We start from the raw sequence: 70,107 nt of genomic DNA, 5'->3' as shown, positions 1-70,107 counted from the left end.
CTGTGGAAGCTGCACTCTTATATTGCGGAAATCAGTGATATGATTAGTGTTATTCAACTGGAAATTCAGCATTGAAGGAGATCGGCAAATGAAATGGCGGAAGGCCTGGTCAAGCCCCTGGGCTCTTATTTTTTCTTTCTTCATCCATTGTATGCTTTTATAGCGCATCTAGAGCAAATGCATAATGTGGACCACGAAGATGAATGGTGTAGATCTCACACATGCCAAATGTACTGAATTAAAGCACCCACTAGTGGAAGAAAAAAAATGTGATCAGTGCTATTTCTGTTGCAGCTGATCCCACTCTGGCTAGAAGATCTGAGCTCCTGGCCTTGAACAAGATCCAAGCTCTAGTTCGTTGCAAAATGTTTGACGACCATTTTTAGAAACGGGAAATGATATTCCACCCCTTCTATCCTTTCCACCCCGTTTCTTAAAAATGATTTAATTTTCAGCCCTTTTGTTTGGCTTTTCAGTAGCAATTCAATTTATCACGATAAGATAATATTTATAATTCAATTCTAAGTTATAAAAGTTACTAAACTTATTGATGTAAGTGATGCGAAAAATATGCCAAATTTTAAAAAATTTGCAATAAATAATTGTTACTGTTTACATATAAAAGTTTGTTTTTTAAAACGTTTCTTATTTTCTTTGCATTGTCGTTTGATTCAGATCATAAATAATATAATAGCCTGTTATAAGATCTAAAGTGACTTGTTTATCAAAAGCTATATTTCTGGGTTACAAACCGCCCCAGAATAAGTACACAAATAAATCTTAAAACGATCGTCCAGATGAGTGATGAGTAGGGGTGTAAATGGATATTCGGAAATTCGATTACCGTCCGCATCCGAATCCGTTTAAAGTGAATATTATTCGAATCCGTTTCAAGCGGATATTATCCGAATCCGTTTATGAGATATCCGGCTCTTAGCGGATGCGAATCTGGTAAATGGTATATCCGATCCGTTTAACATCCGAATCCGAGAAGCAAATCCTTTTTATTTATTATTAATAATATCATTAATATTTATTTTAGTAATGACACAAATCTTTTGTTTTTATAAGAAAAGTGAATATTCTTTTTAGAAAAATAAAAATAAAAACAAAAATAACCCAAACCCATTCCATCAAAATAACCCAAACCCATTCCATCATATACAAAAAAAAAGGAAAAACCCAAAGACCACTACCAACACTATCATCCATCCCCATCGCCTCCATCTCTCTCTCTGCCTTTGTTTTAAAAGAAAGAAGAGGATCTCATATATTTTAGGGTTTGAGAGTTAATTTTGTGAAGAGAATGTAAAGGTTTAGTTTTAGGGTTTGGAAAATTCATTCGAGTAAGTAGGAGAAAAAAGATAAAGTGCTGCAATAAAATGTTTGAATTTACCGGATAAACGGATACGGATAATATCCGAATTCGAACAATATCCGACGGATACGAATTCGGTAATAGATATTAAATATCGGTCGAATCAGAATCCGAATCCGAATTCGGATAGTATATACTGTAATCGAATTCGGATATAGCCATATCCGCTCCGAATTCGATCCGTTTACACCCCTAGTGATGAGACATGCCAACTTCGGACTTTCCTTCTAACATCTTCTTCACCCATAAGAGAGGAGGCATTCCAACTTCGGATGTTCCTTCTAACATCTGCATCACCCTTTTCATGGATGGTCGGAGAGTAGGGTCAGGGTTAGCACACCATAATCCTACACTGGCCATTCTCTCAAACCTTTTGAAATCATCCAATGCTTCCTTATCATCCCCCACCACCCTCTCTAGCTCTCCGGCCCTCATACAACTCAGAACCCAATCTGTTATAAACAGGTCTTCATCATCGGTCTCTTCTTCCACGCGGTCCAACGCTATGTGCCTCCTGCAGCAAATTATCTCAAGCAACATGATCCCAAAGCTGTAAATGTCCACTTTTGCTGTTACTGGGGCATTCCTTAGCCATTCTGGCGCCATGTACCCCATTGTCCCTCGAACGTTGGTGCTGGTTCGAGTCTGGTCTTTCATCAGGAGCTTTGCCAAGCCAAAATCTGCAATCTTAGCAGTGTAATAATCATCAAGTAGGACATTCTGAGGCTTTATGTCACAGTGGATGATCTGGGTCTCACATTCTTCATGTAAGTACAACAGGCCTCTAGCAACGCCAAACGCTACTTCTGCTCTATGGCCCCAGCTGGGTCTTTCATCTTTTGTGAAGAGGAAGCTCGATAAAGAGCCATTTTTCATCAACTCATAAACCAAAAGCCTATGACTGCCCTCCTTGCAGAAACCCAACAATTGAACCAGATTCTTGTGATGGGTCCGACCAATTACCCTCAGCTCTGTCATGAATTCTTTCTCTCCTTGTTCCATCACCTTCTCTAGTTGCTTAACGGCAATTCCGATTGGTTTTCCGTATGACATTAGAATTCCGCTGTAAACCGTCCCGAAACCTCCTCGTCCTAGTTTCTGGGTAAACCCATCTGTTGCTTCATGCAATTCTTGAAATGTAAATGCCCTCAAGTTAACCTCCACCATGGCATTAGGGGAGGGTTTCATTGATCTTCGTCTCTGAGCAACAACATAATAGTGGATAGTGAGGGCTGCAAACAGAAAAATAAGAATGCTGGTTGTTATTAGCCCTGCTCCTAGAGCCCGAGAACGATGCTCCTTCCTGTTACCGTCACTTGAACCCGTACCGTCACTAACTGGCACCTTTATGAAAGTTAATCGTCCACTTGCAATACTTCCCTGCCTTCCATTCAGCAGAGGCATCCTCTTCTTCCTACACATTCCAAATTCTAAGACTGCAGCCATGCAGAAACAATCCTCCATGACTGCCTTCTCACAACTATCTGCATCTGAATTATTTAATCGCTCGAGATCTGCAAACCCTTTGTTTGGAAAATCAGCATCATTCATTCGAAGTACTACAAAATTCGTTCTTGAGTCACTCTCTTGGCAACTTTCTAGCACAAAGTCAGGGTAGCATCCTTTGAAAGGGTTGGTTGGATCTAACTGAGAGAACCCCTGTGGGCAACGGCAGCTCGCTTTCTGATTCCCATCCAAAACACAGTAGCTGTACTCTCCACAAAGACCATTAGTAGTGCAAGGATCTTCAAATGCACGCCACACCATGGACCAGTGCCCTGCACTCTTTCCGTTGCCTTTCCAGTAAGTGTATTGCTGGAAATTGCCACCATCGTCGATCGTTGCTCTGTGGTAGTAATCTCCCAGAGGTTTAGATAGTTTTGCAGCATCTGTTAGGGGGAGGGAAATACCTGTCGTGTTGAAGACATACATGAGCATGGTGCTCCGGTTGAAAACCAGAGTACTGTTCTCTGTGTGAGTTTCACTACTGTACCAGTAAGCTGGATCCGCGTATTGGTCGTTGAGAAGAAGATTACCATCATACTGCATGAGCAGCTCAAATTGTCCAGTCGAATAGTTAGTAGTTCCATTAACATTGGAGATAAGTTTTTTATCTCTCTTTAGAGTTTGGCCTGGTAACATAGTGTCTGTTGGGGAATCAAAGCTTTGCCATACAACAGTAGAACCGGAGTTCCTCAACACAAAATTGCCATCATCTTGCATGGAGGCTGAATCTGCAGAGGTGCCATTATATATCCAAAAATTATTAGTCCCTTGAGGGTCTGTGATAACAAGCATACCTCCGAGAGTTAGCTTGATCTTCGATCCAATTCGCACTGGTCGGTCTCTATTTGCTGACCAGACTAGTGTTTTCTCTGGGATTTTGTGGAACCAGATGCCGGCGAGGAAGAGATCTTCTGTGAGATTGTAGAACCCGAATGCGAAATCCTCAGAAGGAGAGAGCCAATAGGAAGTGTTTCCAGCAAGGAGGGTGGAACCCAAGATTATGTTTGTTGCTTGAGTCTGTGCATGAGGGGCATAGAAAGAAATAGCTAGTAATAGTTGTAACAGCATAAATTTAGGGAGTACAGCCATAAACTGATGCCAAAATGAGAGGGAGGGTATCAGATAAAATTGATGGCAATGCAAAACTGCCCCTCTCTAAAGATACTGTAATGGCAGGGGCAAATGGGCAGTTTCCAAGTCATTTGGCTAGTGTTTGGCCGAGTCAAGAAAATGAATACTGAAATGACATGTGAAATGAGATAGTGCTTCCTTGTTCTGAAAATGGAGGTTGAATCATGACTTTCATTGCTGGCCGCCATAATAGTTAGAAATGTTGAATACATCGGAAATGGTCAGGAAGAAGAGGAGCTGTTAGGGATAGAAAGGGACAAAGGGAAGATGAAGTCAATAAGCCTGAAGATGCTGAAAACCAAGATGAATTTGACGAAGTCTCCATTTGCTATTCTTTTGTTGATCCATTTTTGTTGATTTCACAAGCCTTGAAAGTCCCGCTTATGTTGAATTCGGAACACATGGCTCCTTATCCAGAATGGATGGAACATGTCCCATATCCCCCTGAATACCAAATCCCTCACTTTTTCCGGTTTCATGCCGGAGATGACGCATTGGCTGGCTTATTTGGTATATTTTCAACAAGAGTGTGGGGTAAGAGCTGCTGTCGCCATTGACTAAAATGGGCAGCCTGTGGAGTTGAGTCTCTTTCTTGGTTTCTTCTGCCTTTGAATTTCAAAGCAATGATGCATCGATGACAGCAGGTAAGAGGTATTTTGGATGTGAATATGTGATCAGAAACTAAACACCAACCACATATAACATGAAACAGAGAATGGGACCATCTTTTAATCTAGGGGTTTTTGCAAAAAGAAGTCCTCTACTTTGCTTTATTTGCAAAAACAGTCTTTTAGTTTCACAAATTGCAAATAGAGGCACCACCTTTGAGTGAATTTTGCAAATCAGGTCGTGTCATCAATTTGTGACCAAAATGCCCATGATTTTTTTAATCGTAAAAGACCAAAATTTCCTTTTATATAAAAAGATGAAAATTACCTAACAAAAGGACCAAAATACCCATGAAGGTCAGTGATATGATTTGATAGGTGGGTCCCACTAACCCAATTCAAATCCATGCATCAAGTGATGCCCACCATTCTGCCTTATGCTTTGATGCGGTAGGTTCCACGGTAGAGCCATTTATATGGTGGACCCCACAACTTTACATGTCATGTTTTGTTTTGATGGGGTGGGCCTACTTTTTGACACCCATGCATAAGACTGCTAGTATATGTAAAAATGATATTCCCACACTCTTGATCCAAAATTGATCTTTGACTGTCAGATGTATTTTGGTCTTTTTAATCTTAGGCTTTTTAACGTACAAGGAGATTTTGGTCTTTTCAACGAGTCAACAAAAATCTAACATGGGTATTTGGGTCAAAAATTGCTGGCATGACCTGATTTGCAAAATTTGCTCAAACATGATGACTCTGTGCAAATTCTCAAAGTAGAAGACTCTTTTTGCAAATAAAGCAAAGTGCAAGACTTCTTTTGCAAAAAACCCTTCAATCTGTCAGAAACTGTTTGGCTAATTCAGTAAAACTGTCTCAAGACTTTGAAATATGCTTTATAATAGAGTAACAGAGACTGTTGGAAATTCTGGGTTCCGTAGATATGATGATCTTTTAAGCAAAATACTGTCTTGAGCAATGATAGATACAAGGGAGCCTTTGCATAAAGAGCGAGGAGCCAATCACGTGCCCTTTTGCAGCTATTTATGCAAGGGCTCCCTTGTACCTATCATTCCTCGACTGTCTTTTATTAAAACCAAAACGTGTTATTTGACCGTATTTTAGTCCATTTTTGTTAAACCAATACCGTATGAAACCCAAATTTTCTTCCCATTTTTTTTTTCCTGTATCACGTTTTGCTATGATGGAGCCCATCACTTACATTGATACAGATCTAGCACAATAGATAACAAATGAAGGGCCCGGGTGAAAAGTTCTTAATCCTCCTATTGTAGGGAATAGTAACTGGGACTGTTCTGCCAGGGGATAAAAATCCTTGGATAAGCTTTTATTAGGATAGGCAGCCCTGGATAATTTTATCTTGAACAAACCCTTGGGATAATTGGCTACTCTACTTGTATAGTCTACCCGATCCATTCAGATTGTCTCAAAGTGAACAAGCTTATCCCGGGATAACATATAAACAGGCTTGCTATCTCGTCGATATAAAAAAGTAATGTTACAAAAGACCACCTAGGGCTGCAACGGAGTCGGGTTTTTCAAAACCCTAGCCCAACCCTGGATCCCATTATCTCGGCTCTAACCCGCCTTGACCCTGAGTCAGGGCCGAGAAACCTCAACCCATGGCCCGCGCTACAGGGCTCAGTGCTGGCCCTGGCTAGCCCTGATTGGGCAGGGCCGGGCCGGCCCTAATTGACCTTAGTGCAAATACCTGTTAAGAGTGCCAAAAATAAAGCAACCACTTATCATATAGAACAAAATGATCAATAAACTGAGAAAGGGAACAAAATAAGACAATATGAATTCAACAACATGACGGGCAACAGAGACAATTAATAATAATAATCTAAAGAAACATCAATCTAAGATAATAGAAAACATTAGCAAAAGAAACATGCATAGATGGTTCAATTCTATAATAGAAAACTTAGGGTAGGGCCGGGTCACGATACCCGAGGCATTAACCCAGAACCCGACCCGACCTGAGTCAGGGTCTAAAAAATGAACCCTGACCCGCCCTCAGGGTTGGAAAATCCAGCCCTGACCCTGACCCAAAACAATATTACTATATTAAACAGTAGTTAGTTAAGTGTTATTAAAGAGAAATTATATGACACCCAACCGTCAAAATATATATGGCGGAAGGAGACAAAAACTGCTGCCTTGGTTTTTGAACCAAGAAAAAGTAAAAAAACGGTGCTTTTCCTTGGATTAAAAATCAAGGGAGAGCTGCCCTTTATTTTGACGGTCGGGCATCATATAATTTTTCGTTAGTAAATGACTTAAGATATTCAAACAGTGAGAATATTTAGATCTTCTACAAAAGACTTGTAAGGTTCGGTGTTCCTTTGTTTATTAGTAAAAATTGAAAAGAAGAAAAACTTGTTTTCATAGATAAGGTGAGATTTAAATAACATCAATGCTGAAAACAAAGCCTTGACCAATTGAGATGAAGGGACAATAATAATAAAATAAAGAAAAAGGGTCAGCAATAGTAAAATAAAGAAAAGAAAAGGGGGGAAATATCATCGCCCTTCTAATAAAATCTCTTTTAAGAATCTCTCTCAATAAAATAGACCCCTAGCTCTTTCCATTGACATGGGACTTGGACCGATCACTGGACGCCTTTAAACGCATGACCACGAGCGTGCTATTCCGGAGAAAATTGGTGAAAAATTTGACCCACCAATACAAAATACAATATAGAAGGAAAGGAAGTCGTGATACAATATAAAGAGCCAAGGGAGATAAGTCATGGCAAGCCTGTTATTTTGGAGAAAAGTCATGTAAAATTTCACCTAATAACAAAATAGAAGGAAGTCTTAAATCTTAATACAATACTCTACACGGACGACGGATAGTGGAGACTTTTTACCATGGAAAAATCAAACGTGGTGGGGTCACTTTTCATTTTATAAGCAACAATTAAGAGAAATAATATATTCGCACAACACCCTTAGGTGCGTGCCTGAAATAATTCCTTTACTCAGTTGGGTTGCATTGATTCCTTGAGCTGAGTGCCGTAGGGGCGCGACTCGGGTCGGGTTTTCCAAAATCCTACCCTACCTGAGAATTATATCGGGTCAGGTCTAATTTTCTACAAGGAAAACCCAAGATTTGTAAACCTTACCCTACCAAGATAGTTTTCGGGTCGGGTCGGGTCGGGTTTTAATTTTTTTAGTGTAAGATAGTGACTAATTTTAAAGATTGTAGGGAAAAAAAACAAATCTTCACACCAAAAATCTCTAAATTCATGTCATCGAGTGTATAAATTTAAGGAGGACACTATTTTCACATAACCAAACATGATCGCCTTAATGAAAACAATTGTGTCAATATATTGGAAAATAATTTGCTATGTTATTCAAGAGATATTTAAAAAGTCACAGTACACTCATATGAGTCGGGTCGGGTTTCGGTTTTGTTTTCTTTAAACCTGGCCCTACCCAAGATTGAGTCAGGTTTTCCAATCTAAAACCCGGCCCTCCCTAAGACCCATGATTTCTAAACCCGACCCATGTTATTTTCGGATCAAGTAGATTTACCTGACCCAAGTTGTAGCCCTACCCAAGAGAATAGTTTTAATTCCATGAGGATCGGTAATGAAGCCGACCTATGATGTCTTGCCCACTGAGACCCATTTTTGTCCATTGTGCCATTGGTCCATAGTGACCCATTTTTAGAAGGATTGATATCCAAAATTGGTCTGTGAAAACTCAACCAGGCTTGTGTATCATCTAGCCCCATTGAGGCAATGATCTATTAAGAACCATTGGCTTTTATAAGCCATCTTTGCTACTCATCAACAAGCGGTGCCTTCTTTGACAATCAGCATCTGCCATCATTGTTTATTAGTTGACATTGGACAACAACATCAATCTTCATCATCAAAAGATCTTCATCGGCTTGCATTATATTAGAAGCCTCATCAGTGTGCATCTTGGTATATTTTTGTTGGGAACATTTTGTTGTAATCAAATGATATATCAATTTTTCAATCCACAGACGTTTCAAGGGGCATGTTAGAGCTTGAGAGATCTCACCATTAGATGATGGGGTAGATTAGGAAAGTAGGTTAGATGAGGCAACCTAAATAAATTAGGGTACTTGATTTGACTCTATTCGATAGGTATGCTTGATTAGGTAACTAGATTAGATTGAGATTATCTCTTTCCTTTCCTATGTTAAATCATTTCCATCTTTATCTCTTTGAGTGTTCTATTTAAACACTCACTAGGTTCATTGTAAATCATCCCAAATTCATAGAAATGCTCATTATTTATCATTTATGGCCACATGGACACGACTCAGACAAATCCGTAGTCCCTCTCTTCGACCAACGAGAGAGAGCTACAACTGCTATCTAGTTTTGGGGTGTCAACAGACACCCTTCGGATCGGATCCACCTCTCTTGGCCTCGGCCCATTTGGATCCCTTATCGGTGGATCCTTTTGGGGTGCTTTTCGAATCCTACTTTCAGTCACGATTCATTTCAAGGAACATCCATCGGAGTGTCCTAAGTCCTACTTACATTGTATACAGTTGGGGCCTAGGATTATGAGGGGAGAATGGTGATCAAAATGAAAAGCCGGAAGTTGGAATGTTACTTGTTGCATTTTGATCGGGGTTTTTCACTGTAATGAAAATACCTCACATAAACAGACATAAATGAACAAAATTTTGAAGGGCATTTTTGTGCTTAGGCATGGTACCGAGACTAAAAAGATATATAAGAAAATTAAAGAATAGCAGTTTACTTCTAGGCAAACTAAACTCCTAATCTCATGCTAGAGGATGAAAAGGATTTCGTTCTTATTCCTTCCAGCTCTGTTACAGGTTTGATAAATTAAGAAATTAACCACACTGACTAGCAAAATAAAGTAAGGACTCTTAGATGATAAGTCTGACTCAACCAATAAAATAAGACTCTTAAAATATAAAAGACCTCTCCTACCACAACTGTAATTCCTCTACTATTCATCTTTAACCATGTCAAAGCAAAAGATAACTATCTTATTATGCATGGAAGACAAAAGATAAGGTAAATACAGCTTCAAAAAAAAAAAAAAGAGACAAGGTGTGTATCATGGCATCAATATTCACATCCTTTGGATCCATTCGACTGTATGGGTCTATTTTTATTTTTTGAAAGATAACAGTCATTTTAGTGAGGAGGGGTGCCAACTTCGGACTTTCCTTCTAAGATCTGCGTCACCCATAAGAGAGGAGGCATGCCAACTTTCGACGTTCCTTCTAACATCTGCATCACCCTTTTCATGGATGGTCGAAGAGTTGGGTCAGGGTTAGCACACCATAAGCCCACACTGGCCATTCTCTCAAACCTTTTGAAATCATCCAATGCTTCCTTATCTTGCCCCACCACCCGCTCTAGCTCTCCAGACATCATATAACTCAGAACCCAATCTGTTATAAACAGTTCTTCATCGTCGGTCTCTTCTTCTTCTTCGACCCCTATTTTTCTCCTACAACAAATTATCTCAAGCAACATGATCCCAAAGCTGTAAACATCCACTTTTGCTGTTACTGGGACATTCTTAAGCCATTCTGGCGCCATGTACCCCATTGTCCCTCGAACTTTAGTGCTAGTTCGAGACTGGTCTTTCCTCAGGAGCTTTGCCAAGCCAAAATCTGTAATCTTAGCAGTATAATAATCATCAAGTAGGACATTCTGGGGCTTTATGTCACAGTGGATGATCTGGGTCTCACATTCTTCGTGTAAGTACAACAGGCCTCTAGCAATGCCAAGCACTATTTCTGCTCTATGGCCCCAACTGGGCTTTTCCACTTTTCTGAAGAGGAAGCTAGATAAAGAGCCATTTTTCATTAACTCATAAACCAAAAGCCTATGACTGCCCTCGTTACAGAAACCCAACAATTTAATCAAATTCTTGTGATGGGTCCGACCAATTACCCTCAGCTCTGTCAGGAATTCTTGCTCTCCTTGTTCAGTCACCTTCTCTAGTTTCTTCACCGCAATTCCAATTGGTTTTCCATATGACATTAGAATTCCGCTAAAAACCGTCCCCAAATCTCCTTGTCCCAGCCTCTGGGTAAACCCATCTGTTGCTTCATGCAATTCCCGAAATGTAAATGCCCTCAGGTTAATCCCCCCCATGGCATTATAGGAAGGTTTCATTGGTCTTTGTTTCTGAGCATAATAATAACAGTGCAAAGTGAGGCCTGCAAACAGAAAAACAAGAATGCTGCTTGTTATAAGCCCTGCTCCTAGAGCCCAAGAACGATGCTCCTCCTTATTGTCATCATCACTTGTAATGTTACTTGCTGGCACCTTTACGAAAGCTAATAGTCCACTGGAAGAAATGCCCTGCCTACCATTCAACAGAGGCATCCTTTTCTTCCTACATATTCCATTTTCTAAGACAGCAGCCATGCAGAAACAATCCTCCTTCACTGCCTTTTCACACCTATCTGCATCTACATCATTTAATCGCAGGAGATCTGTGTAGCCACTGTTTGGAAAATCAAAATCATTCATTCGGACTACTTCAAAATTTGCTCTTGATGAATTCTTTTCGCAACTTTCTGGCAGAAAGTCAGAGTAGCATCCTTTGAAAGGGTTGTTTGGATCTAACTGAGAGAACCCTTGAAGGCAACGACAGCTCGCTTTCTGATTCTCATCCAAAACACAGTAGCCATACTCTCCACAAAGAGCATTAGTAGTGCAAGGATCTTCAATGGCACGCCACACCACAGACCAGTGCCTTGCACTCACCCCACTCCCATTGCCTTTCCAGAAAGTGTATTGCACGAAATTGCCACCATCGTCAATCATTGCTCTATGGTAGTAATCTCCGAGAGGTCTAGGTAGTTTTGCAGCATCTGTTAGAAAGGCAATAGGTGTATAGTCGAAGACATACATGAGCATAGTGCTTTGGTTGAAAACCAGAATACTACTCTCTGTTAAGGTTCCTGTGAACCAGTAAGCTGGATCTGCATATTGGTCATTGAGAAGAAGATTACCATCATACTGCATAAGCAGCTCAAATCTTCCTGTCGAGTAGTTAGTCGTTCCATTAGCATTGGAGATAAGGTGTTTATCTCTGTGTAGAGTTTGGCCTGGTAAGAGAGTGTCCGTTGGGGAATTAAAGCTTTGCCATACGACATTAGAACCGGAGTTCCTCAACACGAAATTGCCATCATCTTGCATGGATGCTGAATCTGCAGAGGCGCCATTATATATCCAAAAATTATCAGTCCCTGGAGGGTCGCTGACAACAAGGGTACCCCAAGGAGTTAGCTGGATCGTCGATCCAATTCGCACTGGTCGGTCTCTGTTTGCTGACCAGACTAGTGTTTTTTCTGGGATTTTGTGGAACCAGATGCCGGCGAGGAAGAGATCTCCGGTGAGATTGTAGAACCCGAATGCGAAATCCCCAGAAGGTGAGAGCCAATAGGAAGAGTTTCCAGCAAGGAGGGTGGAACCCAAGCTTATGTTTGCTGCTTGAGGGGCATGGAAAGAAATAGCTACTAGTAAATGTAACAACATAAATTTAGGGAGTATCAGCATTGTGGGGAGATAAACTGAAGCTAAAATGAGGGGGAAGGGATCGAGATAAAAGAGATGGGAATGCAAGACTGCCCCTTCTCTAGAGATGCAGGACTAATGGTGGTGGTGCCAAATGGGCACCTTCCAAAACTCTCAATATTGGTTTGGATTTAGACTCTTGTGAAAATTGGCAAGTGTTTGGCCAAGTCAATAAAATGACATGTGAAATGAGATAGTGCTTACATGTTTTGAAAATGAAGGTTGTTCCATTCAAGCCTAAAGCTGAATCATGACTTTTCATTTCTAGCCGCCCACGACTGTTGCTGTGGAAATCGCCAGTGACTGGTCCCACAGAGACGCCTAGGTAGTCTGTGGAATTCTGTCTCTTTCTTGGCCAAGGGGATCAGTCAGAGATGCTGTCTTGATGATTTTGGGAATGTGAAAAATTAAGTATAATTCTTATATGGGATTTAGTAGGCAATTTTGTTGAAAACCATTTCGAGGGTCACTTTTGCCGGAGACAATATAGCCAAAGAGGCTCACCGCTCACTCTTTAGCAGATTTTGTCTTATTCATTTAATTCATCTGATGTGGCTGTTGTCACCTGCAAAAGTGAGCCGTGAAATGGCTTTCTACAAAATTGCCTAGCAAATCCATTTTTATTTAGAGAAAACGGTTCCTACCCATGTGTAGAGAGTTCTCTACACACTAGCTTAAAATACAGTGGGGGCCCACATTGTTTGGGTGATCCAAGCCATCTATTTAAAAGGCCCTCACATAGATAGGGTGTCTACAAAAAATCAAATCCATAGGATCATCCCAACCCTACGATTTGTGGAGGTAAAATGGATGTCTTTAAACCTTCACAAATTAGTCCATTTTTTGCTTCCACAGTTCAAATGGTTAGGATGATCCTATGGATCTGATTTTTTGTGGACACTCTATCTATGTGAGAGCCTTAAAAATGAATGGTTTGGATCACCCAAATAATGTGGCCCCTACTGTATTTTAAGCTAGTGTGTAGATAACTTATCTACACATATGTGTACTATCCGTTTTCTCTTTTATTTATATAAACAGTTGTTTAAATAATGACACTACGATTATTTAGATCTTCTAGAAAAGACTTGGGAAGTTTGGTGGTATTTTCTATATCATTAAAGATTAAATAGACCACCTGTTCTTTTGAATGGCACGGGACTTGGACCATACGTATACGGCAAGACTCAAATGCCTTAGATGGAAGTCATCAACAACCGTCTAATTAAATGCCCATAAGAAAAAAGATGAATGATAGAGGCAAGGGCGCCCTTGCATAAAGAGCAGGAAAAGGGCCCTTGATTGGATCCACATCAATAAGTGTAACTGATTTTACTTTCTCAACCAATTTTAAAAAGTAACCGAAAAATGATATGGATCCAATCAAGGGCCCTTTTCTGGCTCTTTATGCAAGGGCGCCCTTGCCTCTATCATTCCTCTAAAAAAATACTCTCCAATATTAAATAGTGGAGACTTGCAGTCCGGGAAGAATCAAAGGTGGTGAGGTCACCTTTTCATATTAAAAACTATAATTAAGGGAATTATATATTCACCACGAAATCCCAAAATTTCAGCTGAATTTCGGTAAAGACGTTCTAAATGTCGTTGTTTTGGGCCGAAATTGCGGTAATTTCGGCTGAAATTCAGTAAAGGATTAACAAATTAATATTTTATCAAAAATTTCGACCAAAATTTGGTAAATTTCGGCAGTTTCGGGTTTGGAACGTTTCGGTTTCGGTCCTCACTGAAATCCGAGCCGAAATTTAAAACCTTGGTCATGACTTTTAATTTCAGTAGAGGGGGTGGTCCGGCAAAGAAAAGGGTGGGCAAATACATACCTTTCCATAGTTGCATAGAAAACGACTTGAGAGGGAGGGAAGGATAAATAGCGGAAAAGCGAAATGCTGTTTGGGCTTAAGCTGGGTCTTTAAATATTATGAAAATACCCTTCGTGAATAGATATAAGTGAACCTAAAAATGAATGGTATTTTTGTACATTGGTGCCCTCCACTTGGATCTAGTACGCTCCATTGGATATTGTGACTGCAACCGGGCCATAATCTGAAATAGTTTCGGACCTTGGGATATAGATCCAGAGAACCCAAATGTTGTTCATTAACGTCCAGATCCTTTAGACATAGTTTGGAGTTATCAATAGTCCATTAAATTAGGATTTTCTATTCTTTCTCTTTTTTTATGCAAGTATACGTGAGATACAATTGTGGCTCTTAATAACCCGACCCGAGTGTAACCCTAACATTTTTTATGATTTTTTTAGGCTTAAAAACTCGGGTCGGCCAGGTTGAAGCTAGGTCGGGTCGGGTTCGGGTTGGAAAAAAGGGTTCCTTGGGATGGGTCAGATTGGGTTGAACCTTGTTGGGTTCAGATTGGAAAAATGGGTTACTTGGGTCGGGTCAGCTTGGCCTCAACCGGACCCGACCTACCCGAGTTCCATCCCTACTCCTCTCTCTGTGATGTGGCATGTAGGGATTTAGTTCCACTCTCAGTCACGAAGCCAGTCTCCATAGCAACACTCACATTTTAAAGGAGCAATAACTCCCTCTAAAACACAAAATCACAGTAAAACAAAAAGGAAAAAAAATCTATAGCTCATTGGACTCACTCTAAAACAAGAAATCATGATCAAATAAAAAAGGAAACAAACTGTTAGGCCCAAAATTGGTAACAGATGGCGCAGTGACGAAAGAGCTGATCTGGCGAGTCCTGGTTGTTCGAGTTGGCTAATTAACTGTGACCTGCGCAAGAGAGCACCTGGTCAGAAGACCAATCCGGAGTCGTGTTCCGGACGGGCCCTTCGACAGTCAAGTCAGGCATAGAAAAGGAGAAAAGCCAATTTTAGGGATTCTCACTCTTGAGGATTTGATCCTTACCTTTGAGCCTTGGGAGGCCTTTTATAGTGAGATCCTGAGGTAGTTGAATTACCTGCCCCAAGACTGGTGGCAGCCCATGAGTGGACTGGATTTCACCTGCTCTTGGCGGATTACCAGGCTACCCCTGGGGCTGGTGTCAATTTCACGGTGGGCCCTTCGGGGGCTACTTATCGACAGCTAATTGGGCGTGGCTTTTCATACCCCATCACAAACCTGCTGCTTATTGAAATGCTGTATGCATGTAACATCCCACTATTCGCCCCAGTTGGATGGATTGATTATGCATTTATGCAGCGTTGTGATCAGGGGTGGAGCTAGGAATTTACACTTTGCGAGGGTGGGGGTGGCCAAAGGAAAATCCATTTTGTAGCTAAACTTTTGCAAGATATGAAAGGGATTTTGAATGTCATTGGGGGCCGTGTATGTGCCTCCACCCTGGTTGTGATCATTAGAGAAAGGTAAAGGAGATTGGGAGATACACAACCAAAGAGCCATTGTAGAGTTCCACCAAAATACAAATGTAACACTAAAATAAAAAGACTTTTATAAATATCAAAACAACCACTGCACTTTTTCTTCCTTGAATCTTTACCCTTGAAGCTTCTCTTTAAGCTTATAATCTCTACACAAATCACTTTATACTTGTAGACCCAAGACACTCCTAAAATAGCTAAATACATTAAATATCTTTTTGGAGTCCCCATGAGTATTGTAGGAATCCTAAGAACCATCATAGGAAATTAGGGCTGCAACAGGGTCGGGTTGGGTCGGGTTTTTCAAAACCCTAGCCCAACCTTGGATCCCATTATCTCGGCCCTGACCCGCCTTGACCCTAAGTCAGGGCTGAAAAACCTCAACCCATTGCCCGCCCTATAGGGCTCAGCACGGCCCTGATTGGATCGGGCTGGCCCTGATTGACCCTAGTGCAAATACTTGTTAAGAGTGCCAAAAATAAAGCAACCACATATCATATAGAACAAAACGATCAATAAACAGAGAAAGGGAACAAAATAAGACAATATGAATTCAACAACATGACGGGCAACAAAGACAATTAATAATAATAATCTAAAGAAACATCAATCCAAGATAATAGAAAACATTAGCAAAATAAACATTGACAGATGGTTCAATTCTATGATAGAAAACCTAGGGTCGGGCGGGGTCGGGCTGACTCGAGGTATTAACCCTGAACCCGACCCGACCCTGAGTCAGGGCCTAAAATATGAACCCTGACCCGCCCTCAGGGTTGGAAAATCCAGCTCAGACCCTGTTTGGGCTCAGGGCGGGTCAGGGCTGACAAGGCCAAACTTGCACCCCTATAGGAAATCCACATTTACTCTTTGATATTCTAGCCTAGACATTAAGTGCTATAGAAAACACAAAAGACTTACATTTTTCAAACATAATAACTATCTTGGAAGTCTACAATGACTTTCCAAAAAACTATGCACATTTATTTTGATTTACAATTTCCATCACCCACTCCTCTTGAAATTGACCTTGCCCTCAAGGTTGTAAGTTAGGACAGCGATACCATAACTTCTGCCAATCTTCCCATGTTGCATCTTCAAGAAATGAATTCGACTAGTGAACTAGCCCTTGAGTTACGGCCGATCCATTCACCATGACATTAGGGGAGATTTTCATTGATCTTAGTTTCTGAGAAACATGATAATAGTAGATAGTAAGGGCTGCAAACAGAAAAGCAAGAATGCTTGTTGTTATAAGCCCTGCTCCTAGAGCCCGATAATGATGCTCCTTCTTTCCGTGGACATCACTTGAAATCGTACGGTTACTCAGTGGCACCTTTATGAAAGCTAATCGTCCACTACTGGAAGGAATGCCTTGCCTACCATTCAACAGAGGCATCCTCTTCTTCCTACACATTCCAAATTCTAGGACAGCAGCCATGCAGAAACAATCCTCCGAGACTGCCTTTTCACAACTATCTGCATCTGAATTATTTATGCGTGCGAGATCTGCAAACCCATTGTTTGGAAAATCAGCATCATTCATTCGAACTATTTCAAAATTCGCTCCCGAGGCATACTCTTGGCAACTTTGAGGCACAAAGTCAGGGTAGCATCCTTTGAAAGGGTTGTTTGGATCTATCTGAGAATACCCTTGTAGGCAATGACAGCTTGCTTTCTTATTCTCATCCAAAACACAATAGCCGTACTCTCCACAGATAGCATTTGTAGTGCAAGGATCTTCAATTGCACCCCACACCATCGACCATTGCCCTGCACCTACACCACTTCCGTTGCCTTTCCAGAAAGTGTATTGTGCAAAATTGCCACCATCGTCGATTGTTGCTCTATGGTAGTAATCTCCGAGAGGTCTCGGTAGGATTGCATCATCTGTTAGAAGGAGGGCAATACCTGTTGAAGTAGAAATGATTAAATAATTAACGCCCACTCTAAAAAGCTTAAGCTTTTGGAGTACTTGGTTGTTTCACATGGTATCAGAGCTATTGCCTCACGGCAAGTCATGGATTCAAAACTCAACAACTCCTTGATATCAAAATTCCACGAGAGGCCACACGTGAGGGGGAGTATTGAAGTATAAATTATTAAATAGCGCCAACTCTAACAGCTTGGGCCCTGTTTGTTTTAGATTATGACAACCGATTGTTGACTCAAATTTAGTGGAACTTTAGGTCCAATAATCGGTTGGGGACTCCACAATCGGTTGTCATAATCTAAAACAAACATGGCCTTAAGCTTTAGGAGTAATTAATTGTTTCGCAATACCTGTATTGTTGAAGACATACAAGAGCATGCTGCTCTTGTTGAAAACCAGACTACTGTTCGGTGTTTGGGTTGCACTGTACCAGTAAGCTGGATCCGCGTATTCGTCATTGAGAAGAAGATTGCCATCATACTGCATGAGCAACTCAAATCTTCCAGTCGAGTAGTTAGTTGTTCCATTAAAATTGGAGATAAGTTTCTGATCTTTCTTCAGAGTTTGGCCTGGTAAGATAGTGTCTGTTGGGGAACTAAAGCTTTGCCATACGACAGTAGAACCGGAGTTCCTCAACACAAAATTGCCATCATCTTGCATGGATGCTGAATCTGCAGAGGTGCCATTATATATCCAAAAATCATCAGTCCCTTGAGGGTCTCTGATAACAAGGATACCTCCAAGAGTTAGCTCGATCGTAGATCCAATTCGCACTGGTTGGTCTCTGTTTGCTGACCAAACAAGTGTTTTCTGTGGGATTTTGTGGAACCAGACGCCGGCGAGGAAGAGATCTCCTGTGAGATTGTAGAACCCGAATGCGAAATCCCCAGAAGGAGAGAGCCAGTAGGAATTCTTTCCAGCAAGAAGGGTGGAACCCAAGCTTATGTTTGGTGCTTGAGTTTGAGCATCAAGGGCATGAAAAGAAAGAGCTAGGAGTAGTAGTTGTAACAGTACACATTTAGGGAGTGCAGCCATTGTGAGGAGTTAAACTGATGCAAAAATGAGAGGGAAGGGATCACTTAATATAGATGGAAATTCAAGACTCCCCTTCTCTAGATAAGCAATAATAGAGGGGTAAATAGGTAACTTCAAAAAGTCAATTGCTAGTCTCGTGGCGGCTACCAATGAAAAGTCATGATTCAGAACGACGAAGAACTATCTCATTTCACACGTCATTCCAATACTCATTTTATTGACTTTGGAAGCGATGGTGCAGAGTCAAGATTTCAGCATTTCACACCAAAATCTGCTAAAAAAAAATAAAATGAAAAAGACAAAATCTGCTAAACAGTGAACCTGTGGAAACCTTTTGATGGTGATGATATGAGATTGTCATATAGATTAAAACATGATCGAATATAGGGAACCCTGGAATTTCAACAGTTTCTGCTACTTTATTTTGAAGAATTTGGTAGGTAAAATTAGCCAAACAATTCATTTAATTCATAGTGAGCCGCGGAATGGCTTTCCACTCTCTCCTCTCTCTCTCTCTCTCTCTCTCTCTCTCTCTCTCTCTCAGGATTTCATTGTGAGCCCTCAAACCATTTGAGGTTATGACAACCCATTGTGAGTCCTCAATCCGTTTGAGGTTTTGAGTCCAATAATCAGATTTTGGGCTCACAATCGGTTCACACAATCTCAAAAACGAACAGGGCATTAGGGTTTTTCATTTGAATCTTGTTTTTTTGTTACTTAATTTTTTTTTAAAAATTTCTAGTAGGCCATTCAAATGTTGCTCGGATATGGGGGCTTTGCATTTTTTTGGGTTTTTATTTTTCCAAAAAACTTCATTTGCTTCCTCCTCCCCCTTTCTCCGTTATATTCAGCAAAGAATTTCTTTCATCTTGTTCCTTTTCAATTCTTTCAATTCTCCTGATATTGGAAATTCACAGAATCACAGAGAAAATATAGGTAATCAATGGCATGTTCTTTAATTTTGTCTATTTGATGACCATTGGTACTCTAATTGAATGATAACAAATAGAATTGTCCATGAGCGTTCTTTCAATTTGGCAAGATCTTATTGGAACTTCAACGACCCGGATTTGGTTTTGCAAGAGCATTTTCCTCCCAAATCTGGTCCTAAAGCAGTTTGTTAGTTAATTGATTTCCAAATCAGCGACTGACAGTGGAAAAAAACAGATTTCCAAATATGCTGTGGAAATAAGTAATTGGAAATCTACAGATCTAGAACCCTTCTCAACCTCTCCCCTCCGGTAGGAAGTACCCCCTTCCCTCTGTTTCCCTCAACATGAGCTGGCGGATCTATTCATTTTGTATTCAAAACTCAATTCCAAATCAAAATACAAAATATGGGGTATCCAAACGGGCCCTAACTTTCGGATCCCCCTAACTTTCGGATCCTTTAGATACATCTTACCGTGTTATGTCCATTGGCACCCTACTTACAATTGCCAAGCACCATGGTTTTTTTTTAATTATTATTGAAAAATCAAGCACCATGGTTTTGAATAGAGTAATGCTAAGGGGACCAGTTTTACAACCAATTAGGAAAACGACCAAATGGGTTATTGCCACGACATCATGAGAGATGGACAAACACTTCTCTTGGTTCAAGGATAAATTCACCCCCTGTTACCTATTACAATGGTACTCCCCCCGGTACAACTCTCTCTCTCTCTCACACACACACCCCCTGGTGGGGCCAATCAATGAATGGTTTAGATATTCGAAAGTGGACACCATAAAAGGTGTATTTTTCAAAAAAAAAGTCCTTGAACCTACCTGGTTCGAAGATCCAAACTGTTCTTTGTTGGAGCACAATCTAGAATATGTGGTCGATGAAGCCACCTCCGCAGTCAATTCTTTTCGTGTCCCATCTTAATCTACCATATCTAACTGAATGAGATTTCTCGTAAATAGATCCAATTTTTTATGAACCCATCACTGTCTCGGCTGTGCTACCGGAGGCTATGGGAAAGTCCGAATAGGAGAGTACCAGTCCAAGTGTTGCCGGGTATGGGCGGATGTAGCGTGTAAAGAAGTGGCCCAGCTAGAGATAGAAATGGCTGTGAAAATTTTATCGGCTATAGAAATTTTGAGCTAAGACAAAAGAAGAACCGAGTCAATTCTCAGGCTATTTTTCAATCAGCAATAGTAAAGTGGGTGGTGAAATAATTCAAGTCTCTCAACAAAGAGCACTAGACAGTGATGAGACACTACGGGTTGAGTCAAGTCTTAGAGCATTCTTGTCTAGTGGAAAGAGTGACTCCAAATGATAATTCACAATATCAAGTGAAATAAATGACATGTTTTATAACGACAGCCCATCAAAAAATATATTTAAACACCGGCACACAAATAGCTGTTTGTGTTTATCAAGTAGCTCCCAAACTTTTATTACATTTTCAGTTGTTCACCAATAGTAAGGAGTTCATCATAGTTATGTAAACTTTTTTTCGAAAATGTAACAATTTCATTCCATAACACAAGTGCGCACAAGAGCGTACAAAGAGGGTTCAAAAAACAAAGCTATGAAGGTTGCATGGAAACCACATGGGGATTGCATGGAAACTATGAGGAGTTGAAACAATTTTTCAAAATTCAAAGGTCTTAATGTAGTCTACACTAGTGTCCATATCAAGCTCTAGAAGAGAGTGTTTCTCAACTCAACTCAACAAAGCCTTTGTCCCAAACTAGTTGGGGTCGGCTAAGTGAATCCTTTAGAAAAATTTCAAGAATACATGGATCCTTTTCTTCCATTCTAATCTATCCTCTAGAAGAGTGAGTGTGTATCAATCCAAATTCATTTTGACATTAACATGCAGATGGCTTGCCTTTTAACACTCATTTCATCAAACATCCTCCATGCAATAGCATTTCCAATGTTGACTGCATCTTATATTGGGAATGCACGGTTCCAATAGCAGTAGAGTGCTATTTAAGTGTTGCCCATTCAAGGTATTCAAGATTCAAAAGAAAATCAGCTTCTCTTCACTAAATTTCTGATTCAACAACCCACATAGCAAACAAGCAGATAATATAAAGCAGAACCACTCATGAATTGTAGAGGATTATCAACGAAGCTTTTCAAAACATGCAGATGGCACATCCCGAGCAATATTCTGCTAGTGCTGGTTTTTTTTAGCACTTCAAGATCAGAATTCTGCTTTATATTATTGTGATTCTCGGGATCCTAAAAGATGTGTTTCACAGATATGGTTCTTCCAGAATTCAATGGGGAGAAGCAGAAATTCACAAAACTCAGCATGCATTTGCACGAAAACCTCATGAAAAATGAAGGTGAACAATACGTTTGTTGTTCTTAAACTCAGAGAAGGTATTTGCTAACATTCTTATGGCCTTGACGATCATTTTCCACAAATTTAACAAACATGGGGACGAATTCGTTCAAACTCCAGAAATTAAAAAGATTCAATGGCAGGTAAAATTTTAAATTTACAAACTTGTTAGGGTAATGCTTTTTCAAACAATCCTCATTAAAGGTAACCAATTCCAACACTCGTGCATGCACAAATCAGCAGAAGAGCAGAACATGTCACTTCTCGGAATTTCTTGCTTGCACAAATCAGCAGAAGAGCAGAACATGTCACTTCTAGGAATTTCTTGCTTGCACAAACTAGATTTGGCGACGAGCCGTCAAAGTGAATACTCCCATGTTAAATTCCTTGAAACGAGATTCAATTGCAGCACAACAAGAGAGGAAGTTTGACACCAAGCTTGCAATTTCCTCTTTCTTTTGTAATCAAAGTGAATACTCCCATGTTAAATTCCTTGAAACAAGATTCAATTGCAGGACAACAAGAGAGGAAGCTTGTACACCAAGCTTGCAATTTCCTCTTTCTCTTGTACTAAAATCAAGAGAAATTCCTCTAAGAACAAAAGAGAAGTTCCCTCCCAAAACGAAAACAAATCTTCTCCAAATTCAATTCAAAATACAATGTAAAGAACCCCAAGAAAAGAGAAATTGCGGTTATATAGATTGCCCTTACAAAAAAAAAAAACATTTTCCTAAACTACCCAGTCAAACTTATATCTTCGGCCTTTCCCGTAGTCAAGTCTGGAGTAATCTGCCCTATCTTAAGATCCGGATCCCCCTTTACACTCTCGTGTCCCATCTAAAATTTTGAAGAAATCAAGGATTCTAAAATCTGTATATCCAAACGGCCCGTAATTGTCTAAACTACTGCTAGTTTAAGAAAAGACCAACAAAGACAAGGAAATTGAGTCAAAGACTAAGCTATCCTACACAAACAAAAGTAAATTTCTACACTAAAGAGCTTATAGGCCAATGTAGGTTTGGTAAGGGGATGCTCCTGCATGAAACTCCCCTTCTTGAAAGACCTCGTCCTCGAATTCCCCACCAGCCTCTCCAATGTTGGAATCGGATCAAGGATGAAGATGATCCATGCTCTATTTAGGAGTGTATCTCCAAAGTAATCGCGTATCTTGGACACTGTTTGTAGCATAGCTAAGACTTGCCACAGTAGTAGGCAACTCCTCAATGAAGGAAAAATTTGGAAAGCAATCCACATATCGGAGTAGCCCGTATACTCCATAAAATTTGACAAGAGGTGTATATTCTACCTTGTGAAGCACCAAAAAGGTCTTCAATTATTACAGCCCCATTCAAATTATTAATGATCTCTCTCTCTCTCTCTCTCTCTCTCTCTCTCTCTCTCTCTCTCTCTCTCTCTCTCTCTCTCTCTCATGGTAGCAAGCTTCATTAAAGGGCAAAAGGAAAGACCAACAAAGTCATCCCAAAAACAGTACAAGGAAATATAGGAATTAAAGAGAGGAGAGAAAAAAGCAAAAAATACATAAGGAGCACCAAATCAAGGCAGAAGAAAATCGAACATCTCCAAACCCTGTTGTTGTACTCCTTCCTTAGCAAGACAATCTGCAATGCTATTAGTTGATCTTCTGATATCCATGAAAATGATTGACGAATCATCCACTCTATCATGAATCTCATCAAAAAACTGAGCGAATCTCCAAGGGGGAACAGAAGATCCTCTCAGCCAACGAATGGCATTGAGGGAATCACCCTCCACTATTACCCGATCGAGGCAACCCTTTTCCAATCGAATGATCCCCTAGTGAACGGCTCGGACCTCATCCTCCCAAGCATCTGCTATCCCTATAGGCCCAGAGAAAGCCCAAATGACTTTGATCCTAGAGTCTCTAAGGACGCCTCCAAGGCCAGTCGGGCAAGGATTTCCTATACTAGAACCATCAAAGTTTAGTTTTAACAACCCTAGAGATGGTGGCTGCCATTCTTGGACAATAGAGTGCCGGCGCTCAACACTGAAGCAGATCTCCTTCTAGCCCTCCCATGAGCCAAAGGCTAATACGAAACAGGATAAAGGGAGGCATTTCACCCAAGTAATAGTCAAGGCTATTACTTTAATGAAAAAAAAAATAAGCCGACTTTGCAAATCCATCCAATACTCAAGCATTCCTTTCTTTCCAAAGAACCCACGGGGTATCTAGAAGAGATACATCCCATAGCCCTTTTTTCTTCCAGGGGACCAATGACCAACCTTCTACCAAATCCTGAAGAATGGATGGGATCATGGGAAAACCCAAGAAATTCCAAACCTGGAAAGAATTCTACTCCACACGTTCTTGGCTATAGAGCAATGGATAAAGATGTGGTCCACCAATTCCCCCACTGCTATGCAAAAAGCACAATGATCAACATCTCACGCTTTCTGAGGGAATCCACTGTTTGAATCCGGCCTCGGATAGGAACCCAACTGAAAGTACAAACTTTAGGAGGAGCTTGGATCTTCCTCACTTTTGCTTCAATAGGGAGCACAGGACAAGGGACCAGTTAGGGGTGCAACTTGGGCGGGCTCAACTCGAACCCGACGGGTTCAACCTGGAAAAAAGTCGGGTTGGGTTGAGTTCGGTTCGGGTTCGGGTTGAGTTTTCTCAACCCGGGTTGAGTTCGGGTTGGGTTCGGGTTGAGGGCTTGGGCAACCCGACCCGAGTCAACCCGACATTTTTAATAATTGTTTTTTATTTTTTTAAGCTTAAAATCTTGGGTTGGGTCGGGTTCGGGTTGAGCAAATGGTTGGTCGGGTTGGGTTGGACCCAACCCGACCCGAGTTGCACCCCTAGCACCAGTTGACTGTAGGAAAATTTGACAATAAAACCCCAATAGATCCCAGATCCACACCCTCTTGTCCATCCCAGAAATCCTGATCTATCAACCTTCTAGCAATTCAAAAAGCCTAACCATCGATGGAAGTTCTCTGTCGAAAAAATTCCTTCCAAAAGCAGGCCTCCATATCACCCTGACGTCGCTTCTCTCAAAACAGTCTTTTGCCATGGCTCCCTTAGGGCCTGTTTGGTTTGTAGGAAGGGTCTTTCCATCGTGAAAAGGCTTTCCAAGAAAAGGCTTTTATTTCCTTTCCCTTCCACATAAATTATTTTCGCCGTTTGGGACAATAGGGGTAAAATAGAAAACTTTTTCCCATAATCGTTTTCATCTCGTTTGGATGAACATTATTTGGAAAAGAAATATGTGAACATTGACTAAGGGTAAATCACAATGCTAATTGTCATATTTTAAGCAGTAATTAAATATAGGGGTCATCGATTTGGTGGTAACATGTGATCCTTTCTAAAGACCCACCATAACAGCCCATTAATCCTTGCCCCTCAAGCCGCTCTCCCAAGTTTTCAGCCATGATTCTAACCCAACACTTGCTGCCCTTGAACATAAAATGCACAATCTGGGTTTAATCTCGTTAATCCTATTCCGGGTCTTCTTGCTTACAGTGCTGATCATCTCAATGCCATGAAAAATCCCATCCCTATCCATTTCTCTGACTTTTCAAACATTGGGTTTATGTCGTTTTGTGCCTATTTAATTTTGGAGGGGAAAGTACACATGTCTAATCAAATGAAATTTCCAAACGTTCATTTGATGCAGAAGAACATGGCAATTTTGATGCAGAAACAGGACGTGAAGAACGTGAGTCAATGGAGGGTTATTTTTGGGTTCTTTGGAAGGGGTATTGGGATCTGTTCTTCTGGGTTTGCTTTTGGTGGCTATGGTGAAGATGAAGAAGAACATGGCAATTTTCAAAAGAACAGTCAGTTCCATAAATAATCTGGAAAATAAAATCTAAAGTAACATGAGTTATATAAACCTTAGAAAAAAAATACCCCAGTAGAACAAAAGAACACGAGTCTAAGAATTTCTACAGGCAACAGCAGCGTCTGATCTTCACCGAGAAGCAATCAACTCTTCTGTTTGGTCATCGTTAGGGTTTTAGAAGCCAAAATTTTTGGCATAGTTAGGAAATCTGATTCCCACCACTGTTAGGGTTTCAATGTTGCCTTTTGGCTTCTGTTTCTCCATTGTTGGGAAAAGCTCTGCCCGAAATCTGATTTCCGCTGTTGTTAGAATCAAAAGCTCTGGTCGAAATCTGATTTCCGCCGTTGTCAGGAGTCTCTCAACCTGCAAATGTCCCATTTCGAGCTTCCCCAAACAACGTCTCTCAACCTCATGGTTTCCAAATAGGCTACCTTCTTTATAGTGATGCAGAGGGAGATGAAGCGTCTCACCTCGACACTCTTTGTGAAAGGGACCCCGATATTTCTTTCCATGTGGGAAAGGAAAGGTGCATCCGACCTTTTTAGCAGGATTTGATTTGCAAGAAAACTGTGCGATTTTCTTTCCATCCGGATTTGTCTTTCCACGCGAAAAAGATGTGAAAATAAAACCAAACAAGAGAAACGCTTGAAAACATGAAAAGGGTTTTCCTTTCCATGACTTTCCAGCCCTTTATTGAAAACCAAACAGCCCCTTATGGTCTGCAACCATGACTTTCCAGCCCGTTCTTGCAAACCAAACAGCCCCTTATGGTCTACAACTGCTTGCCTGTTTCATTCCAACACCATTTGCACTAAACAAAACATATTCGAATGCTTTTAATGTTTTGAATGGTAGCAATTTTCATTAAACCCAAAGGAGAGACCAAGATGATCCATCCAAGCATTACAAGGAAAAGAAAAATACAAGCAAAGCATAACAATGAAGACATGAAAAAACAACCAAAACATAATGGAGACTAACGATTTGAACAATCAAGGAGGGATGAAATCAAACATCTCAAGCCCTGCCTTGATTACTCCATTCATTGCTAACTTATCCACCACATTATTGGCCGACCTCCGGACATGCATAAAAGTGATCGACGATCCTTTGACTGTATCTTGAATCTCATCAAAATAGAGTGCGAATCTCCAAGGGGGAACCGAAGAGCCCATGAACCATCGAATGACATTTAGGGTCTCCCCTTTCACTATCACCCTATCCAAGCAATCTTTATCTAAACTTTTGATCCCTTGATATGCTGCCCGAACCTCTGCTACGCTTGCGTCTGAAGTTCCAATAGGCACTGAAAAAGCTCAAATGACATCTCCTGTTGAATTTCTAAGTACACCTCCGGTACCCGCCGGCCCTAGGTTCCCCATGCTCGATCCATCAAAATTCATCTTTAGAAGCCCTTGAGGAGGAGGGTCCCAATTTTGAACAACTTCAGAGAGCTGATCGGAACTATTGCAAATCATCGCCCAACCCTCCCAAAGGTCTTAGGCCAACACAAACCTAAAAGAAGGGAGAATCTACGCCCATGGAATGGATAGGGTGACTTGAAACACCCTAAAAAACTCTAAAATTCCTTTCTTTCCACAGCACCCAAGCTAGAAGAGAAATATTCCACAATATTTTGCCTTTCTTTTTCCAAGGATTGCCGACCAACCCTCAATTAATCAAATAGGTTTTCCTGAAATACCCATGAAATACCAAACCTAGAAAGGATTTTTCCCCACACTTTCTTTGCAAGGCTACAATGAATGAAAATGGTTGACTAACTCCCCTGCCGCTATGCACAGGGCACAATGGAATCCCAAACCTAGAAAGGATCTTTGAATGCTCCTAAAAAAAGTGTGGCCCAGTGCACGAGACTCCCGCCATTGCGGGGTCTAGGACAGCTAGATGTAAGCAGAGAGGCTGTTTCCGTGACTCGAACCCGTGACCATCAGGTCACAATGGAGCAACCTTACTGTTGCGCCAAGGCTCCTAACTAGATCTAGATTCTAAACATGAGGTTCCATTCAGGCACCCAAAATTCTGCAAAATTCATAGTCTTAGAAAATAGAGAAATGAAGGAAATAACAAGGCAGAAAGTTCTACTAGAAATACTAGTACACGATACAGCTCTGCCACAGGATGGATATGTTGATCTAGAATATATCATCTACTGGGCAAAAAACTTGCAACATGAAATGATAGAAAAAAAATGTCGAGAATTTCAACTGCAACCTGCTAAGGATTTTAAAACTTACTCTGAATTACATTAGAAGAACTACAAACAGAATTCCACACAAGCACAGAATTCAGATTTCAAGAAGCAATAGAAGCTAAAGGGAAATGATATCATATTTTGATATTTTCACAAACCATCTTGTCTTCTAGCATCTAAAGAGCTGTCAAAAGGTTATTACATTTCCCAAAAAGCACTCACGAGCCAATTAAAAAAGAAAAGACAGCTGGGTTTGTGCAAATATCAAAATATGGTTGTGCTGATAACATTTCCCAACCTAAAGTATCATGAACTAAACACAAAATCCAGAACCAACGGAAACCATTCATCATACAGCTATGGGTTGGTTTTATAGGCTTTATTTATTTATTTTGTCTCAGATGAATAGATAAAACTTAAAAAGGGGCACTTCCCAATCAGCCTCAATAATTTGATAGAACAACGATCAATAGTCTAAAAAACCTCAAATTCAATTATCAGAGAACAAAGGTCTAGAGCCATTACTAAAACCAAGTAAGTACTAGAGAAACCATATCTCTAAATCACAGAGTTTCTAATAGTGATAATCCACACCAAATAACGAAACAAGAAAATGATTAACACACCCAACCGACTTCAAAAAGTCTACTTGGATCTTTGCCTCATCTTTCGGCGTTTTCTCTTCAAGCGCCTCATCCGCTTCTTCTTCCACTGAAAATCATTAAAAAAAGGCGAGAAAGAAAGGAATCGAAATCAAATCGTTATTCTAGGAAATTAGACTGGTATTTGAGAATGCCAAAATCGATATAAAAAGAAGAGCGGATGAGAAAAACTATCTCACCTTAGCTCGCATGGTGAAAAGCTGGAGATGAAAACCCTTTCTCGCCTCCTTCCTCCTGAAAAGAAAACCCTAGTTCTTTCGAATAACAAGATGTGTAGAGAGGTGATGAGTTTTTATACGGCGTGTGCACGTATATGCGAGTACGAGTAATTTTTAAAAAAGAAAATTGCCAGGGACATCGCAGAAGGCATTTCGCGCCTGGGCTGTTGCATGTGACTCAGATGAATTACTGAATAAGACAAAATATGAGCCTATGTGGCTGCTCTCACATGCAGTAGGTCAGGTGCGAAATGCCTTCTGCGATGGTCCCTAGCAAATCCCTTTAAAAATATATGGTGGGGCCCGATCTACGGAAGGTTAAAATGGCCTATTTAAGATGGGCCCAACTATAGTTTTCTAAAAATATTTGCTCAGTTTTTACACCATGTGTGCAAGTAGACCTGGCTAAAAGTGAGCCGGACCCACGGGTCCACCCGGCCCGCCAGTAATTTAAGGGCCCGGGTCACTAATTGAAATTTAACCGGGCCCGCCAGTACGGGTCCCGTCAAAACTGGGCCGGGCCAGGTGGACCCTTTTATAAAGAACAAGAAAAGGCTCTCATCTCTCTCGGATTCTCTAGAACTTCCCTCGTCTCTTCACTACTGCCTATTTAATCAGCAAGCAACGGAACTTTCCCACCCCAACGGAACTCAACTCCCCTCGTCTCTTGAATAAAAATTACTCTGTAAGGGGCCTTCTCTTTCCCCATTTCTCTACTCATTTTGTCTTCTTAGACAATCTTGCTTATTTTTTACTGTTTAGCTGGTGATAACTAATAAGTAATAACAGCTTTTCTCTACTGTTTTTCATTCTGTCTTCGTGGGTTCATTTTAATTTTCATCCTGCAATTTTTCTTACTTTCTTTCCATACCCATGAACTCAATCATCATTTCGAGAAGTGGGTGGGTCCTGGTTTGAAGGATAGCATCTGTTGTAATTTAGTACCTTAATCTTCTGTACTGTTGAATTATTTCTAAGAAAAACCAAGTTTGGGAAGTTTGAAGGATGTATTTGTTGAATGTTGATAGACTTAATTAGTGGCAGAGACAGCTGTTAGTGATTTTGCATTTTCAAAATCAGGTATATTACATGTTTTAGTGTTTTGGAAAATGTTTTATCAAAAGCGTTTGGGAAAAAGAAAATGTTTTCTTGAAAATATTTGCTTTTACAAAAGGATGTAGAAGTGTAGTTGAAAAAGATAGTTCCACATCGGATGAGAGAAAAGAAAGAGAAGGGCTTATAAAGCACTACCTTTTCTAACTCTTGTTGATTGCACATTGGGTTGAACCCATGGTTGGACCCGCGGGACGGTGCAACGCACCGTTCGCACACGCACACGTGCACGCGCGCGCGCGGCGTGGGCAATGGGCTATAGGGCGCATAGTGGCGCTTTATTGGCGCTTTTTTAGGCGCACTTTGCACTTCTGTAGAGGTGTTTTTCACACTGAAAAGACACCAGATGGTCTATAAAAATGTGCAAACTTCAGTCATTTCAGATAGAAATCGAATTGGCAATTCTGACTGATTTCACACTCTCTTCTACACTCCTACAAAAATCCCCAAGTTTTTCTACATACTGTTTTTCTTTTGTTTACTGTTCTAGATACTGTTTTTCTGCAGAAACAGAATCTAGAGATTTCTAAGGCTTGAAATTTCGGAAGGGCATTTCGGGTTTGATTCCGCTAGTGCTACGCGTCATCAAACATTAGTAGGGCTTCCCTACTAGGCTTCATTGTATCTTGGAGGCAATTCGCGGATCCCCTTTGCACACTACTAGTGGGGGCGAATCTTGTCTTAAGGAAAGTGATATCACGCCTTGAAGCAACAAGTTTCTGTTTTCTATCATCAACAGTACCCTCAATAAATTTCCAACAACAACTGCTATCTAGTATAGTGAGTGGAGAATCCTGATCAAATTTAAATGAAATTGGAAAATTTTAAATGTTATTTGTTGCTTTGATTAAGGTTTTCCAATGTTATGAAAATACGCCTCATGATGTTAGAACCAGTCTTATTTATTTAGATTGTCTTTCCTTATTTATGTTATTTCCATGTTATATTAGGCTTCCTTATTTTCTTTTCGTATTTTGCTTATTTATGTTTCTTATTTTGCATTCCTCAATTTCTATATAATGTAGATGCCATATGGCTATTCAACAAGGAATAATCACTATTAGTGCAGTTAGGACATTGGAGGTAGAGTTTGGAGGCCTGAGTTTCCTTGAATTAACTCATTGTTTTCCTCTTTCTATTTTTGTTTATAATTTTTTTGAACAACAAATATGAATTGAAAGGCATTTTTGATACATTGGCACTCTCCATTCAGATCTAGAATGCTCCATCGGATTTTGTTTCATCGGATTTAGTGGCTATGTCTGGGTCATGACCCAAAGTAATTTATGGTCATGTCCGAAAAAAATTCGAACCTTGGAATATGGATCCAATGATCGTTGTTCCGATCCAACTACTGTTCCCAAATCCTGTCCATTAATGATCGTTTGGCTCCATTGACACCCCTAATCTGGTGGTTGGAGTGTGAACAGATGTTTGCTTGTTAGCATAGGTTTAACATGTTGGTAGGTATCCATTAACTTTTTTGATTTCTTATTTGGTTCTGCCCAGAGCAAGCAATTCACTTGATAAGAGGCTCAATGAATTAGCGATTGAAAATCTTAACCCTTGAAAACCTGTGGCATTTGAGTTGTCCAGAATGTTGGTCAACCATGAACCACAATTCTTTAAATGCCATCTTCTTTTTTTGAAGAAAATATAAATTTTATTAATAAAAAAGGGAAATGATATCAGCACTACCATTTTTTTTAGAGAAAATGACCAAAAAAAAGGTCTTTATTATGATAATGACGTGTCCAGAGGGGAGATTTGAAAATGACTAATATTGAGTGATAGTGACTTGTTTGGGTGTTTTAAGACCAAAGTACCCCTCAGTTGAATTTATTTATTTACTTTGGGAATGAGTAAAAAGATATTTTGACAAAGATATTTTCACCTCTCTCTCTCTCTCTCTCTCTCTCTCTCTCTCTCTGTCGCAATCACCGGCCTCTCTCTCCGGCCTTTCTCTCTCTTTACTCTCTCTCTCTCCGGCACTCTCCGTCGACGGCACGGCACTCTCTCTCTCGACCTCTCGACGGCCCTCTCTCTCGACCTCTCGACGGCCCTCTCTCTCGACGGTACCCTCTCTCTCTCCGGCCCTCTTCGTCGACGGCACGGCACCCTCTCTCTCGACCTCTCGACGGCCCTCTCTCTCGACGGTACCCTCTCTCTCGACGGCCCTCTTCGTCGACGGCACGGCACCCTCTCTCTCGACCTCTCGACGGCCCTCTCTCTCAACGGCACCCTGTCGCTCTCCCTCTCTCATAGGTTGGTACTCTCTCCCTCTCAGTTTTTTTTTGGGATTTTAGGGTTTTGAAAAATTAGGGAAACCAAAAATTAGGATTTTAGGGAAACCAAATTTTTGGAAAACCAAATTTTTAGGATTTTAGGGAAACCAAAAATTAGGGGTTTTGAAAACAAAAATCAGTTTGAAAATCAGTTTTCTGAAAACCCCTAATTTTTTAGTAAACCTATGGTTTAAAGTCCTAAAGGTTGGTTTAAACCCCTAAGTTTTTACTAAATGTATGGTTTAAAGCCCTAAAGGTTGGTTTAAACCCCTAATGTGTTACTAAATCTATGGTTTAAAGCCCTAAAGGTTGGTTTAAACCCCTAATGTTTTACTAAATCTATGGTTTAAAGCCCTAAAGGTTGGTTTAAACCCCTAATTTTGTACTAAATCTTTGGTTTAAACCCCTAAATGTTCGTTTAAACCCCTAATGTTTTACTAAATTTATGGTTTAAAGCCTTAAAGGTTGGTTTAAACCCCTATTTTTTACTAAATGTATGGTTTAAAGCCCTAAAGGTTGGTTTAAACCCCTAATTTTTTACTAAATCTATGGTTTAAAGCCGTAAAGGTTGGTTTAAACCCCTAATTTTGTACTAAATCTATGGTTTAAAGCCCTAAAGGTTGGTTTAAACCCCTAATGTGTTACTAAATCTATGGTTTAAAGCCCTAAATATTGGTTTAAACCCCTAATGTGTTACTAAATCTATGGTTTAAAGTCCTAAAGGTTGGTTTAAACCCCTATTTTTTTCCTAAATGTATGGTTTAAAGCCCTAAAGGTTGGTTTAAACCCCTAATTTTTTACTAAATCTATGGTTTAAAGCCGTAAAGGTTGGTTTAAACCCCTAATTTTGTACTAAATCTATGGTTTAAAGCCCTAAAGGTTGGTTTAAACCCCTAATGTGTTACTAAATCTATGGTTTAAAGCCCTAAATATTGGTTTAAACCCCTAATGTGTTACTAAATCTATGGTTTAAAGTCCTAAAGGTTGGTTTAAACCCCTAAGTTTTTACTAAATGTATGGTTTAAAGCCGTAAAGGTTGGTTTAAACCCCTAATTTTTTACTAAATCTATGGTTTAAAGCCGTAAAGGTTGGTTTAAACCCCTAATTTTGTACTAAATCTATGGTTTAAAGCCCTAAAGGTTGGTTTAAACCCCTAATGTGTTACTAAATCTATGGTTTAAAGCCGTAAATGTTGGTTTAAACCCCTAATGTGTTACTAAATCTATGGTTTAAAGTCCTAAAGGTTGGTTTAAACCCCTAAGTTTTTACTAAATGTATGGTTTAAAGCCATAAAGGTTGGTTTAAACCCCTAATTATTTACTAAATCTTTGGTTTAAAGGCCTAAAGGTTTTTTTAAACCCCTAAATGTTCGTTTAAACCCCTAATGTTTTACTAAATTTATGGTTTAAAGCCTTAAAGGTTGGTTTAAACCCCTAAGTTTTTACTAAATGTATGGTTTAAAGCCGTAAAGGTTGGTTTAAACCCCTAATGTGTTACTAAATCTATGGTTTAAAGCCCTAAATGTTGGTTTAAACCCCTAATGTGTTACTAAATCTATGGTTTAAAGTCCTAAAGGTTGGTTTAAACCACTAAGTTTTTACTAAATGTATGGTTTAAAGCCGTAAAGGTTGGTTTAAACCCCTAATTATTTACTAAATCTTTTGTTTAAAGGCCTAAAGGTTGGTTTAAACCCCTAATTTTTTAGTAAATCTATGGTTTAAAGCCCTAAAGGTTGGTTTAAACCCCTAATGTATTACTAAATCTATGGTTTAAAGCCCTAAAGGTTGGTTTAAACCCCTAATGTTTTACTAAATCTATGGTTTAAAGCCCTAAAGGTTGGTTTAAACCCGTAATGTTTTACTAAATCTATGGTTTAAAGCCCTAAAGGTTGGTTTAAACCCCTAATGTTGTACTAAATCTTTGGTTTAAACCCCTAAATGTTGGTTTAAACCCCTAATGTTGTACTAAATCTTTGGTTTAAACCCCTAAATGTTCGTTTAAACCCCTAATATTTTACTAAATTTATTGTTTAAAGTCTTATAGGTTGGTTTAAACCCCTAATTGTTTACTAAATCTATGGTTTAAAGCCCTAAAGGTTGGTTTAAATCCCTAATTTTGTACTAAATCTATGGTTTAAAGCCCTAAAGGTTGGTTTAAACCCCTAATGTGTTACTAAATCTATGGTTTAAAGTCCTAAATGTTGGTTTAAACCCCTAAGTTTTTACTAAATGTATGGTTTAAAGCCCTAAAGGTTGCTTTAAACCCCTAATTATTTACTAAATCTTTGGTTTAAAGGCCTAAAGGTTGGTTTAAACCCCTAAGTTTTTACTAAATGTATGGTTTAAAGCCCTAATGTGTTACTAAATCTATGGTTTAAAGCCCTAAAGGTTGGTTTAAAGCCCTAATGTGTAACTAAATGTATGGTTTAAAGCCCTAAAGGTTGGTTTAAACCCCTAATGTGTTACTAAATCTATGGTTTAAAGCCCTAAAGGTTGGTTTAAACCCCTAATGTGTTACTAAATCTATGGTTTAAAGCCCTAAATGTTGGTTTAAACCCCTAATGTGTTACTAAATCTATGGTTTAAAGTCCTAAAGGTTGGTTTAAACCCCTAATGTATTACTAAATCTATGGTTTAAAGCCCTAAAGGTTGGTTTAAACCCCTAATGTTTTACTAAATCTATGGTTTAAAGCCCTAAAGGTTGGTTTAAACCCCTTAATATTTGAGAAATCAGTTGGTTTAAAGTAGTTGTTAACTTTTTTTCACCACATTCTGTTTCAACAGGTCGAAATCTGATTTAGTGGATTTGATTCCATCTTTTCCCCCTAGTGATCATCTCATCAAACCATGGTAATGCCTCCGTTATTCTTTTAGGCCTTGTATTTTTAAAAATGTTGTATATATCTAATAATGGTTTGTTTTGCAGGCGTCTTATGCTACGTCGAGATGCTGCCCCTCTAAGTTTGACGAATTCTTCAGGTCCCTTGACTTGAGGAAAGCACATACCGATATGCTAGAGCGCGGCCCATTTGGGGCCTTGCTTAATTTGGAAGGTCTGAAATTGCACAAGGCAATTTTGACCGTCCTCGTGCGATGTTGGATACCCAAGTCAAGGGCATTTCAAATAGGTGGCATATTACTCCCCTTTGAGGTAAGGGATTTAGCATTGGCATTGGGCCTAAGCTTGGTAGGAGATAGAATACGAATAGACTGGGATTCGACAGAGGAGGTCGAAGGTTGGAGGTTTTCCGGTGCTTGGGCGAGATTTAGTGAGATTGCAGATGTTATAAGGGCGGAGTCGAGATCGGATGAGATTGCATCCGTCCACGCAACAGTGAGACATTTGTTACTGCTTCTGTGCTGCTGTGTTCTTTTTGCCCGAGCTGACCCTGTGGATCACAGGACAAAATCCTGCCTCTTCCCTTACTTAGGAGCAGAGGCCGTGGGAAGAATTGCTTGGGCATACCCTGTGTACGACTTCCTGGTAGACTCATTGGATTCATATTCGAAAAACGGGAAGACAGGATATATCACCGGATGCGCTATTGTGCTACAGGTGAAGAGTACATATATTATATACATGATTACTCTTTTGTAAGTTTGGTTTTTTCTTCTCTAAAGGTTGACTGTCTGTCTTCATTCCAGGTGTGGCTCTTTGAGCATACTACCTTGTGGGCACCTTCAGCACCAGATGCACATCCACGCCTATTAAAGTGGATCACAGGGATCGATACAAGGCGGACTGACCATGCAGCCTTTATCAGACAGATCCGTGATGGGAGGCTAAAGAAGACCCAGGTAAGACCTAGAGCGTCTGTACTCCCCTAGTACTCACTTCTTGTAACCGAGATTAACTATTTGATTTCAGGTTGTGAGGTGCCTACTACCTCTTCCTCGAGAAGAGGGCCTGCTATCTTTCACGGCAGATGAGGCTGATACTGTGATGGGAGAGGTAACGAAAATGACTCTCTTTCTTGCATAGGGTCGTTATATTCAAGTTATCTAAATTTTCTGTATTGTTGATACATTTATAAGAAAGAAGCTTCTGCGACCGCCCCAACAGTTGAGGAATGCCTCCAAGACATTCGGATTTTAGAGGAAGAAACGATAGCGTCTCTGAGTGATATGTTACGTAAGGTACTGAATTTTAAGTCTATATTCAATTACTATATAGTACATTCTCTGAGTGATATGTTAATAATTTTCCATTTCCACTTTTCAGAGGAGCATACCTTTTAAGGGGAGGACAGGGAGAAAAAGACATGTTGATAGGGAAGTGAAGGAAGACCATGTGTCTATAAGCAAGGCTGATTTTGATTTGTTAGTGGAGAGGGTTAGAGACCTTGAAAGGAGGTCAGTACGACATGAAAATGAAATAGCCGAGCTTAAGAGGATCATTGCCTCGGGTGGAATGGAGGCCGAATCACAGGATGAAGGAAAGGGGGAGATGATGGAAGGGGATGACGGAGGGGTGGCCGAATCGCAGGATGAAGGAAAGGGGGAGATGATGGGACGGGATGACGGAGGGGTGGTAGTCATCCCCAGCCACGATTCGTTGGAGGAGGAAATAAAACGGAATGTCATTTCCATCCCCGACAGTCCACTGAAACCTGTGGCAAAAGTGATTTGGAGTATTGAGAGAGGAGTGAGGCTGCGTTTGAGGAAAACTAAACCCTCTAAACATACTACTACGCCGTATATGGCTTTCGGGACTAAGAAGGTCAATGATAAAGCATTGCTGGTGGCAGACCCGCAATGCCATCGGTTGCTCCCAAAGCTTCTTGCGCTTCTCCCAAGGTAAATTGGATTTAAGCCCTTTTCCAAAACTATCATTTGTAAATCCTAAACTATCTAGCCTTTGTAAATCCTAAACTATCAGGTGTTTTGCAGCGAACGAGTTATACAGGTCAACGACGACTTCCTGTGTGCTGAGGACTTGGTTATCCTTAACAACCCCAATGAGTGGTTAAGTTCTCCGGTAAATAATTTGGTTATTTATGCTAAAGCTGAATTCTTTCACCATCGATATTTGTCTCAAATCTCTATATGTTATTTTACGTAGATTATGAATGTATACGCCGAATATCTAAACGTTCGGGACGAAAATAAAAGAAAGCCTGCAGAAAGAGCCTGTGTGGCCATTACTACCTTCCTCTTTGTAAGAATAGATAGTTTTTCATTCCCAATCACAAGTTATTTTTTAGAGGTGGTTGTTCACAAGGTTTGAATTTGTTTTCGTCACTCCATTAACTTCTCTTGTATTATGTTTTTAGGATTGTCTAACTAACAAAGAGTACACTGGCGGAGATAGTCTTATGAAGTATGTGAAACGATTAAACGACTACCCGCCGGATACCCTAAAAAGAGTCTTATTCCCGCTGCATGTCCCTAACCATTGGATTCTCCTGGTCCTCGATATGGTGGATGAGAAGTTCTACATCTTCAACTCCTTGCGAGAGCAGATCTACTATAGAGATGTTCTACCATTGGTGAGTTCGCGTCCCACTTTCCTTCGTTATATTTCAATGTATATAAAATCCTTAGCTTGTATGGATTGTTTTATAGATACGATACCTTGAACGGCTATACATAAGTATGTGGGACTTCGATGTAAGCAAGTTTAGAGTGGTGGAAGTCGAGAAGAGGCCCTTACAACTCAACAGGTAATAAAGTTCACTTAAAATCAGTTTGGAAGTTTAAATTTATTGTGGAAGAGCGTGGTCGATGATGTGTTGTTGTTTTGCAGCAATGATTGCGGGCTGTTTGTGCTTAAGGAGATGGACTGCCTTGCACGTGACGTTCCGCCTGAGTTCAGTCAGGCAGATATAGCGCTGATGAGACGACAATTGTTTGAGGATTTCTTAGAAGGCCGGTGTGGCACGGTTCTGAACTTGTAGGAGTTCATGAACAGGCAGGCTTGGCAAGGTTGAATTCCATTTGAAATGTAGGTTTGTAAGAAAAAATTCCTTGTAATGTTTATATGTGGGTAAAGGCTCGGAAGAATTCGAAATCGTTTTTGATATCAACATTGTATTTGGTTTGTCTTTTTCTACCAACCAGCAGAAAATGCTGTTGTAAATAAGATAGGCTGTACACGGATATGTAAGTGGTACACATTCCAACACGAAAACATGTCATCTCTGTTGTTCTATATGTGGATCTTATCAAATACATGGATGATGGTTTTTACTCTATAAATTTGTTTTAGATTTTGAGATCCAATGTAGGCCGAAAGTTGATTACTTCAGTCGGTAATAAATTTGTGACCAATAATCAGTTTTGATCCCAGAATTCCGTGGCCAAAAAAAAATTCGTCGGAACCTTACTGCGGAATTCCGAAAAATGATTCGGAATTCCGACTTCGGAATTCCGAATTATTTCTCGGAATTCCGCAGTACCCATATCCCAAACGTCGACATTCGAGTTGCGTACTGCGGAATTCCGCGCTATTTTTCTCGGAATTCCGCACTAGCCGAAATGACAAAAAAATGTCGCGGAATTCCGCATGTTTTTTTCGGAATTCCGAGTTTCGGAACAGGCGCGCATAAAGAGTGGACCGACTCGTTTTTCTCATTTTTGTTTCTCCCTTTTTCTCCTCCATCTCATTTTGTTTTTTATTTTTTTTCCCCTAAATCCACCATCCATACTCCCTCCATCCTCGATCCTCTTCTTCCTTACGAAACCCTACATTCCTCTCATAAACCCTACCCACACCATTTTTCTTGAAACCCTTTCCTCTTTCTCTCATTTTTCCATCTTTTAGGTGTCCCTTCCTCTTCTTTTCCCCAATCTCTCCTCTCCATCCTACATGCAACCCGTTTTTCTTCCTTCTCCCCCCTTCTTTCGTCATATTCTTCCATTTAGGGCTTCAAATCCCTCTTTTTCTCTCTTTTCTTTCCTTCTCTTCAAACCCTAATTTTCCAACCATGCCTAGAACGAAAAATCCTAAGTTTGGCCGTTCCTCCGGCGGCCGAGACGATGAAGGACCATCAAGAAAGAGAGCCAAGGCTAAAGCTCCGCTTCGGGAAACTGAGTTTATTTCCGATTCATACTTCTCCTCCGCCCAAGCCAAGAAGACATGGCCAAAACTGGCTAATCGGGGCATCCTCACCGGCCGATTCATTGAGCCCGACGTTCTCCACCATTTCGACCTTCAAGCGCGATTTGATGCCGTTGGGTGGACCCAATTTCTTCATCTCAACGAGCTTGTCTACCCTCGGTTAGTTCGTCTTTTCTATACCAATCTCACTATCACTCCCTCTTACTTCGGAATTGAATCTCGTGTCAAGAACACCCCCATCAAACTCAATATTCATCAACTTGCTGAGATTCTCGCAATTAGTTCCGACGGCTTTGACCATTACTTTTGGCCAAGCAATGGAATCCATTCCCTCCCAGATCTTGATCACGACACTGTGTTTGGCCGAATTACGAAGCACTATCGGCCCAACATGCTTGTGCAAACTTCTCACCTCATACCCGTGGCCAAAATGCTTCATAACTTCATGTTCAACAACTTCACCCCATGCGGTGGCATGACCGATGCCATCCGACCCCTTGAGGCATACATCATATATTGCATCCTTGAGGGTCGCCGGCTTTGTCTACCATACATCATCTTTCGCTTCATGTTCCAGACTCTTTCTCGACATCGCGCCTCATTGCCGTATGGCATGCTCCTTACCTGTGTATTTCGCCACTTCGGTATCACTCTGGAGAGTGAGGCAACCGACACTCCCACCGCTCCTTTTGATGATCGGACCTTCCGGCGCATGGCACTTGCGAATCAAGAAGTTGCCGTTGACCCTGATGAAGAAGTTGCCGTAGACCCTGATGAAGAAGAAGACGAGGACGCTCCGGACACTGAGGCCCCTGCGGCGCCCTATGCCTCTTCGGATTTGTCTCAGGGTTTCGCAGCCATGCAGGAGGCCCTTGAGCGATCTATGACCACACAGTTTGAGCGGCTCACTACCCATGTTGACACAGAGATGTCTACGCGTTTCCAATCGCTCTCGACTCACGTTGACGCCCAGTTCTCTACCCTTTATCAGTACCTCACCGGTGGTCCGTCGAGTAAGCACCCGGGCAATTCCTCTTCTTATCCGCCACCACCTCCTCCAGACCAGTAGATGGATGCAGTTATTTGCTGATGGCTCAATTTTTTTGGTCCGACTCCTTTGCTATATTGTGAGTCTCTTTCTGGATGTTTTGGGTAGCTTTATATTTCTACAGCTGCTATATGATGGTTGGATATTTTTGGAGCTTTATATTTCTACAGCTGCTATATGATGGTTGGATATTTTTGGAGCTTTATATAGCTTTATACTTTTTGACAGTGAGTGTGCTTGATCAAGGATACCCATTTTAGGCAGAACAAAACTTGCATTCATAATTGCCCCCATTTGCAAATGGCATGAAAGTAGCATCTAAAATTAAACCTGTGTTGCAAACTTCATTAATCAACCATTTTGTACGTACAAATTGAAGGCTGTACATTATAGGGTATCAAACAGTAAAATTTCTCAAAAATAGACTACACATAATTCTAGGCCATTCCCATATAACTTCATAATCTTCAGATGAATCCAAACTTCTGAATTGCGCAGTGCTTCATTGGTCCTTAGACCAGAAGTTTTCGATAAAGCATTAGATGACGACCCTCCAAACAGTTTCTATCAACGAAATCCAAGTCCCTTCAATTCAAATGATCCGAAAAATAGAACAAAAGAATCCTACTTAAAAGAACGGAGGCGGGCGGGATAGGACGGGCCTGCAATCAAATTTAGTAGAATAGTTTCAAGATGGGGCACGGATTGTATTGAGGATCATAATATAAGAGTAAACAGAAGTTCAAAAATTACATACCAATTTTCCATTGCTGCGGAAGGCCCGATTGTGACCACGTTTGGTTGAGGAGTTACGATGGGCGGATTCTTGCACGATCTCTTATTATGTCCAAGTTGACGGCAAATACCGCACTTATGGTGCACTCCTCTTTGCATCCCTCTCTCCGTTCTCACTTTTTTCGGTCGGCCTGGCTGTCGTCTTGATTTTGGCGGCAATACCAACGGCAAAGGATGGGTACACTCCGGCCATTGCGATCGGTCTAACGTGGGATAAATTGCTCCATCGTAAGTCCTCCGATACGTATCGGCATGATACCATTCCCCGCAGTAACTGTATGGGTCTCGTTGGTCCAGTCCCATGGCTGCTATTGCATGGGAGCACGGCATTCCCATCGTTTGAAACAAACGACACGTACATGTTTTCTTTTCTAAGTCCACCTCATCAACGTGGTACTTGGACTTCACCTCATATACGGTCCAACCACACTGGTGCGCCATATAAGCACCTGCTAGAATACATTGTTCGGCCAACCAGTCTTCCGCGTTTGGGGTCAAACGAGTCGTCCACTTCGTACCTGCCTTCTGACGGTACTGAAAGAAGTCAGATAGTTTCCATCTTGTCTGTTCCACAAGTGCTGCAATAGGCAGCTCCCTTGCGCCCTTTAAAAGTGCATTGAAGCTCTCAGCCGCGTTAGTTGTCAGCACGTTATATCTACAACCTTCAAAATAAGAGCTGGCCCAATTTTGTTTAGGAATCTCCGATATCCATTTCTCTGCACTTTTACTCATGGTTTTAATACTCTCCATCGCATCCTTAAAAACACCCTCCCTTAGGGAATATGCAGCATTCATAAAAAGTTTCCGCAGATCTTCACTCTTAAATTTTCCATGGAAGTTGGCACTGAGGTGGTGGATGCAATAGAAATGGTACGACCCTGGGAGAGCTTCCGCTACGGCTCTAGGCAACCCCTTCATCCGGTCAGACCCAATCGTGATGACATCTCGTCCTGCCGAAATGAAATTCTGACGGATCAAATGCAAAAACCATACCCAGCTTTCATACGTCTCGGCCTCGACTACTGCAAGTGCCAGCGGGAATAACCCATTGTTGCCATCTATCGCAGTTGCGGCTAGTAGAGTCCCCATGTACTTCCCCCGCAGATGGGTCCCATCAATTAGGGCGAGGGGCCTAACTGTTCGATTGAACGCACTAATGCTAGGGCCAAATGACCAAAAGAAACGCCCAAATGTATCATCCCCTCTTGGCCGCAGGTCTCGAGTTCGGCACAACTGCACTACTGTGCCAGGATTCCTTCTTACCAACTCATCAGCATATGCAGGCAGGATGCGATATGACGCTTCGGCATTCCCACACATAATTTCCTGTATGATCATCTTTGCCATGTGGGCTTTTCGATACGACATTGTTATACTCCAGTGGGCCTTGATGTACCGTCTTATCATAGGAGCCCTAACATCTTCTGGGCTTTCGAATAAGGCTAGAGAGCACTCAGCAGCCCACTTTGCTGTGGCCATGGGATGATCGTTCCCTTTCATTGTGCTTGAGCATGTGTGCTGAGGGATAAATGTTTTTACCTTAACATAATATGTATAAGTGGTCCCTGTGATACGCCATGGGCATGTACGATCCTTGCATCTAACGCCGTACTTTGTGGGATTTGTCTCTTGTGGGACAAACACAAACCGATGCCGGATTGCGTACTCTGTGACTTTCTTCTGAAAGACTTTAAGATTTGGGAAGATTGCCCCGACCGTGAAATCCTCAGGTCCCACGATCACATTTACTTCATCACCCCCTACAACCATTTCATCCGCTTCCATCGGCTGCCTTATATTGGTATTTCCCAAAGCATCGCCTACATAATTACTAGGTTCATCCTCCTCCTCATGACCCAATTCATCATCGTGACCGAAGTCCTCTTCATCATAACGGAATTCCTCTTCATCATAACCGAAGTCGTCTTCATCATAACCGAAGTCCTCTTCATCGTCGTCATTACTGCCATCGTTCGGTCGAACCAAATCAATATCATGAATATCACCTCCAAAATCCCTACAGAAGTCCCAATCGTTTATGCCTGGTTGGCTTTTCTCAAAGTCGGTCTCAATCGCGCCGGTCTCATTCAAAGTGGGATCTTCAAAATCCTGATTCAAGTCCACTTCATACCTGCAGATCGGTAGCCAATTAAAGTTAAAGTAATTGATGATCCAATGAAAGGAATGAATATTAATCGCACCCAACGTTCAATACTATAATTTACCGATGTATGGTATGAATACCGCCAAGCGTTCTTTTCTCTTTTCGACCAACGGCCGTTACAATCGGTGATGCAGAAACCACGGGGACAGTACTAATATTCGGCCTCGAAGCCTCTGCAAATGAGGAAGGAATCGTAGGCTCCGGAGAATTGTTCCCTCCGAATCTGAACTCTTTAGTTACATATAGGCTCACAGTGTTAATGACCGTACTATCAAAGAGCATCATTACTAGATCAAGGTTGTTGTCATCTCGAATATCATATAAGATGATATGAGATGAGTCGAAAACATATCGACACTTTATAAATAGAGAAACGTCACTTCTATTGGTCCCAATTTTCCTATGAATTAGATTCTCAAAATCTCTATATTTTGCTCTCCGACCAACAATAAGAGGCAACATCTTGCCGCCCACGTATTCAAATGATAGCACATCCTTTAGAGTGCCGTCGATGTGTAAGACAAAAGAAGCCCTTCGTTCCTCTCTCCTGTAAAGACAAAATTAAACACTTATTAGAAGTTGTTTAATGCAATTTAAATGTGCTAAAAATGGAAATAGAGGAGAATGGAAAGGGAACTACATACCTTTTCATGGAAGGGAGGTTAGTATTGGTGCAATGCAATAGAATGATACTTTGGAGTGAACCAGTCGAATGGTGGTTTATGCCCCTACAAAGGAAGCAATGGAATGGGGTGTAAACAAATAATGTGTGAGGAATTATTGATTTAAACCATTCATATTTGAAAAATGAGGGGTTTTCTCAACTGAGTTCTAAATTATTAGGCGTGTAAACCAATGATATCCCACACATTATTGGTTTAAACAATTGATTGTTCAAACTTTAGGGTTGTAAACCAATAATCTGTGAGAAATTATTGATTTAAACCATTGATATTTGAAAATTTAGAGGTTTTCTCAACTGAGTTATAAAATATTAATGGTTTAAACGAATGATATCTCACACATTATTGGTTTAAACAATTGATTGTTCAAATTTTAGGGTTGTAAACCAACAATCTGTGAGAAATTATTGATTTAAACCATTGATATTTGAAAATTTAGAGGTTTTCTCAACTGTGTTATAAAATATTAGTGGTTTAAACCAATGATATCTCACACATTATTGGTTTAAACAATTGATTGTTCAAACTTTAGGGTTGTAAAGCAATAATCTGTGAGAAATTATTGATTTAAACCATTGATATTTGAAAATTTAGAGGTTTTCTCAACTGTGTTATAAAATATTAGTGGTTTAAACCAATGATATCTCACACATTATTGGTTTAAACAATTGATTGTTCAAATAATCTGTGACAAATTATTTCAAAAATTAGCTGTTTTCTCAACTGAGTTGTAAAATATTAGGTGTTTAAACCAATGATATCTCAACTTTTTACAAACTGTAGGTTTAAACCATTGATTTTGCAGAAATTACGAATTTTCCAATTGATTTTCTACAAAATTGTGGTTTAAACCATGCAGATTATGGGTTTCAAAATATACTTCTGACAAACTATTGCTTTAAACCATCTCTTAAACCATTGATCTTTGAAAAATGAGAAAATATATTAAGGGTTTTAAAAAACGATTTTTCACAAATATTGATTTAAACCATTTTTTCCAAAACTCTATTGGGTTTTACCTATTGATCTTTGACAAAAGAGAAGGAGAAAGTCACGGTGAGGCCATTTCCGAAAAAAAAAAACCCATCTCAAAAAAATAAACTCACAGTCAGAGGGGTACCAGCCTCTTTTGTGCCGGTGGCGGGGAGAGAGAGGACCGGCGAGAGAGGTAGAGAAGACCGGCGAGAAGACCGCCGGAGAAGACCGCCGGAGAGGGAGAGAGAGGTGGGTGGGTAAAGTGCTTTGCTTTTCTGAAATTGTAATTTTCAACAGCTGAAAGTAATCATCATAGTTCTCAGTTGATTTGATAGGGGAGAGAGAGGGAGAGAGAGAGAGGGAGAGGGAGAGAGAAGAAAAACGTATGTAAGGAAGGGTATTCTCGTCAAAGTCACTCAATATTAGTCATTTTCAAATCTCCCCTCTGGACACGTCATTATCATAATAAAGGCCTTTTTTTTGGTCATTTTCTCTTTTTTTTATATTTCCTCTAAAGCATCTTGTCTTTTGGTATTTAAAGAGCTATCAAAAGGTTATTACAGTTCCCAAAACACTTATACAAGCCTATTAAACAAGAAAAGACGAGCTGTGACCGCGCAACTATTAAAACATGTTTGTGCTGATATCATTTCCCTAAAAAATCACAGAAGCACATCATTTGCGGATGTTGCCAATGTATAAAACAGATCTATCAACACCACTTTTGGCAAGCCTATTGACCAACTCATCACTCCTAAGAGGAATATCTCTTATCTCTGCATCTCTCAACAATTTTGTCAATATACGAATCAAACCTCCATGGGCTCCTGCTATTTCTTTTAGCCCAAGAAATGATTTTCACTGAGCCACCTTTGACCATGAAAGTTTAGCTTTTTAAAACCATATCATGAGGTTTCCATCTTGCATCAATCTTCCTACTTGAGATTTTGTTCAAGATGTTTTCCTTCTAATTTATTACTATATCTGTCATAGATCTACGCCAGAAATCCTTACAGCTTTGGATACATTCTATCAACTTCATCGCAATCTTCATTAGTGAATAAGATTAGAGCATGCTTTTGTCCTCAAACGCACTACTATTTCTTTTTTTAAAGAAGACCATTGGACATTATGAAACGGGATTTTAGATGCCACAATTGAGATCTTCATTGATATGATTTTAAGTGGTTCATGACATAAAAGTTGATGATAGGAGAGTTAATCTGTTAAGAAGTCATTTTTGCACAAAACCAATTGTAGAACTATTATAGAACGACTATTCAACTTTGCATATGCAAAACAGGGGGTGGGTTCCTTTAGGGTGTCATTTTGATGATGTGAAAAGATGAAGAATGACTATTCAACTTTGCATATGCAAAACAGGGGGTGGGTTCCTTTAAGGTGTCATTTTGATGATGTGAAAAGACGAAGGTTGCTATTTTTTCTCAGGAGCTTATGCATTAAGCATCAGATCACCATGTGGATATAGTATTCGAGCTAACATTGGATTCAACCACTCTCAACTTGAAGGCGGGTATCATCGGTGACTCTGGGTCAGGGACGCTTTATTAAATCTCATAGTGTTTCTTCTTCCAAGATAACCAAAGATTTTTACAAGCTTTTGGTTGGGCGATACACTCTTTGCTACATGTGCATGTGCAGCTTACACTGCCCCACTCCTCTTTCAATGTCCATTGCTTTAGGCATACACACCTTAGAGTGTTTTCCATCTGTCTTGTGCTCCATCACCTTCAGGCGCATGGTTTTGACTGTATTTTTCATTGCCCATCCATCCTTGAGTATAGATATATGCTTTTGTTAAGGCTTCATGTATATAGCTTAGTTGAATCACTAGCTTGAGCCTTGTGAAGAGGTATTGATCTCCCATCAGTTTTGTCATGATTTATTGCCAGCTACAAATAGTGACGACCTGTAGGTGGGACTACTATATATATTTCGAATCCTGAATGAGATCCAAAAATCTTTATTGCTCAATATAAATTGACGACGTCGCTCAATACTCCAGTTCTGAATTGGGATTTAGCAATTGTTGGTTGTTCTTGTTTTTTATGAGACTTAGGGAAGACCGATAAAAAAACAATGAAGCACTTCTCAATGTCTAATAATGTTCCGTTCTACAGGAATGGCTGAGCCTATCTACACTGTTGCATCTGATAGCGAAACCACCGGCGATGACAAACAATTGCCTACATTCCCTAAGCCTGCTCTTGGAATTGATATTGGAACTTCTCAATGCAGTGTGGCATTATGGAATGGTTCATGTGTGGAACTGCTTAAAAATACCAGAAACCAAAAGCTGATGCGCTCGTATGTCACTTTTAAAGATGAAGTCCCTTCAGGAGGGGTAAGCGAAGTTGGCCATGACGAACTCGAAATATTCTCGGGACGTGCAATCTTCAACATGAAACGCTTAGTTGGTAGAATGGATACAGACCCAGTAATCCATGCCAGCAAGACACTTCCCTTTTTGGTACAAACTTTGGGTATCGGCGTTCGGCCATTTATTGCAGCCTTAGTGAACAATGTTTGGAGATCGACCACACCCGAAGAAGTTCTTGCAGTGTTTCTTGTGGAATTAAGAGCCATGGCTGAGGTTCAGTTGAAACAAGCAGTACATAATGTAGTTCTTACTATTCCAGTCTCATTTAGTCGGTTTCAACAGACCAGAATTGAGCGAGTCTGTGCCATGGCTGGGCTACATATCCTTAGGCTAATGCCAGAACCAACGGCTGTGGCGCTTCTATATGCTCAGCAGCAACAACAGACCATACATGAGAATATGGGGAGCGGATTTGAGAAGGTCGCCCTTATTTTTAACATGGGTGCAGGGTATTGTGATGTTGCTTTAACTGCTACAGCTGGAGGAGTTTCACAAATCAAAGCATTATCTGGTAGGGCCATTGGGGGAGAGGATTTACTCCAAAATGTCATGCATTATATCATGCCAAATTTGGACGGAATTTCTTCCAGTCATGGAATTAGTGAGATTAAATTAATGTGCTTGCTGAGGATTGCATCCCAAGATGCAATTCACACTCTCTCCTCCCAAACTAGTGCTTTAATAAATGTCGATTTGGGCAATGGGTCTAAAATATCAAAACCCTTGACTCGAGAAATTTTTGAGGAGATGAACAGTGAGGTGTTTGAGAAATGCGAGAGTCTGATAACACAGTGTTTGTACGATGCGAAAATTGTTGCTGAAGACGTAAGTGATGTCATACTTGTTGGGGGATGTTCAAACATTCCGAAGATAAGAAGCCTGGTTCTAGGGTTGTGTAAAAAAGAGGTTCCATACAAGGGGATGAACCCATTAGAAGCAGCGGTATGTGGTGCTGCATTGGAAGGAGCTGTGGCTTCGGGAATTACAGATCCTTTGGGGAGTTTGGACTTGCTAACCATTCAAGCCACTCCTTTGAGCCTTGGAATTCGAGCTGATGGAGAAGGTTTTATACCGATCATACACAGGAACACAACAATACCTGCGAGAAAAGACATGCTTTTCACGACTGCACATGATAATCAGACAGAGGCACTGATTGTTGTATATGAAGGGGAAGGGAGGCAGGTGGAGGAGAACCATCTGTTAGGCTACTTTAAGATCGTCGGGATTCCACCAGCACCGAAAGGTTCTCAAGAGATTAGTGTATGTATGGATATTGATGCTTCGAATGTGCTGAGAGTGTTGGCTGGCGTTGTTTCGTCTGGCACCCAAGTTCCTGTGGGTCCTTTTATTGAAGTAAGGATGCCAACTGTGGATGACGGACATGGCTGGTGCACTCAAGCTCTGCTTAAAATGTATGGTTCAACTCTGGACTTGGCAACTGTACCAAAGAAGATGTAATGATCTGGTACGCTTCTTTTGTCCATTTTCTTACATAGTTATGTTTCCCTTTTCACGGGGGACTAAAAAGTGTGGTTGCACAATTAAGTTCTCCTAGAACACTTTGTAACAAACACTCCATCTGTAGTGGCCATGCTGTTTGTTTGTCTTGTTAGCTGTGGAATGTGATTTCTTTTCTAATAATATGACCTTTAGCTAATAAATCTTCATGGCAAATACTCGCACTGGATTCAAGCTCAAAGAAAGTAGCTCTGTTTTGTATCACCTTTACCTTTGATAGAATGTATAAATGGGTTGTGTTTGATATTCAATGTCAAATACTCAATTTTTGTTATGGTTCTTTAGCAGCAGATGGGAAGCTCTTCATTATATGTTACTTCTAAACTGATCAAGCTTTATCACGTTATTGGGGGATTATTTTGGCATTTTTATATGGGTGCAACTGGGGTCGGGTTCAACCCGAAAAAATCAGGTTGGGTTGTGTTTGAGTTGGGTCGGGTTCGGGTTGAGAAAGTTGAACCCGAGTCGGGTATGGGTTGACCCAACCCGCATCAAAACTCGACATTTTTTTATTTTTTTACCATTTTTCTGTTTTGTTTTTTTAGAACATAAAAACCTAAAGGGGATAGATATCACCATAACCTGGCCAACCCGATCCAACCCGACCCGAATTGGGAAATTGGGTCGGGGTCGGGTTAGCCTTCATCGTGTTGGGAGTTGGGTGCAGGTTGACGGTTAATAGTTTCGGGTTGGCTTCAAGCCAAGCCGACCCGACCCAAGTTGCACCCCTACATTTTTACCAAGTATTTATATATTTTTTTCAGAGAATTTCACTATATGAAAGAGTAGGGATGTCAAATATCTCAATTCGTATCGGATCCACATATCAGTGTCACGATTCATTCGAATCCTAACTCTATTGGGTCCTACTCAGTCAGATTCACAGATCCTAGTTCCTGTATTTATGTCACAGTCTCACTAAGAATTAGAGCATCCGTCAGAGTGTCCTAGGTCCCACATCTTGTTGATGATTCATATTTGAACCAACAAAAAACCACAAGTATGACTAATCAGAGACTGGACTGTTAGGGAAAAGGAGTTGGTAGTAAATGATTTTTATGCTTAAGACAAAGTTTAAGTCACTCAAATTTTGCAGCTCTTTCATAAGTAAATATAGTTGTCTAATTTGCAGCTCAATTGGGTTCATGATTGAACTCGATGTAGACAATCGTAAGGGGCCCCATTCACTGTGTTGGGCTTAGTTATTCCATCTAGATATCTTTTGTACACAAATAGCGGCCTGCATGAACTAGTCACTCTTGCTTTGGAAGGGCTAGGTGTTATTGGTGAAGCCTGATCTCAGTCTAATCTGGAAAGTTTTGTACTTTCATGAATTAGGGTTTTTCCCATTATTGTAACGCGTCTCTAAACGCCATATAAAAGGGTGTGATATCAGTAGCCGCCCTAGAGAGTTATGAGGGTTTTGTAATCTCTTCTTCAGAATAGTGGAATCGTTGGCTTGTCGCTCTGCCGTGGACATAGCCCATACCATACTGGTTGGGTGAACCACGTAAATCTGGGTGTTCTGTGTGTGATTTTTCGTTTATCTTTTGCAAATCGCTATTCTGATGCGTTGTTAATTCCCAAAACTAGGCTTTAACTCACTTGGATAAAATGCAAATTAGGAACTGCAGAAAGATGATTGATCATCATAAAATTTGATATTCCATCTAGATGTCTTTTGTAGACAAATAGCGGTCTGCATGGAGTAGTCACTCTTACTTTGTGACAGTAGCCAACCAATACTACCAATGGTTTTTGTATATAGGCACTTCACCCCTGTAGTTTGCCTTCTTGCAAAAAAAAAAAAAAAAACACCTCTACTAGCAGTTTTGCATTGCGTATAGATGTCTATTGTTTGTGTGTAGTTTTCAAATATGCAGCTGCTATTAAAAAGCTTAAGCAATGGTAACAACACAGTCGTTTGTGACGGAAAAAGTTAAAAATACCCTTGGATTTGTGAAGAGGCTAAAATGGCTTAAGCTTAAGCAATGCTAAAAGGTGAGCAGAAGCTCTAAGCAGGTTTCTTATGACAAAAATAATAAAAATAAACCTCTAGGATCTCTAGATCGCACATTGAGCCGTACATTAGAAACCATGGCTCTTTTTTCTGTTCAGCATAATGCAAAAGGGCAGATTCAGGCAAGACATCTCCTAAGAAATTGTTATTCAAGTCTTTATGAGAGAGAGGGACATCATGCTGTTCAATTTTCACAGAAAGAGAGGAAGGAATGACCATTGAATGGACAAGAATGGAGTGGCGACCCTCAATTGAAAACTGGAGAATCAAGTGGCGACCAGCAATCGGAAACCGATGAATCGGTAGCGACCGTGAATGAATTTGTTCATTCGTTCAATTTTCCCATTATGTAATAGAACTATTATATCATAAATACGCCTCATGTTTAGCATTTTATTTTAATTTCAAAAACATGAATCTAAATATATATTAAAAAAAAAAAAAAAAAAACTTGTCCATGTTCCACATGAGACACTGCAGCAGACCCAAATTGTTGTCCACATGCCCCATCCCAGCTGACCCAAGTCATTTCGATGCGTAAGACGGTCCAGGTCCGTTGACAGCCCTGTGAACAGTTAAGAGAGTTTTGGGTTAAGAGAATTGGGTGAGAGAAAGGAGACATGTATCCCTCCTTATCTAATCCTATGTTACATGGATTTCAATACTTTATTCACTGCAACACTTCTATATCTCTTTAATTTACTTTTTCTAAATACTAGAACAAATTTATAATTATTGCATGTTTTGACTTTAATCTGTCCTAATACTAAGTTTTCTTTTTGATTGGCAATACTAAGTTTTTTATATTGAAATAAAAAATTATAGTTACTCAACCTACCAAAATTGTCAACATATAACTATATTACCATTACATTAGTCGAATCTATGAATCTTTTTTTTTTTTTTGAAGTTAGCCGAATCCGACACTTGATACTTGTGTCAGATTCTGACAGTTGTATCTGTAGTTCTGTACTCATGCAACATAGATCTTATCATATCTGGATGTAGTCAATCTGCCTAAATAATGCGGGTGCTTAAGAGGGAAGAAGAAGAGAAATTAGAAATCAAGAACACAACTTAGAGAAGAAGAAGAAAATGGGAGCAAAGCTCAACCCAATTGATATTCCATCAATTACATAAGTTAATCAACATCCAAAATCCCCTCTAAAGCTGGTTTCTAACTCTTTAAATAAAATAAAACCAAAGCAAATTCGTTCAAGCTCCTCCACTAGCTAACTTAGGGACTAACACAACATTAATTGTATTGGAACTCACTAACTTTGACTGTTTTGGGCACCTACAGACACAGTCCACTAAAACTGCCCACTTGACCACTTTTCGAGCACAAATACTTGTTGGAAAGATCTCAAAAAGACCTACAATTTTGTAGTTTACCACTTTCCATAATTCTACCATTTAGAGGTCAAAAAACAAGGTTAAAAAACGGGCCAGCAACATTACTGCAGGAATGCACCTTGGAACTCCACCAAAACCACTTAAGCATGACATGGCTGCCATGTTGGCACTGCATCACTAACCATATAAATTTAGTTGTGTTTTGTGTTTCTAATATATTTTCTTTACTGCTTTTGTGATTTGATCCGGATTCTACTGATTATTTGATTATGATCAGAGGGTAATGAAGCGATGGCTCGTAACTATATAAATTTAAGTTTGTTTTGTGTTTCTGATTTATTTTCTTTAGTGCCTTTGTGATTTGATCCTGATTACTCCGATTATGATTATAGCGTAATGAAGAAATGGGTCAACCCCCTGTTAGGGTGATAAGAGGACCATACAAATAGGTATGAATTGCTGGTATGCCCTTCGGGGTTGTCAAGCTTGTTTTGGGTTTCTTCTTATCCTTATTCTCGGCCGGTCTGGTCTCTGGTAGGCTGGAGGTTTGGGGGTGATGGTTAGCCCCAGGCTTTTGAGTTTTCTTTAGGATTTCTCCCCTGTTTTGTTTTTGAGGCTATGTGGTTTTTTGTCGTCCTCTTATTTGTCTATCTATAAAACTTTGAAGTCCTCCAAAGGGTCACTCTTTTCCGGGTTTTAATAAATAAAAAACTGAAGCAAGGATGAGCCTTGTACATGGAAGTGAGCATGCGCTGAAAGCAGAATGCAGTGGCTTTGGTTTTATTTTGAATTCAATACATAGATTGGTGTAAAGCTCAGGAAGCTCATATGATGCGAAGAAGGGGAGTTCAAGCCACCGCCTCAAAGAGAAATTTTGCAATATGCAGTTGGAGGGTGGCGGGATCACAGTAGGCTGCGTAGTAGAAGCTCTTGGTGACAGTGAGGAACGTTTGCTTGAGGTTTGAGGCTAAGCCATGAGAGCACTGAAGCACGAATTGGACAAGCTTTTGCATTTCAGAGTCTACCAGATGAGACCCTTTGTATCTTCCATGACCATCATCCATTTGCCCCTGGTCATTGAATAAAAAATGCATCAGCTCAAAAAAAAAAAGGAAAGATAGAAGGAAAACACACCCCTAGGGGTGTCAATAGTCAAATTGTTTTGATAGATAGAGAACAGCCAAAATAGGTTTGAGTGGACAGAAAAGCTTCCTTACCTTGGCCTTCTGTATGTGAAGAAGGTGGTGGCAAATGATATTGATCTGATTAGTGAGCTGCGCATAGTGGGGATGAAAAGAGAGCTCTTCCGAGGGTGGGTGCAAGGAGCAGAGGTTTATCGTGTGCACTAGAAGCTCGGCGTTGCCTTGATTTCCATTGTCCTCACTGTCTTCTTGAGCTTGCAATGTCAGCATCCATGTGTCCCACTGAACCAAGAAAACATAGTATGTAAGAGGAATGCTAGACCTAGTCACACAACTAGGTTTGGCTTTCCTAATGGTAGGCCCATTGAATATGTGCCACATGGTTGTAGTGATTCGTACCGTTGATCTTGTGGGAAACCATACTGCCAGTTTGGTTGCAGGTATTTACCTCTTAGTGGTATAAGTAGTCAACAGGGAGGAGACAAACATTGGATTTGCCTGGAACTTACCTCGTAGTATAATGGCAGGTAGTGTTTGGTTGTCAACCTCGTAGATTAATGGTAGGGAGTGTCAGACCAATATAGAGGGAGAAGAGACAGAGGGGGAGGGAAGAGAGAGAAAAAGCATCATTCCCAAGATATCCAAGCAAAATTCCACCTTTTTGTGGTTTTTGGTTTGTGGTTTTTGGCTCGAATTTCTTTGGGAGAAAGAGACAAAAAGCATCGTTCCTAAGAAATCTCAGCTTTGCCTTGAGATTAGAGGTTCATTAATTGAAAAGAAATTCCTCTGATCATTAATATTTGAAGGCTTCATGAAGTGGGACAGAATCTCCATTCGATGCATGATCATTCTCATAGCAGTCCACAAGATGAACGGTCCCAATTATGACACAGATGCCATGTGTATCTGAGCTTGTGACTAGGATCTAGGGCTCAGGAACTATGTACTTAAAGCGTGTTTTAATTGGTGATGCACGTCCCTACCATGCACCGCTCGGGCCTCCAATGAAAGAATGTTCAGGGTCTTTAGCAAGGCTCCAATGAGTCTCCCACTCCTTGTATTCGAATCGGACCTGATTGTAAAATTCTTGGCATTATATTCTTGGTTTATGTTAATCATGAGTTCATCTGAATTCTAAAGAAAATGGTAGTATTAGAAGCCTTAATACTAGGAAAATCCTAATTATCATTCTAACATAATGTGATTAAGATTCTCGTGCAACTTCTCATAGTATCATTCTCCGGAAGTCTGTTTAGAAATTAAAATAATTTTAGTTTCCTTAGGTGAAAATTGATTGATTAGAGACAATTAATTAAGATTTTAAACAGAATTATGTACCTTTTACTGCTAAAATAATCTTGGAGAAAAGCTTTTCTACGTTCCGCCATATTTGCTGGGCCAACATATGACAAAATGGCTTCAATGAGGATCGCAGTTCGAGCCCAAGCAAGTCTCTGGGTCGCCCTCTCCGGGTCTGGTATGCTCGTCGCTACCAGAAAGTAAGCTCGGAGAAATTCTTGCTTACTCAACCCAAATTCTTGCAAATTACACTGTGCATACCACCTGAGAAGGAGTAATTCGGTCAAGTTGTCAAATACAAGGGCTTTTTGGTCATCATGGGAGAGGGATCTCATTGAGTCTCTTACTTTTGGATGTCTAGCAGCTCCAACTGATGCATGGCTTGTGAATTGTTGAAGTCTAATTTTGCAAGCTTGAGAAAGGTATTGTTGTTAACATAGGGCATCCTGCAAGGTGAATAGTTAAAACGACTAAAATGCCCCTAGAAAACTCTTTGCAGGAAAATGTTGGGAAAACTCTTACGTTTAACCTGAGAAGGTATTATTCAGTCATTTTTTAAAAAAATTAGGAGCAAAAGTACCAAATATTAGTATAGTAAGGTGGGTTTGTAAAATTCAAACCTGTAGAGTGTCTTCCCAATCCATACGTCGTCTTCCCTGCCGTAATGCTCCAAGTAGAAACATGCCTCTATACCTGGAAGGCTAGCATACCATGGAAAGTCCAGTGCATATTCTACCTGTTTTTAGCAGAAAATCAATTCTGATACCAATGGATCAACCAGGTTTTGCTTAAATTTACTTTCACCACAACATAATCTTGTTATGTACCTCACCAGGCAAGTCCCTGGTTATTAACCATTTATCCATGATTTGATTTGAAGCTTGCTTTTCTCTAAGGAACTTGTAAGAAAATGTTTTCGCTTCCTCAAGAATCTTCTCTCTAGGAAACAGAACTTGTGAGGCTCTGTTTAAGTTTAAAATTCCAGTAACAGCTTGGCTTGACTGTCCAGCGAAGCAAAAGAATTCGGGTCCTTTCTGAAACTGCCGAAATGCATCTGCAACAATGTAAAATTAGAGCCATATAAGTATTTGGGATCAATGAGCAAGTAGAATTAGGGAATTTAGTTAATGTCATGTGTTTACCGGCCGCAACGTCGTACCCATGTAACCTTAGGAGCCTGAATCCCATGGCAGTATCATCGACGTCTTGTACACTTGAATTTCTTGAACAAAAGATCCCGTCTTCAGTCCAATATCTGAAATTTTATTCGAGTTTAGTAGAGGATTGCTTGATGTGATCCTAGCCATTCTCACTTGGGGTTCTGTTATTTGTTGGATGAAGAAATAGTTCATTAAATTAGTTAATATAAAGCTGATGATTGATAATACCTATAGACATAATTGAGACACTTTTCGATCTCAGGTTCGAAAAATCGAGAGATTCCAAGGCGCTCCAAGCGATCAACAGCCCAAAGATGCTCGAACAAGTCCAATGGGTAAATAGTTGGCACTGAAGGAGGATGGAAAGCTACATTACTAGATAAATAAATGAAGGGAATTGTTCCCCCGACCTTGTTTCAATAATGGCTCTTTAATAGCTTTCTAATTCACAATATGCTCTTAATTTTCAAATAAAAAAATGGTTAGCTAGATTGCCATTATCAAACAAGGGAATGGGGATATGATTTCCCTCTCCAAAACAAAGGTCGAATTTTCTTAAGAATTGTGAAGTGTTTTACCTCTACCATTGAATCTTTCCACTGTTTTCTTGAGGAATCCCAAGCATTTTTCGTCTTTTGTATGCATGAAAGCATAAGCGGTTGAGGATGGCGAAAACATGAAGGAACCATTTGCTAATTGTAGCCTGAGTAGCTTTTCCCAGTCCAAATCTTCCATTCCTTCCATGCTATGGAGTACTGTCGTTGGCACCTTATGTAGCAGTTCCTTTGGTATCCTTACATTCATATAGACCATGAAGACAGTGAGAAACCCACTGTAAATAAAACCCAACAGTTCATACTTTATGAGTGACTCATGATCTAGTGAATTCACCACCGATGAGTCTATGTCGCAACGTTTCAATCCTAATAGAAAGAGTAAGTTGATGGGGGTGACAACTGACCACTGTTCGATCAATGTCAAAGGTTGTGATTGGAATCGTGGTCACTCATGGGAGATTGATTCTCGTTAGAAAATAATTGTATGGTTTATGTGAAACAATCAATGACTCCAAAAACTTAAGCTGCTAGAGTTTGTATTATTTAATCATTTATACTTAACAGTCCTCATGTGTGACCCATCTTTTTTGGGTTGGCCGTACACTTCGCACATGTGGCCTCTCTTCTGGGTTAGCCATGTGGCCCCTTTTTTGGGTTAGCTGTAGTAGTGGATTTTTAATATCAAGGAGTTGTTGGATTTTGAACCGAGGCCTGCCGTGAGGCAATAGCACTGATACTGATAAATTTAAGATATTCACTAATTCTTGGATACATTTACAAGAGGATCAATGTGTGCTTATATAGAGCACTTACATGATAAACATGGAATGGAATCAAAATAATTATAGAAGGAAATAATCCTAATCAAATCTACTTTCCTAATCTCTCTTGCTTCCCTCTTCTAATCAACTTGCCTAATTTATCTAGTTGCATCGTTTACCCAACTTACCTAATCTACCTCCAAGATGATCCAACGGTGAGCTCTTAACCCAATCCAACCGTTGGATCCCACATATTCTAACAGATACGTTATGAAACAACCAATTTCTCTAAAAGCTTAAGCAGTTAGAGAGCTGGTGTTATATTATCATTTAGACTTCGTACTCCAGGGATTTTCATAATTTTTCTCAAAACGATTTGAGCATGTTATGGAAAGTGAGTTTTTGAAATACCTGTTGAGCTTGAGATCTCTCTTGGCATATATGTCCTGCAAAACAGGACAATCATAGGGAAGTTCCAAATTCAATGTTCTAGCAATTTCTATTAGAGAAGGGAAGGCAACTTCAAATCCTATAAGCATGTGCTCTGGATCTTCATCTTCAAGTTTCCTCATGTGTTCTCGGATAAACGACAATCCTGTTACACGGCAAATCCCATTTAGCTTAATAATCACATTTTAATGTATAGATAAGTAACTTGTACTACAAAATTTGGCTCTTTAAATACCTTTTTCGCATCTTTCAGGGTAAATTTTCCATGACTTCAACGCGATTACACAAGCCAAAGTGTTAATTAGCCGATCATAGACAGAAAATATGTGGCAATCCCCCCATGACCCATCAGCTAACTGATTCTCAACAATCCATTGAAGAGTGGAAGGGAACTGAGGAGTTTCAGTTCCATTTATGTCCTCAATTTGGGCGACCCACGCGGTATCATATGCGGAAGCAGTTATTTCTCCATCATTCATGGAATGAAACATCGCTTTGATGACGTTGATTTGTCGCTTAATCTGGATTGACACTCACATCCTCAAACATGGAATGAACAAAATTTTGAATTCATCTCTTTTAATTACCAAGAAGAAATGTACATTCATAATTGAATTTTGAGCTGAAATAACCTCTAGAGCTTCTCTTTCATCAGTGTCAAGGTGCTTCTCCGGCCATTGAATAGCTGAGAGGTCATCTCGAAGCGTGTCTTTATAGTCTGCATGTATAACAAGCCTTTACTTATTCATTAAACCTAAAACATCTAGATTTACATATGAATTTATATCTATGTATGTTAGTTTCTATATGACCATTATATACAGATACATTTCAAGTGGGTAAAGCCTCAAGTGTAGCAATTTGGCCTATTTTCTTGCCTTCGATAGGAGCTCCAGATAGTACGTAGCATTTTGAACGAGGAAAAGTGGCATGTATCTGTTTCCATCTGATCCCGAGAGCGAAATGGAGACCTAAGAAAATAATAAAGGAAAATGAAATTTAGGTCCAGAATAATCAAAGTGATTAGGAAGATGATCTCATCTTGATGATTTAAAACGAATCATGACCCAGTGTACATGTAGCATATGTGCTTGGGCAACAAGTCATTCTAGGTTTTACACTGAAGGGAGATCTCATTCGCAAGATCGAAAAATGCAAAAATCAAGCTAGTATAAAAATTAATGTATTATCATAAACAAAAGATCACATTTAACACTTGGTGAAGCATAAGTATCTAGTTAATGTCATGTATTATCATTCTTTTGTCCTTCGCTTGTCTTTAGTCTTGCAGTGGTTGTGCGGGAGAGGTGTCTTGGGCATATAGAGAATGGAATTCTCTAAGGTTTGAGGTCTAAACAAGACAAATGTGATGATCACACCTTAGATCCCTATTTTTGTGTGCCGGTTATTAACCCGGAGAAGAAGTCATACAAAATACTAGTAGCCTTTAGATAAAATTTGAACACTACCTATTCATGAACAAATGAGATTCTTCTTCCAATCACATATATCACTTTTACTAAGAAGGTTGAGATCACTTCCTATTTTAAGCTGTGTTCCATCCATAATGGGCCCATGAGATGAATGATATCCAGATCACATTTATCGCTTTTACTAACTAAGATTAAATTAGGAGAAATGTATCAGCACAGCCATGTTTTAATAATTGCACAAACTACTCAGCTTGTCTTTTCTTTTTTAATTGCTTGGGAGAGCTTTTTTGGGAACTGTAAGCAATAAAATACCAGCTGAGTTAGTTGTTAATTTTTAAAGTGTATTTTTTGGGTAGCTTTAATTTGTTTTTATTTTGAGAGATGTAGTGAAGGCAAATATGTATTTTTGTGTCCATGAGCATGTTGGTCTTTTTGGCTAGCTTGCACATGTGTGAGCCACACATGTTTGCTCCATCTTTTCCCACTACCTACCTTTTTCAAATTCAAACCCTTACTTGGAACTCCAAACCCACTACTTCCCTAAGCATTTAAGACACCACTTTCCCATACCCACTACCAGGGGCGATGCCAGAAATTTTGCACAAGGGGGGCAAAAATTATAGTAATTTTTTTTCTATCTTAGGGATGATTGGAAAGGGGGGCATATTTTTTTAAAATGGGGTAACTATAAAAATATATTAAAAAATAAAGGTATTTTTTTTTTCCCAAAAAATTAAGGGGGGCAATTGTCCCCCTTCCCTTTCAAGTGCCATCGCCCATGCCCACTACCACTTACCTAAGCTATTTTCTCTTTGCTTTTCATTGACTAAGCCTATTCTAATTAACTCATTTTTGTTAGAGATTCTCCACCACCTAGACCTTCATTGAAGCTTCATTGAAGCTCTCTTGTGTGCAAGCTTCCTCTTGAAGCTTTCTTCTTTTTATTGTTGTTTATCTTGTAGTGTTGTTTTTTCTATCATATATTAAAGCACATCTTTTTTGGGCATTGTTCTTCTTCTACTTGGTTGTTCATCTTGGGCTAGTGTAAACTTTGGTTTCACTATTTGAGAAGAAGATTCTCCGGTGTTGTGAAATCCATCTTTCTCTATATTAGTGCACTTATTAAATCATGGTTTTGCTGATATCATTTTCCTTAAATTAATATAATATTATTTGCAAATAAGATCTATTGAATTGTTGTTGCAACAATGGAGCTTTGTGCCTTGGAAGAAGAAAGGGAAAATTTTGTGGGAAGTATGCTTGCTTGCCACTTGGTGGGTGGTATGGAAGGAGGGAAATGCGCGGGTGTTTGAGGGAATGTCCAAGGCTCCTCATTATCTTTATATGCGGATAATTGCTTTGATTATTAATTGGACGAGATGCCAACCATCTTTCCGGTTTGTCTCAGCGTTTGATCTTTGGGAAGGATGGAGGGTGGTGTGCTTGAGTAGTGAGTGGGCTAATAAAGTTGTGCAGAGATGGGAACCACCGCCTCAAGGAGTGTTAAAAATAAACTTCGATGGTGCTTGCTTTGGGAATCCTGGTCCAACCGAGGTGGGAGGTTTATGTCGTGATGATGCCGGCAAGGTTCTTTGGTCTTTTTGGGGCCCTTTAGGTGTGACTGACGCTACGGAGGCGGAAGTCCAAGCGGCTTTCAATGGCATAAAAAAGGTGAGTAGGGACCGTCCGAAGAGTGTAATTGTTGAAGGGGATTCGTTTAATGTTATCCGGTGGCTGAGGGGTGGGATGGCTCCACCTTGGAGGTTTTTGGATCTTTTTGACGAAATGGAAGATATATTGGCGGAATCAGATATTGAGTTGATTCATTTTAGAAGGTCCGCTAACGAGAAGGCGGACGCTTTGGCTAGAAGAATGGTAGTATGCATCTCGATGAATTGGTCTGATCAATTTCCTATTTGATGGCCTAGTCATTTTGTAATTAGCTTTTATTTTTTATTTTTTGTTCTAATTCTTTAGGTATTCCCTTTCGGGTGTCCCTTCTGTTTCTTTTATAATATATGCCACTTCAAAAAAAAAAAAATTGCAAATAAGAATCAATTTTGGTTGATTCCAGAAAGGCCATAAAGTTTCCTCTCCCCAAAAGAATGAAAAAAAGGTACACACTCGTACTACAAGAGAAGTTGCAGATTATTTTTCATGAAAATCGTTTGAAATTTTAAGAATTCGAACAAAAAACATATTACTACGTACTTTGAATGGTTTCTATTGCTTTCATGCAAAACATGGCCAGATTTTGGTGGGGCGTCCATCTATAGATAGATAGATAGATAAATAGATAGAAATCCAAACTTACTTGAAGAAGCTTCCTTGGTATTTGGTAAGAAAGGTAATGGAGAAAAGCAGTGAAGGAAAGCTTGAGAAGCCATCTTAGAATGGGCAGAAATGAGAGAGAGTGGGAGGAATATAAATGAAAGGAGAAACAAGAACAAGACATGAACGGCTTGTCTCGTATGAAGTATGCATGAGAAAAGAATATACTGTCAGTTGTATATTAGATTAGAGACTCCCATGTCTACAGAAGAAAACATGGATCGCTGTCACGCGAATGCCCTCATACTCCTATTTAAAACATAGCAAAAACACATTTTATATCTAGGGAAATGAGATCCTCAATACTTTTGATTGCACAAGTACAAAGGAGTATCTTGGGAATTGTAACAACCAATAAAAGTTTGATTGCACAAGTACAAAGGAGTGTTGAAAGAGTGCCGCTGTATCAATTTCATTACTTTTACACTAATAATTTGCCATCGAATGCTAAACCGAAGGGTGCTCCCATCGGACAATATTAGCCAGGTGCATTTAAAATGGCACAGAAATGTATAAAATTTTATGAATAATAAATGCACTTTAGTGAGATTGTCTAATGAGCATGCCCTTGTAGGTGGTTTTTTGCAAGGGTGCCCTTCAGTTTAGTATATTAAATTTGATTACCTACGCATCTAAGGGATTGCTAAACTGAAGGCAGCCTTTGCAAAAATCAGCCATTAGGCGAAACAATTTGATCCACGTCATTAATATGGGAATTGCTAGCGTCCATCGCAAAAGGATTTTCGCGGAAAGCCTTTTGCGATGGAGCTTAGCAAATCCCTATTAATATATCTATCTTTTTTTTGAAATGGCAATAATAATATATAGCAAATTTAGGAGGCCGAGATGGACCACCCATATCTACAATAGGAAGCAAGAAAGACACAGGAACGAAGAAAAAACAAAATACAGAGAAAACCCTTATCAGGGAGGAAGGTGGTCGAACCACAGAATAGAACCACCGGAGACACCACGCTTAGCTAGCGCATCCGCTTTTTCATTTGCTGATCTTCTAACATGTTGAAAGCCGATAGCGGACCCCGCAGTTAAGTCCTCAATCTCATCAAAAATGGAAAGAAATCTCCACGGAGGAGCCACATCACCTTTCAGCCAACGAATCACATTTAGCGAATCACCCTCAACAATGGTCTGATCCATCAACCTTCTATCAATATTCAAAATGCCACAATGTGCCGCCCTTACTTCCGCATCTGAGGAATCAGACACACCAATAGAGCCGTAGTATGCCCACATAACATCCCCCTTATCATTGTGACAAACCCCTCCCACTCCTGCCGGACCCGGATTGCCGGAACTTGCACCATCGAAATTAACCTTATACATGTTTTGAGCAGGGGGCTTCCACCTATGCAAAATAAGATCTCTGCGCTCAACACTAAAGCACACCTCCCGCCAACCTTCCCAAAGATCAAAAGCCGATACAAACCGAAAGGATGGGAGGCATCTCACCCAAGATATAACCAAGGTGATGATCTTCAAGTAAATCCAATGAGGATTCATGGCTTTCCCCTCAAAGACTCTAGAGTTCCTCTCCTTCCATATAGACCACCACGTAGCAAGTAAACAAAAATTCCACAAGGTTTTTCCTTTTTCCTTCCAAGGAACCCCTCCCCATTGGTGCAATAGCGACGGAATAGATTTTGGAAAAACCCAACAAATCCCAAATCGCATGAAGATGAAATGCCATATGAGCCTAGTGAACGAACAATGCATAAACAAGTGATCCACAGATTCCCCATCATGCAGACATAGTGGGCAATGATCAATAAGCCACATACCACGGTTTCTCAGAAAATTGATAGTTTGTATTCTATCACGACAAACCGCCCAACCAAAGATACAAACTCTAGGTGGGCAATTAAATTTCCATACCTTTGCCGAACATGAAGGGTTAGAAATGGGCATAATACTTTTATAGAAAGATTTAACTGAGAAAGTCCCAGAAGGTTCCTCAATCCAAAGCCTTTTATCCTCCCCATTCCTTTTAATGTAACAACCCGCAAGAAGGGCCCGCAGGCTAGAGACCAATTCCACCTCCCACTCAAAAAATGATCTTCTAAACCCAGGGTTCCACACAAGAACACCCTCATTCCACTCAAAGCAATCGCTAACAAAGGCCTCCCTATTTGAAGCCATATTGAATAATCTCGGAAATCGACACTTAAAGGACACATCCCCACACCACACATCCTGCCAGAAAGATATTCTATCACCCCTATACACTCTAAATCTAACCTTTAACTTGAAAAGAGAAGAGATTTTTAGAATGTCTCTCCAAACCGACAACCCTTTTTTTCAAACAAGTCCAAGGATTCCCATCTCCCCATATCACATCCATACTTACTTCTAATGACCTTGACCCACCAACGATCATGCTCATCCCCAAATCTCCATAACCATTTACCCAAGAGCGCATGATTAAAATCTCTAATTCTCCTGATACCCAAACCACCCAACTTGATGGGTATACAAACCTCCTCCCATTTGACCAAAGCAATTCCTCTCTTATCCTCATTCCCACCCCACAAAAATCTCCTCTGAATCTGTTCAATCCTGAGGGAGACACTAACAGGGCATTTAAATAAAGACATGAAGTATATAGGTATATTGGACAATACTGCCTTAACCAGCACAAGCCTACCACCACGAGAAACAAGATTCCTTTTCCATGAACCTAATCTTCTCTCGATCCTCTCAACTATAGGAACCCACATGTCTTTATTCGGTCTACCAACCCCTAAAGGAAGGCCCAAATATGAGGAAGGCAATGTGTCCAGCTGACATCCCAGAATCACAGCAATTTCCAGAGCCCTCTCCTCAGGAATATTCAAAGCAAAAATTTTAGACTTGTGGAAATTAGATTTTTGGCCTGAAATAAGCTCATAGCATCTCAAAATGGCTTTTAAGTTTCTCACTTGCCCAATCTCCGGCTCACAAAATAATAATGTATCATCAGCAAATTGCAAGTGGGAGACCTCCACCTCCTCCAAGCCGATCCTGAATCCTCTAAAAAGATCAAGACCGCTTCCCTTCGCCAGTAACCTACTAAGGGTTTCCGCCACAATGATAAACAAGAAAGGGGATAAAGGATCCCCTTGTCTAAGCCCTCTAGACGACTTGAAGAAACCCTTTGGAGATCCATTAATGAGAATAGAAAACCAAGCAGATGACACACAATTCTTCATCCACGAACGCCATAGACATCCGAATCCCATACGCTGAAGAGAGTAATCCATACATCCCCAATCCACTCTATCATAAGCTTTCTCCATGTCCAACTTACACAAGATGCCTTGCTTACGAAGTTTGCGATATGAGTCAATAGCCTCATTTGCAATCAAGGAGCAATCTAAAATTTGTCTTTTTTCTACGAAAGCACATTGATAATCCGATATGATTGATGGAAGTACCCTTTTTAAGCGATCCGCTAAAACTTTAGCCAAAACCTTATAAAGGCATCCCACAAGACTGATAGGCCTAAACTCTGATATCCTGCTAGCACCTTCCACCTTAGGAATTAGAGTAATGAAAGTAGCCCCCGAACCTCTATCCAACTCCATTCCTTGATGGAACTCATGAAAAAATACCACTAGGTCACCCTTGACATATTCCCAACAAGATTGGAAAAATGCCAAACAAAAGCCATCCGGCCCGGGAGCCTTATCTCTACTCAAAGAGAAAACAGCCCTCTCAATCTCGTCGACCTCAAACGGATCCTCCAATTTCCTACTCTGATCACATTCTAAATGATTAAAATCCACCCCCTCCGGAATAGGCTTCAATATACCATCTGATGTATATAAGGCATTATAAAAGCTCAATATAGCACTCGAAATATCTTCCTTTCCGGAAACCACCGCCCCGTCCACCATCAATGAGACAATCCTATTACCCCTTCTTCTAGCACTAGCCATAGCATGAAAGTAAGCTGTATTTTTATCACCTTCCTTCAGCCACTTGACCCTCGACTTTTGCCTCCAGGATATCTCTTCATGTAGAAGAATACTTTTATGTTCTTCACGAAGACGCCCCAATTCCTCCCTAGAAACAATGTTCCCCAATCCCTCTTCCTCTAAATCTCCTAGTTCTACAATCCTACTTTCCAACCAATTCTTTCTGCAAGAGTCAGACCCTCTTTTCTCCTTAATCCATTCCTTCAACATCTTCTTAACAAATCTCAATTTTCTCCCTATTCTAACGTCTGCAGGCCCCTCAAAATTTTCAGAGGCCCACCATTTTCCCATCCTTTCTTCCATATTCGGATCCTGGAGCCATGCAATCTCAAATCGAAAAGGTGGGGGCCCCCAAGATTCTAACCTCGGATCCAGAAGAATAGGACAGTGATCTGAAACCGAATGAACCAGGGATTTTTGTATCACCTCAGGAGTCAAGCACATCCACAGTGGACATACAAGGAAGCGATCAATCCTACTATGACTCTCCCCTCTATTCCACGTGAAACGAGCCCCAGATAATGGAAGATCGATTAACTCATGCTTAGAAATGAAATCAGCGAACAAGACCATATTTCTATTAGACCTCGTGCAATCCACCCTTTCACACGCAAATCTAATTTCATTAAAGTCTCCACCTAAACACCAAGGATGGGACCATCGCGCCCTAATCCCATCTAACTCCCCCCATAACAACCTTTTCTCCACCCTTTGAGAAGGCCCATAGATCCCAGAGAAAACAACCCTCACCGTGTCTTCCACCCTTTCCAGAACAACAGACAAGGAGAACCTACCCTTCCATTCCTCGACCACATTCCAATAAGACTCCTCCCAAGCAACCAAAATCCCCCCAGAAAGGCCAATTGAACCCACAAAAGAGAAGCTCCACTGACCTGTGAGACCAATACTCTGAACAGTAACCTTATCAATAACCTCTAATTTGGTTTCTTGTAGACATACAAGACTCGGTTTACATCTTTTAACCATTTCCTTCACTTGAGCTCTCTTCGCCAAAGAACCCAATCCATTTACATTCCATGATAACGTCTTCATAAGGAAACAATTTTCACGTACTTTCTCCCCTTTCTCCCTGACTTGACACTCCTCAATGGAGAACTCTTCTCACCTCCCTCACTCTTCTTACCTCCCTCACTCTTCTTATCCCCATAATTAACACCCGATTTCAATCTAGCCAACTCTCGGAGTGACTTCTTCGAAGAATCACCCCTATGAGACTCGTTAACCTCTCCCCCAACCATATCCCTTAATTCAATCGACCGAATCATACCACGAAACTCCGGTAATGGTCCGAGGTATCTTAACCCCACCTTCCCACTAACATCTATCACCTTATCCACTGCCCTCTCCAGTAGCTCCATGTTACCCTCAGACCCCTCAACCCCCTCTATCTCCTCGGGACTATTGGAATTTTCCCGGCCCAACAAAGCCCTCTATCTACCTATCTATCTACCTATTTACATATTAGTTAGAGGGACATTCAATTGAGGAAAAGATCACTAATATAAAGAAGAAAATTTTCCAAGAAAAAAGTTCCAGCCGAAGTGTTTTCTTGCAATCTAGAAAGGAAAACTCATTTCCCCACAACCATTTTAAAGTAAATAGAGCATCTGTTTAACTATGTTTAAAGAAATAAAAGGGAGATACTTTTTTCAGAAAATTGGAATAAATAACCAAAATCTCACCTTTTTATTTCTTTTATATAGCTTATGACATGTGTTATGTCCTTTTAGCATGCTTGGCACATGTTAATACCTAACTCCCTCCATCTTCATCAAAGATAAATCGGATGAAAGGCAAGTTGCTCATTCGAATGACCCCACCTACCTACTGCCATATGAAAAAACAAAGGAAGAAAAAAAAGGGATAATATATCTTTTTAGGGTTTTCAGAGAGAGGTAGAAACAGATGTGTAGAGCTTTGAGGGAGAAATTGAGCAACAAATCCTGTAAGAAAAAAAGATAAAGGGGATGGGCGAGAGTGATTTGGTAATAAAGAAGCGGTGATGTTTGGAAAGGGGGAAAAAGAAACCCTAATTCTAATGACGGAGAAAAGAGCCATGGAGGTTGAAGAAATCAGGTTGAGCCATCTCATAGAATGATCAAAATCGTCCATCATCATATGGAATTTTTTTTTTTTTTTAAGAAGAACCTATTTACATTGTCAGTCATTATATGAACGGTTTGGATCATCCTATGATATGGTCCGATGGAAATGTTTTTTAAAGAACAACCTATTTACATTGTCAGTCATTATATGAACGGTTTGGATCATCCTATGATATGGTCCGTGTAAGATTTTTTTGGGAAATACGGTACTATAAGGGCTTACATCATCGCATTAGATAGAGTCCAAATTTCTGGAGAGAGATATGGGTGCGCGTGGGACCCACCTCTTTTATTCAACAAGTATTATTCAACACGTAAAGAGATAAGAGTGAATAAGATAGGAGACTTATAGACACGTAAAGCTATTAGAGTGAATAAGATAGAGAGAGAGAGAGAGAGAGAGAGAGAGAGAGAGATTAAACGTAACCGAATGTTTGCTTATATTAGTCACACAAGAGGTTATGGTTTAATCATTCTCAATCTAGTGGATAGGTTTAAGAGTTGCATCGGAAAAGAAATGAGCAGGTATCAGAAAAACTTAGATGGTTGGCAGGATATCCATTGAATGTGGCAAGAAGATATAGGGGATTTAACATAAACGGCTTCAGGTTTCATACAAAAGATCGTGAGCGGAATCGGAAAACACAAAATAGTGGAGTTGTAGTGACTGCAAAAACATCAAGCTTTTCAAGTGCCGGGGATATAAACCCAGTCGAAGGAAATATTACTTATTATTGTGTTTTGACCGATATCATCGAACTTAATTATTATGGACATCTTAAAGCATTGTTATTCAAGTGTGATTGGGTTGATGTCGTTTCCGGCAGAGGAATAAAAAAAGATTATTTTGGTTTCACGCTTGTGAACTTAACACGCCAAGCTTTTAAAAATGAACCCTTTGTGCTAGCATCTCAGGCTGAGTAGGTATTCTATGTGCAAGGTAACCTCAACAATAAAGATTGGCAAGAATAAACCTAGAAACTTGTTCAAAATGCATGGCGGCAATGTTGAGACATACGTGCAGAGCGAACCACTTCAAGATCAAACTTTAGAAGACATCATTTCTCCTGGTGATGGTAATGTCACTTTGGAACTGACTGATATTCTAGGCATGGAAATTGATATACCTTTCGAGTTAACCCAAGCAACTGAAAATGATCAAGGAAATGATGTTGAGTCAGAAGATAGTGATGAAGAAGATGGTGCCAATGCATAATTGTTTCAGATTCTTGTATGGACCGATTGAACAAGAAGGGATCCAGCTGGAATTCTAGTTTATCTTTTTTTCTTCTTCTTTGATTCCTTGTGTTTTGATTGTGAACTTTGTTGCTAGAATTGTAGTTTATCTTCCTGTTTTTTCTTTGATTCCTTGTGTTTTGATTGTGGACTTTTTTGGTTGTGGACTACTATTAATTTGCTTCAGTTCCCGTTAGTCATAGAAGCATGCATGTATTAGAATATAACGACAAATTGAATTTTTAGAGGTATAAATGCTTGATTTAGGTGCTCTTTTCGTGACAGTTGTGATTAACAGCATGAGGTGGTTATTAACACAGGTCACTAAACTGAAGTATCACTCAATTTCATGTGAATTTGAGGATACTCAAACTCTTTACCAAGTGCCCTTCCATTGAGCCCCTATTAACACCACTGCATCACATGTCCTCTTGTTACTTTGTCAATGATCCAAATGTAGGGTTCCTTCTAATCTTTCAAATTTATAAAATTGAGTGATACTGTGATTTATCAAATCATAATTGATTATAACCTTTCAAGTTTGAAGTTTCATATGATTATGCTTATCTTCTATTCGAATTACCAGTTATTAATCATTATATTTGATATGCAGGTCGACATATATTTCACATAATATGAAGAGAAAGAGGCGAGACCGGTCCCAGACCCACCCATTGTCCCAAGAGCCTCGGCATCAGCCCTATTCCCAAGAACCTCAGCCTCAGGCACGGCGTCAGGAGTCACAGCTACAGGAGCTTCATGCTCAGTCGGATGTTGCAGGCCCCTCACAGAGAACTTGGGGCCCCACACTAGCCGCGGATGTGTGGGCAATGCATTCAGGGGAGAAGATTATGATGAATTTCAATGCACTTGGACAAGCTGTTGGAGGTAAGGTTGTGAGCAAGTTCATGGGATTTTTGGGGTCATTGGCAAGAAATGGTTACAAGCTTCCCATCGATGTGGATGATTGGAGGAAAATAGAAAATGAAACAAAGGATGAAGCATGGGGACCTGCTCAGGTAACTTGAATTAACTTATATGATTGGTTATTGTGTATTGTTTAAATTTTGACTATGTGACTGAATAAATTTTTTCGTTTGATGTAGTCTCACTACGACCTTGAGGATGTTCGAAAAGCCTGGGTTCTTCAATCCCTTCGTAAAAAATCATGTGGTTGTCTCTCTCTTATGTGGTTGTCTAGTGGATGTCATTTTAACTTGGAGCATTGCATTTTCTAGTTTTCTTCCATTCATTTTGTAAATTCATGTGTTTGTCTCTCTCTTATGTTTTCTTTTTCTCGCTTTATATAAATAACAGTTTATGAAATGATTTTTATTATATTGCAGTCATTTTTCTTTTTTTTCTTGCTTATATTCTAATTTTTATGATTTATCTGTGTTTTGTAGTTGAAGATTTAGTATCATGATGGTATCTATTCTTCTAAGCTTTAAAAGATAAGT

The 70,107-nt window shown here is 40.1% G+C and overlaps 8 protein-coding genes and 1 long non-coding RNA gene across 9 annotated transcripts; 4 read left to right on the top strand and 5 right to left on the bottom strand.

The window, feature by feature from the left end:
• Window positions 1-679: 679 nt before the first annotated feature.
• LOC143848539 (G-type lectin S-receptor-like serine/threonine-protein kinase LECRK4) lies at window positions 680-4,588 on the bottom strand. The gene has a single exon (XM_077357494.1). It carries the CDS (start codon window positions 3,971-3,973, stop codon window positions 1,571-1,573), a length of 2,403 nt encoding a protein of 800 aa, XP_077213609.1. The 5' UTR covers window positions 3,974-4,588; the 3' UTR covers window positions 680-1,570.
• A 5,054-nt stretch (window positions 4,589-9,642) lies between these two features.
• LOC143848530 (G-type lectin S-receptor-like serine/threonine-protein kinase LECRK4) lies at window positions 9,643-12,350 on the bottom strand. Its single transcript, XM_077357482.1, has one exon. The coding sequence runs from the start codon at window positions 12,197-12,199 to the stop codon at window positions 9,815-9,817; it is 2,385 nt and encodes a 794-aa protein (XP_077213597.1). The 5' UTR covers window positions 12,200-12,350; the 3' UTR covers window positions 9,643-9,814.
• Window positions 12,351-16,148: 3,798 nt separating this feature from the next.
• Window positions 16,149-18,591, bottom strand: LOC143848519 (G-type lectin S-receptor-like serine/threonine-protein kinase LECRK3). Its single transcript, XM_077357475.1, has 2 exons — window positions 17,865-18,591; window positions 16,149-17,492 (listed from the first exon to the last, which is right to left on the bottom strand). Exons 1-2 carry the CDS (start codon window positions 18,547-18,549, stop codon window positions 16,696-16,698), a joined length of 1,482 nt encoding a protein of 493 aa, XP_077213590.1. The 5' UTR covers window positions 18,550-18,591; the 3' UTR covers window positions 16,149-16,695.
• A 9,757-nt stretch (window positions 18,592-28,348) lies between these two features.
• Window positions 28,349-28,842, bottom strand: LOC143848513 (uncharacterized). The gene is made up of 2 exons (XR_013235402.1): window positions 28,720-28,842; window positions 28,349-28,589 (listed from the first exon to the last, which is right to left on the bottom strand). It is a non-coding gene; the product is annotated as an uncharacterized LOC143848513 (long non-coding RNA).
• Window positions 28,843-29,334: 492 nt separating this feature from the next.
• HSP70T-2 (heat-shock protein 70T-2) lies at window positions 29,335-49,053 on the top strand. The gene is made up of 2 exons (XM_077370973.1): window positions 29,335-29,443; window positions 47,022-49,053. The coding sequence occupies exon 2, from the start codon at window positions 47,024-47,026 to the stop codon at window positions 48,740-48,742; it is 1,719 nt and encodes a 572-aa protein (XP_077227088.1). The 5' UTR covers window positions 29,335-29,443; window positions 47,022-47,023; the 3' UTR covers window positions 48,743-49,053.
• LOC143859405 (uncharacterized) lies at window positions 34,938-36,956 on the top strand. The gene is made up of 6 exons (XM_077370124.1): window positions 34,938-35,005; window positions 35,082-35,711; window positions 35,801-35,953; window positions 36,024-36,107; window positions 36,191-36,292; window positions 36,378-36,956. Exons 1-6 carry the CDS (start codon window positions 35,003-35,005, stop codon window positions 36,954-36,956), a joined length of 1,551 nt encoding a protein of 516 aa, XP_077226239.1. The 5' UTR covers window positions 34,938-35,002.
• LOC143860373 (putative ubiquitin-like-specific protease 1B) lies at window positions 37,333-38,064 on the top strand. Its single transcript, XM_077370962.1, has 3 exons — window positions 37,333-37,644; window positions 37,721-37,818; window positions 37,902-38,064. Exons 1-3 carry the CDS (start codon window positions 37,471-37,473, stop codon window positions 38,050-38,052), a joined length of 423 nt encoding a protein of 140 aa, XP_077227077.1. The 5' UTR covers window positions 37,333-37,470; the 3' UTR covers window positions 38,053-38,064.
• A 3,792-nt stretch (window positions 49,054-52,845) lies between the features above and the next one.
• On the bottom strand, window positions 52,846-58,170 carry LOC143860365 ((-)-kolavenyl diphosphate synthase TPS28, chloroplastic-like). The gene is made up of 13 exons (XM_077370954.1): window positions 58,150-58,170; window positions 57,783-58,062; window positions 57,509-57,692; window positions 56,358-56,572; window positions 56,008-56,128; window positions 55,762-55,874; window positions 55,447-55,673; window positions 55,240-55,355; window positions 54,967-55,065; window positions 54,659-54,883; window positions 54,275-54,392; window positions 53,396-53,602; window positions 52,846-53,248 (listed from the first exon to the last, which is right to left on the bottom strand). The coding sequence occupies exons 1-13, from the start codon at window positions 58,153-58,155 to the stop codon at window positions 53,027-53,029; spliced, it is 2,133 nt and encodes a 710-aa protein (XP_077227069.1). The 5' UTR covers window positions 58,156-58,170; the 3' UTR covers window positions 52,846-53,026.
• Window positions 58,171-60,297: 2,127 nt separating this feature from the next.
• Window positions 60,298-60,900, top strand: LOC143859396 (uncharacterized). Its single transcript, XM_077370116.1, has one exon. The coding sequence runs from the start codon at window positions 60,298-60,300 to the stop codon at window positions 60,898-60,900; it is 603 nt and encodes a 200-aa protein (XP_077226231.1).
• Window positions 60,901-70,107: the final 9,207 nt, after the last annotated feature.

The sequence above is a fragment of the Tasmannia lanceolata genome, unplaced genomic scaffold (genome assembly GCF_043159265.1).
Source record: "Tasmannia lanceolata isolate RefF3 unplaced genomic scaffold, GAP_Taslan_0.1 ptg000003l, whole genome shotgun sequence".
NCBI classification, from domain to species: Eukaryota; Viridiplantae; Streptophyta; class Magnoliopsida; order Canellales; family Winteraceae; genus Tasmannia; species Tasmannia lanceolata.
Note: the sequence above shows the minus strand (reverse complement) of the source record. Positions and strands in the feature narration are given on the sequence as shown.

Excerpts from the sequence above, each read along its gene's own strand:
- LOC143860365 (XM_077370954.1), bottom strand. Across the intron at positions 56,129-56,357 it reads GGAAAGATTCAATGGTAGAG|TGCCAACTATTTACCCATTG; the intron begins GTAAAACACTTC and ends ATCCTCCTTCAG. Across the intron at positions 55,674-55,761 it reads TGGGTACGACGTTGCGGCCG|ATGCATTTCGGCAGTTTCAG; the intron begins GTAAACACATGA and ends ACATTGTTGCAG.
- LOC143860373 (XM_077370962.1), top strand. The coding sequence starts at position 37,471 with ATGAAGTATGTGAAACGATTAAACGACTACCCGCCGGATACCCTAAAA. Across the intron at positions 37,645-37,720 it reads ATAGAGATGTTCTACCATTG|ATACGATACCTTGAACGGCT; the intron begins GTGAGTTCGCGT and ends ATTGTTTTATAG. Across the intron at positions 37,819-37,901 it reads AGGCCCTTACAACTCAACAG|CAATGATTGCGGGCTGTTTG; the intron begins GTAATAAAGTTC and ends GTTGTTTTGCAG.
- LOC143848530 (XM_077357482.1), bottom strand. The coding sequence starts at position 12,199 with ATGCTGATACTCCCTAAATTTATGTTGTTACATTTACTAGTAGCTATT.
- LOC143859396 (XM_077370116.1), top strand. The coding sequence starts at position 60,298 with ATGTCCAAGGCTCCTCATTATCTTTATATGCGGATAATTGCTTTGATT.
- LOC143848539 (XM_077357494.1), bottom strand. The coding sequence starts at position 3,973 with ATGGCTGTACTCCCTAAATTTATGCTGTTACAACTATTACTAGCTATT.
- LOC143859405 (XM_077370124.1), top strand. Across the intron at positions 35,954-36,023 it reads GGAGGCTAAAGAAGACCCAG|GTTGTGAGGTGCCTACTACC; the intron begins GTAAGACCTAGA and ends ATTTGATTTCAG. Across the intron at positions 36,108-36,190 it reads CTGATACTGTGATGGGAGAG|AAAGAAGCTTCTGCGACCGC; the intron begins GTAACGAAAATG and ends TACATTTATAAG.
- HSP70T-2 (XM_077370973.1), top strand. The coding sequence starts at position 47,024 with ATGGCTGAGCCTATCTACACTGTTGCATCTGATAGCGAAACCACCGGC.
- LOC143848519 (XM_077357475.1), bottom strand. The coding sequence starts at position 18,549 with ATGGCTGCACTCCCTAAATGTGTACTGTTACAACTACTACTCCTAGCT. Across the intron at positions 17,493-17,864 it reads GTATGTCTTCAACAATACAG|GTATTGCCCTCCTTCTAACA; the intron begins GTATTGCGAAAC and ends CTACTTCAACAG.